Consider the following 72,089-nt stretch of genomic DNA (forward strand, 5'->3'; position numbering starts at 1 on the left):
CGGCGAGTGTTCTTGAGGCATGTGAAGCATCCGGGGCCCAGGAAATTGTGACATCCTAAAAATTCGTCCATTTGGGGTTCATAAATACCGAGCTTTATAAATGTACTCGTAGTTAGTTCTTGCCAGGAACTGATCATTCCTGGGATACTAACCATTAGGGAAAGGCCAATTAGGGAATTAAAATTCGCGCGACTATTAGAAAATTCGATCGTGAATTTAATTTCGACCATGAAATCGCCGATGTGATATTTTGAGCCACTGTTGGCCGATCGAATGATAGTCAGGGATCAGTTCGCCACTGTCATAGTAGTGGATCGCGGGTGATTCCGCTGGATCACGAAACGAATTGACGAATGATCCTAAACCTATACCGAACGATCGTACCCCACGGATCTAGCGATTGATCCTCGCGATTTTAATGACAACCGAAATTTTCACGAACCGAATGGACTTGCACGTGACTCGATATATTATCAGTCATGAGTCGAATCCGCGAATTTCCCAAACGAGCCACCCGTTAGTTTGAGAAACGCTCGAGTCGCGTTTAATAAAATTTGATTATTTAATTTAGCCCAAATCGGACTCCGAAAAATTTGGAAGTCACAATGGGACGTTAGGACGACGTTGCAGTTGTAACATGCAATTTTTGTTGTGCCCGAATCCTTCAAAAAAACTTGATTTTGATGAGAAACGGAGAATCGGACCATTTTACCCTTGAGAATTAACAAAGGGCATGTTTTGTGGGCAAAGGGCATTTTGGTCATTTTGCCCTAACTTTTTTATTGGACAATTTTACCCTTTGACTTTTTGAGAAATTACAAGTATACCCTTGGATATTTTTGGCAAGATTCGATCTGGACCGTCGATTTCAAGATAAGATCGAATCGGGACCGTTAGATCAAAATTGCGAAAAAAGGGCATTTTGATAAATTGCCAAAAAGGGGTCAATTTCACTATTTAGGTCTAATTGACCAATTCTCTTTCTCCCCCAATTCTCTCTCTCCCCTTGCCGTGAAATTTCCCCCCCCCCCCCATTGCCGTGAGCTCTCCCCCCCCAACCGTACATCTCTCTCTCTTTGTTGTCGCCGCCGCGCCATCACCGCCGGCAGTCACGCCCGCCGGATCGCCGCCGCGCCACCGCCGAGCCTCACGCCCCCATCCCGCCATCCATCTCTCTCTCCCTTTCCCTTTCGGTCCTCCCTTTGGCCGTGAGCCTTGCCGGCCACCGCCCAAGCCGCACCGTCGCCGCCCAAGCCGATCGCCACCACCTGGGAGCCGTACGTCGTCACCGCCGTTCCCGATTAAGTGCCGCCACTTTCCGTTCTAGCCGCGATAGTCTAGAACGCGGGTAAGTCGCGCTCTAAACCCAACTTAGGACTTCGGGTATCAACGGGCGATTTTTTGGCGAAATATGTATAAAGTTAGGTGCGGAATTGCATGAATTAGGAGTGGAAATTTTGTGGCGGGCCTTAAGAATTAATTCGGGCAATATTTATTGGAAATTAGAGAATAACAGTGGCTGTGGTCTACTGTTCATGGGGCTGTGATGGGCCGATCGGGACGCAAGTTGGATTTTTAGAACCGAGAATTTATGGTGAAAAAGTCCCGTGAAGGACCGAAATTAATTTGACGTCGTTTGGTAGAAGAAAAATAATGATTTCGATATTAACGGACTAGTGTTCGGCAAATTTTGTGGTTTGTTTCATGGACGAATTTATCGAGTTCACCTTGGGTGAAATTATGGCTGGAATTATGATGGTTTGGGGGTTATTTAGAGAGTAAATACGGGCTGCCTACGAGAAGTATATATGCTGGAATTTGTGGTTCGGAATAATGTGTTTATGGCTTGATTTGTGGTGTATATGTGTCGGATTGTTGTGTGATGTCGTGGCTGAATTGTGAGGGTCCTTGTGACCGAAATTACTTGCGATTGTGATGGTTATATGTGTGTTTATGAGCTATGATCATTGGTGTGTTGGTTGAAAAATGTACGTGTCGATTTATGGATTAAATGAAGGAAATTTGGAATTGTTTGTGAAAGGTTGGGCTGAATTAATTTAGTTGAAATTTGGACATGTTTATGTGATATTTGAGCATGTGGGTGTGTATGAATTTACGTGGAGCGATGTGTGTGTGATCACTAAAAACCCTGAGACGTTTAACGTGGGGTCCAGATAAAATATAGTGTGTGGTATGCCCGTTTGATCACATAATCCCTGAGGCGTTTAACGCGGGGAATTGAACCCGTCCTGAGGCGTGTAACGCGGGACGATGCCCGGTATTACCGGAAGACTGCCAGCCTGAGGCGTGAACTTCTACACGGGTTGCGCAGTAGGTGGTAGATGTTGAGCCTGAGGCGTGTACGTTTACGCGAGCAAGAAACATGGCCTGAGGCATGTAAGTTTACGCGGGCCTGAAAGTGTTGTGAAAGAGGTTGCAGTGTACCTGAGACGTGTACGTGTACGCGGGTCACTGGCGAGGAATGTAGATGAGACATGATGAGAACGGAACGAGTGCATGACATGAGAACTGTGCATGCTTGTGATTGTATTGATGTGCCTGCTATGTGATTATGTGGTGTATGTATGTGATTGTGTTTTGTGAAATTGTCTGGAGGTACGTAATAGCCTAGGTGGGGTTTAGGGGCGAACTTACTGAGAAGTGTTCTCACGGTTGTTTCAACCGACAATTTCAGAACCCCGACCTGAGCCATGAATCCTCCACCACCGTCACCAGAGCGTTTTGGGGTACCCGTGCACACCGAGTTGGACATTGCAGAGTTTCCGATGGGCGATAACTTTACCTGGATTAAGCACACTTCCATAGTGTTTGTAGATGTAGTTCGGTGTGTACCTGCATATTTAGTGACTTGTAGTTTTTGGGGTACTTGCATATGTGGTGGCTTTGTAACTGTAAATATTATGGTCTAAGTTTGGCAATGGAAAATGAAAATATACATTCTCCCTATTCTCCCCAGTTTTATTTGTTAGGGATTAATTGTTAGTATCCGCTGTGGTTGTAAATCTCTGATGGTGATTTGGGGTCCGCGACATTCCTGAGACATCGCACAAATCGACCGGTGGCGGATGTCGCGTGCCCGTTGGGGTTCGGGGCGTGACAGAAATAGCCGCCGTCGACGCTGCCCTGGAGAACTTTCAACCAGCACTGCGAGTTGTGCCGGGTGTCATGTGATCACGCGGAGGAGTTCGTCAGTTAATTATAGGATCGGATCGAAGTGCCTGGTGGACGAGGCCACCGGCTCCGCGGTGGGGAAGCCTTGGCACTTACGAAGCTAACTAGCAAGCAATTGATCGAGCTAAGAATACAGGAAATATTTCGCATAAAAAAATGGCTTATTTACAAAGTTCAAAGAAGCCAGAATAAGGAGGGTTTTCAAGAAAGGGGTCGCTGCTCGAGTTACAACATAAGTTGGACAAATATAGGTAATCAAGAAAGGGGTCCGAATGATGTTATTCTTTTCCCGGAAAATATTGATCATCGATCCTAGAATCATACACTCGAGCTTGGGAGGTTTTGCATTGAATCAAGGATGGAGCATTCTTGTTTGCCCAATTCACATCAAAATGTGCCTCAACTCATTCTCATCACGGGCAGCGACTTTGGCACAAAAACTCATTATTTTAGAGGCAGTCGAGACTAACTTGGTGGTAGCGTTGGCTGATGTGCCCTGCTCGTATATAAGTAGTTCATTTTAGACACGACAAGAATTGTTAGCCCAACTAGAGGTGATCGGTTTTAGGATAGGTCAGTTCCTACCTCAAATCGAACCGGGACTGACTGACCGGTCCTATTCCTGAGTTGGTCTCACAACAAGCAATTCCTTTCCCCTTTTTTTTCTAAATATGTAATTATTCAAGATGCAATTTCCTAAATCTAGAACACCTAAGTAATCTACAAGTTGTTCTGTTAAAGATGCCCCTAATATGCAAAATCTAAAATGTAACAGATGTCTATGTGCCTTGAATGATTTTTTTTTCATGAAATATGACATACGTAAATTATGTGCAATGTAAACACGAAATTAATCGTGGCGTGGTCTAAGCGACTCGGTCTGATGACTCACAATGACACTTAGAGGCAATCTGGGAGCGGCGGTGGGATTCCGGCACTGTGGCGATGGCTCCGGCTCGACCATGGCATCATGTGAATTGCAACGACACTACTGGAACACAAAAAAGCAAAATCAAAAGACCAATACGGAACGCGAAATCAACGAGGTAAAGAAACAACCTGATTGTTGCGACCCCCTAATCTTGTTTGGAGAAGTCTGGAGAGGCATCACCATGGTCATGGTCTTGTGAAGACAAATCAAACATGCTGGACTGGCGACTCTGCTTGAAGAACACTCAGCTGAATGTGTTTGTTTTTCTTTCTCTTTAAAATTCGTCTGAGGAACGTGCTCCAAGTCACCAGCTTTTACTCAGCTAGATTCTGCTTTGAGAATTAGAGCACTTTCGACAAGTAAACCCGGGTGATGTTCAGCACTCACCCTCTATGGGATCGTGGTAGTGACAGGGCGGGTGACAGCGACGCGGCAACATTGAACATCATGTCGAGAGACATCGACGAAACAGAGGAATCTGATCCAGATGTGCAGAAGGAGGCAGCCGCACCATGACAACTCCAGTGGTGTCAGAGACGACCGGCAGCGCAATGGTACTGTGTGCGTTATTCAAAAGAGACGAGTGTGGGGCAGGTCAAAGGTTGTGTGGGTTTTCTTGCTGAAATATAAGTCGCGGACCAATGGAATAGCCTCTGAACTGCGCGTGCACGAACAGCCCACTCTCTGCGCGAGAGTCCGCCAAATCTGCAATTGAAACCCGATGCAGGGTGGCTCCCGAAAACTTATGGCGAGCAGGGGCTACACGGTCAACAGAATGAAGGATCGATGCATCTTGTGGAAGAGCTCTTCGCATTTGTTACTGAGCAGGATAACCTGAGCATGTTACCAGCAACTCAGCATGGACAAAATCACCAATTGCAAGGATCGTCCAGGGACTCCTCTGCATATTCTTGGGCGAGCTGACTCCCAGTGAGAATTGCTTGACTTTGAATCCTCCTCTTGATCGTATCAACAGGGTGCATCATTTGAAGAACTGGTGGTGATTTGCAGTGGCCAAATGTGGAGCTGTATGATGCATTCCGCTCTAACTTGTGTGTGGTAGGTACGACGAGATCAATAGCAATTTGCCGGCTGAAACTACTCTAACAGTTCGTTGCAAATATAAGAACAATGATCTCGGAATCTATGACATAACGCGCAGTTGGGATTCACATTCAAAACCAATATCTTTCGGGGGACACTGTTCTTTTGAAGCTTTGCATGGTAGGTCAATTTGAGTGGCTTAGTATACTTGAGCAAAGCAGGGATTGGCATGATTCCAACTCATGTATTTGGAGGATCTCGTCCAATGATAGGCTCAGTGATTGAGAGTTTGATGTTTGTTATCCATGAAATGGGAAGAAACCTCTTACGTGAAACTCGTGTCGCCGAGCCTCACATCAAACTCTCTGGAGTCATTGAGCCTACAAGGACCATTGGGCGTGATCCTCTAATGACACAAGTTGCAATCATGCGAGTCCCTGCTCTACTTATATATATTAAACCGATGCAAAACCGAAAAAGAATAACGCCCCCCAACGAAATTGGGTGTGAATGCGAATTCCCAGCTGTGCGTTATATCAAAATTTCTGATATCGTTGTTCATGGATTTGCAATGAACCATCAGAGTTGTTCCAGCCGACAAATTATTATTGATCTCAACATACGTCTTGCCCGTAGGACCTCCTACACAACTAGTTACGAATAAAGAACACATAAATATGAGCGTAGCTGAGGACTTCATCATTGTTGCGTCCGTCGCTCCGATGTCAACATCATTCACCTATTTGAGGATGGAGAATGGAGCAAATATCGGATCTCGCCAGCTTTGCCATGGCCATGTGGAAAAGGAGAAGGTGACCGTACCATGATTTGTCCAGCAATAACGGGTGTTTTTTAACCCCACATGCCCATAAACATCCACTAATATTCTTGGTTGATGACTAGGCGGCGGACTGTTTGGTTGATAATAGAAGGAGTTGTTTGTGTGGGGGCAAAAGTCCTAAAAACTTTCGGTCACATAGATATTAACAGGGTAAAATTTTTTACCCCATCACAAATTTATAGGAAAATTTATAATTAGTTAACATGAACCTTAGAATTTGATTACCCAATAACTAAATTTAAAAACTTTTATTAGAGTTCGACCGAAGAGATCATGGGCCTCCTCCTCGGCGACGTCGAGGTGAACTCTCCTGATTCAAGAGCCGCTCTTGTCTTCGTGCTTCCGCATTCTTTACTTGTCTCCCTTTCCTTTTCCCCGCAACCGATTCGCGTGTAGCAGAAATGGGTCGATGACGCGCGGTGCTGATTTCTGGTTGGACGATGAGCGAAGTGGAAATAGGATTCCGCGCGGTGTTGAGGTCGCTCTGTCTCAGAGGCGGTGGGTTTGCGGTGAATTGGCAACCTTGTTTGAGCTAGGTCGATGACGTTCGGATTTTGGGGTTCTGTCTTTTGCTATTTGGATGAATATTTTCGTGTCGCGTTTCGAGTAATAACTCTGTCTATGGATGCAGGGCAATAGGCGATTATCTGTGAAAACGTTCTTTTTTCTCCCCCATTTTCGCTCTCTCGTTAAGTTCCTACTTTGGAAGAATTGCTAGCTTGCAAGATTGTATGTCAGTTAGTGTGCTCACTTCAATGTTAGTTCATATTCGGATGAACTGGAAAACTGACGAATGAGGCCATATTCTGCTTCGACCGCCATAATTTCCTTTCAATCTAATTTTCATCTAGAATATCGTGGCTTTCTTTTCTTTATCTCGGCAGTCGTGTGGGATTACATGCATTGCTGGAGGCTGGAGTTAAGGTGTTCGTACCTAAACTCGGTTGTGAAGGCAAAAGTAAAAAAAAATAAAAGAAAAGCCCAAACTTGTATATGCAGTGAGATGTTTTGATATTGTCAAGAATATCTCTGTTTAGAAGAAGTTAATGAGACCTTGTGTGTCATTCTGAAAAGTGCTTGGCATCAAGTGCACGAGGGACAACGCATCAACTCTTTGGCTGTGGGAAATGCTATTGAATAGTATATCATGGAATTGAGGTCAGTTAAGTCATGAGAATAGCGAACTTATTGGTAATTTGACCTCTTATACGAAGCAGACCTGTGCGAACTGGTTCCTTTTGGGGGCTCGGGATGCATTTTGATAATGATACTCCTATTGCACTTTACAAGAAAAAAAGATTGAAGACATAATAACAGATGACTCATATTGCAGCACCAGAACATTTTCCTTTAGCTTTTGTAGTTCTGCGATGGATTAGTGTGTAGACGACATGCAAAATCGGCACTTAGTTGGGTCTAAATATCAGATTGACCTGTTCATTCCTGGAAGGGGGCTTAGTTGCTTGAAGGTGTCAATGTCTATACATTTTTTACTCATTGTTTAGCCTCATCTATTCCTTGTTTTCTTTGGTTGGTTTCTGTGGTCAAATTGACATTCGGTCGACCTGGAATAACGCTCGGTAATTCTCTGTTATTTGGAGATCCTTATCATTTTCATTTTTGGCCCCGGGATTTGAAGGTGACAACATGTGGTCAGCCACGGTCAGCTAACTGTAGTTAAGTGAAGCCTCTTACGTAGGTCGGGTTGCCATGGATTCATTGGGGGATAAATGGGGTTCTCGATTTTATTTTATTTTATTTATTTTCAAAACTCGTAAAGCAGCTATAACTGAGTGTTGCACTGAAATTTAGATATATCTAGGAGAACCGGTCGTTTATCTCCTTGCTTTGGTGCAAGAATAGACCATATTTAGCTGATCTACAGCTTAGAATGAAATTCCATGTGCATTCTTCTTACCATTCCATATTCTTTTGGTTTTACTAGAATTATTATGATAGTTTGTTTCTTATGTTGCAGCACTCAAAAAAGGAGACTCTCACAGCACTAATTTGGGGTGCATCGCCTCAAAAAACGATATGACCGGCAAAAAGATCGTGTTGAGACAAATCCCAAACAGTTGGCTGCTGCATCGGCGCTGGCTGAAATATTCTTTCTGTTTCCTTACTCGCTCATCAACCCCTTTAAAGCCTTCATCTCTTGAGCTCAACATTAATTTGCCTATATAGATTTCATATTCTGTAATGAACAAAAATTGCATGAGTTTCTTCATCAGTCTTCTTGTTTTAGCAGGTCATAAGATGTATCATGATGTTTTTTTTCTGTTGTTGTTTTTGGCAACATTTTTGTGACTTTTATGGCTAGATTGTAAAAAGATTTGAGACGGTACGTGTTTCTGATGGTTAAATTTGTTGATTTGATTCCATCTGGGGGAGCTTTTGCTCTCAACTTACTAAAAATATCAATACCCTATATAAATCACATAATCGGAACAATGGGGATGTATGCAAGTCTACCAAAGGAGGAAGTCTAACGTGGCAATTTTTTTATCAACATAGTTTGCTTTCGACAAGCTGAATCTGCTGTAGTTGATTCTAATTAAAAGGACCAAAAACTGTTTCTTGCACATTATGCTATGGTAATTTAAAATATACAAATTTAATTATTACTCGCTATCGCACATTGCTAGCTGCTTGTTTGGATCTTGCCAATCATGTTCTTGGTTAACTAGACTAGACAGCACGAGATGACCATGTCAACAGGAAGAACAACAAGAGTAATTGGATGGTACCATTCGCACCCACATATAACGGTTCTACCGTCCCATGTTGGTAAGCATTGCGAATCGCTACTTTTTGTGGAGTAAATTAATAATGAAATGCACATCAAGCATGAGATATTATTTCTATTAGGACAAAGCATTGGCACCTCTCTATATTGCTGCACCAGGGCCTCACCATGTTTCACTAGTTTATGATTTACTTTACTTGATTCGGGAATTGAATGAGGCCGTTTTCATTCAAACTTGATAGCGTTTTCTCAGGTTCTTTCCAAAGATGGTTTTTGAGTGCTACTTTGTGCAGATGTACGGACACATGCAATGTATCAACTCCTAGATTATGGATTCATTGGGTTGATATTTTCCTGCTTTAGCGAGGATATTAACAAGGTATGTGGACTCTTTGAGTTTCCCTCAACACGTTTTGCAGCTTTCAAATCGGTTAAACAGTTCATTTGATAAATAGGCTGTGGATAGTTTAAAGCAATTTGACTGCAATGTTATGGGTTTTCAGGTTGGGAGAATTCAAGTCATAGCTTTCCAATCTTCAGATGGGAAGCAAAACCAGATATCAAGACCTATCCCTCTATCTCCGGTTAATAGAAGTTCGGTCATAGACTTGGAATCATCTTTGAGTTCCTCCGAGAATTTGTTGGCACGATCTAACTCTGGAAGGGGGGAGAACCCCGAAGTGGACACTGGCGATTCCAGAATCTCTGCTGGAGCTAATAAGGTGGGTTATAATTTAACGTAAAGCCAACAGGATTGGAGTCAAGGAACTGTAAGGCAGTCACCTCATTAGATTGTGGTCTATCAATTATTCTATCTAATGGTAGTTTATGGTAACATAGCTTGATGAATGATATTTCGTATGAACTTCTAGGGGCGGGGAAGGTCATCGGACTTGGGGGGTTTCTTTGCTGACGCTGATACCAATTATCTCGGAAGAGAGATAATTGGTGAAAATTATCGCAATGGAAATCCAAGCAGCACCGCCATTGTTGCTATAGATCCCATGGATATGACAGAAAGCATGCAAGAGGCTATGCATAGGTCAAACTGACATGAGGTATACATGAGTATGTACTCGGCACTTAATTATCCTTTCCTTTTGCACTTTATCTTTTTCTCCATTCATTCTTTACCTTTTTTGGGCCACTTCTGCGTTCCGATTCCAGCTGTCTTGGGCGTTTTCGCCTCTAACTTCATTTACGGACCTGCAACGTGTCATTTATGAAGAGGAAAGGGCAGCATATGTTGAAGCCATCAGACAAAATATGATGTGGGACTTGAGTACCGCCACTTTCAAGCATTGTGTTTCTGTTACTGTTCACCTTGCGGCATTTATTTTGACTTTCCGCGCTTATTTTCCATCTAGGGATGGGAAAGCACATCCGCTTACTTTTATTCATCACACCTCAACGTATCAGGCTTCCATGTGCAAGTTAACAGAATACTGGCGAGAATCTATTACCTTTGATGCCCATTGATTTTGTGTCACTGTTGATTTGTACTGAATGCACATCTCTTTTTCGTTGGTTTTTTTTTTTTTTTGCAGTTTAAGCCCTGACATTAGAGTATTTCAGGATCGTGTGAGAGAGAACGAGATTTGGGTAAATAACTAACCTACATTCAGATATTATGGGACAGTGAGGATCAGTCAACAGTCTTGCTGAAAAACCTCAAGTCTGCTCATGAATTTTGTTTGTTTCTCTCAATATTAACAGTTGAAAGGGAACTCTTTGAAGTCAAGTTTCAATAGCTTGTTATTGAGTGATCCGTTTTCGACCCCTCATTACACCATTTATGCTCCGAAAATGTCTTCTAATGTCTGTAGAGACTACTTGCCTTTCAAACAGATACTGAAGCTGGTGGATGAAGCAAAGAGTTTGGAGATGGAGGTCCAGAGAGGGCGTGATTCGAGTTCAGGTCACCGGGGAAGTGTATATGGTCAGAGAAGCGGGCCTAGTCCATCGGAGTCAAGCAATATAAGGAGCATCATCAGTAGCCCCGGCAGCCGAAGCAGGAAATGGCCCCAGTGAATTGCTAAGCTAGCCTAATCTTTAGTGCATTCTGCAAGGTGTCGTATCCGGGTGATATATTTGCTTGCCCCGATTTGGTTTTGCAATCTTTTGAACCATCCGTGGGAAGTGTAAGATGTGAGGTTTGTTCGCGGTCCCTGTTCTTCAGCTGTAAATCGCGTGGTCCATTTTGGTAGGCCATTATACATACATTAGCGAAAAGGCGGACTTTCTGCAGCCACATTGTAATTGTCTATCCGGCATCATTACTGCATGCTAGACGTGCAGACATTCCAGACCTGGGGCAGCTGCAGATGAAAGGCTCGAACTAGGAAATTAGGAACAGTAGAATCTCTTCTAATCCTCATCATGAAAAGGAGCCTGATGGCCAGTGACATGAACCTTGAGCTGTGTGATGAATCTGTCGTTTGAGCTTTTGGTACATCCACGCAATTCACCAAACTATTTGTACTGTAATAACTTCATATAGACCTCCAAGACGACGGCTCTTAACCGGTGATGCCATGATACATATGGACTCGCAAAATAGGTCCTTCGCGAGTAACCCTTAACTAGAGACTAGCGAGCTAAGGCCCAGAACTCGAGGGTTGCCTTTTCTGTATTGTGCAGGTTCGTGACTACGCATCGAGATGCACGATTCTCGGCAGCTTAAGCCCTACCATTACTTAGGGCTCGAGTTAGAGAGAGAGATTCGAGCAACTGGACTACCTTATTGAGTGTGCCAGAGTTACTACTATGGCGCGATTCTATCACAGCATTACGATGCGCAATTGTCACTTATATTAAGCCTTTCGAAAGTTTAAGGAAGCTCAGGATTTGAATATTGTCCGTTGGCGGTGCGCTAAGAATCATGCGACCTATGAATTAACACTAACAATTCGATCATTTGATCATTTTCAACACTAAAACAACCGTGACCAAGATGTGTCTAAATCAATCTTCCTGCTTTTCTCATTTGAGATATGAACACCCACACTTCATCCGTAGCCGAGTATTAAACCCCACAAGACCGAACTATAAGGACCCGGGGTCTACACTGTGTAATATTGTCCGCTTTGAGCCCACTGACCCTCACGGCTTTAAAACGCGTTACACAGAGTAGAGAACCCAAGCCTTATAAACTAGCCCAGGACTCTCCTCCTAAGCGATGTGGGACAAGAGACATGCCCCCCTTGCCATCCTAGAAGCCTGCTAGGAGCCGCTCTTTGTCCAGGCCCTCTGGCTCCGGCGACCACTCCCCGCCCTCGTCGGACCAGGTCGTTATAGAACTGTGTAATCATGAAGATAAACCTGCGTTGGTGCCAAAAATTAGAGAGAAAATCACATAGACCGCATGATATTGGGAAGAAACGAAGATAAAGAGGAAGACCCAAGATCAGTATTCCCATTTCATTTCACTGAACCACGATGATCATAGTTGTACTGTTTCCGCCGAGGCGAATGCCATGACATGAACACAACGGTTACTTGACATGGAATCAAAGTAGCTGAGGAGACTGTCGATTGAAGTCAGAGACCTAAAGCAAAACCCTAAAGAGAACCCGGCTTTTCTGTAGATGGCATTTTGTGTACATTTAACTGTAGATGCAGGGTCATATTTGTGAAAAAAGAAAGGAAAGGAAAGAAAGAAAAGTGGAGGTATCGGATCTTCTAGAAGCTTTTCTTCGCACCCGGCTTTTCTCCTTCTTCGCTTTCTGCTCTGTTTCGTTTTTAATTGGGCGGTTGGTTTGGGGGGGGGGGAGTGACCGGTGACGCTGGTGGGGACGCACGTGCGAGGGAGGGGAAGGGGGGGGGGGGGCGACGAGATTGAACGCTGGGCCAGTGGGCCTCCCCCTCTAGCCCGCGGTGGTGGCCCGTCGGGTGACGGTCAGTTTTGGCGGTCTTCGGGTCGAGGAAGACAAAATTGTAGATTTGTTTCGAATTTTTCCTCCTTCCCTTTTTTTTTTTTTTTAATTATTGGATTTGATTGAATCTTTCGATTTCGGTTCGTTGCTTCGTTTCGCGTCTCCTCTTTCTGTGGCCATCACTGTAACGTAGGCAAAAACATAACCACATCATAGATTGCAATCATCTAATCATCTGGGAATTCGATTTTTGCCCAACATGACCTGATAATGGCTCTCCCGCGCGCACGTGTTGTGTGCGCCGCATCGGGATAGAAAGGTCGTGTTGAATTTGTCGTGGTGGTAAAGAGAAAATTTGGGCAGATCTCGTTAAATTTATCGCGGGGTGGAAAGGTGTAAGCACCTGCTTTTACACTAGGCCCAGAAATGCAATCGTGATCTTTAGATGTCATGGTTAAAGACAATCACTTCCTTGTTAATTTCGAATGTTCTGCTCCGAATTTCAATTGTTGAAGACATTTTGGAGGAACTAAGGTATCAAAATCGAAATTCAAGGTACTCGCTCGAACCGGAGCTGAGGACTCGATGTACAGGGCACGAAGCATATGAGACCCCCAAAGCAATAATTAACATACCTAATAGATGCGTTGCCCAAGTGGAGGAGGACAAGGGAGCTGACGTACAATGCGTGTTACCATGTAGTTAGGGTAATTTAATTAGACCGATTTATAAAAGCGGTATACTAAGTGAAGATGGTGTCCTAAGATGGTTGCCACAGAACCTCAACGATCACCTTATGCTGCACACGTGAAAATCGCGTACCGGATGACGGCACACGTGAGAATCGCGGACGTGACCGCGAAGCACACCAGGTTAATCCAAGTCAGGGTTGTCGAGCCAAACCGGAACTCCGCCAAGGAGGCCTCGTGATCCATGCAGTGCTCGAGCAGCATCTGCCGAGCCGCGGTCAGCTTTGCCCTGACGCGCTCCATCTCCGCAGAGTACCTCCGCAGGCGCCGCGCAGATCGCTGGAGAAGCAGAAGCAGTGGGCGGCGAAGATGACGAGGGACAGCGACACGGGCACCCACACGTACTGGCAGATCATGTACCGCGACTTGGCGGCGGCGACGGCGGACACCATTCGGAACACGCAGAAGATGTGGAGGGCCGTGATCTCTAAGGAGCGGACCGTGACGCCGTCGATGCTGCGGTCGAGCTCCTCCATTCTCTGCCCAAGCCTGTCGGCCCTCTTCTGAAGGGCTCCGTGCAACATCGCCGGAGAGCGCTCTGCGTAGAACCGAGGGATCCAGAAGACGACGACGACGAAGGACGGTGACAACGGTGGGTGCTTTTTTTAGGGGGGAGAGAAAGCGGACTCTAAACATCCGACAGTCGGTGCTTCTCGCGCGGGTCTCCATCTAACGGCTCCAGATCAGTTGTTCTGTGTGGGCAGGTCGGAGGGTGAAAATTTCACGAGAAACGCGGTAACAAACTTTGATTAACGATATCTTAAATTGGTTTTTTTTTGTGGTTTCTACTATATATATTCACTCTTGACCGTTTCCACCAGTTCAATCCAGTCTGGTCCGATTGGTATGGTTGGATCGCTTATTTCTGGTTCAAAAATTTGGAATCGAGAACTTGACCAATTCATGCGAGAACCATCCAAAATCAATCGGCCCATCCGGTTCTCAAGTTGGATCGGAACCGATGCACACCCCTATTGTCATCCTTTGGTAGTCGGCGCCTCCGATTGCCAATGCCGACTCTGGTTACCAATGCCAATGCCACTGCCACTGCCATTAATTGCCGCCAGTTGAGGTCGCGGTTTGTTGGTCGTTCGCTGCTTTTCGTCGTTGATGAGAAGTATTCTTCGGAAAGGTCATAATTCTTTGTCATCCAAACGTTTGAATCGTCCTTATTCATGCATGGGACCATTCGAGGCCTATAAGTAATCAACGTTGTAGAATGTGATTTGATTTCGTATACAATATTTATGACATTCTCTCAACTTTGTAACACGGGGAAGACAGAGACCGTCGCTCACTTCACACCACGCGAGATCTATTGGTGATGCACAGAAGAGGGGCGAGCTGCTGTCGGAGGGGGAATGCGAACCGGCGACCAGCAGCCTCCGGGGCAGCAATCTCGAGCTTTCTCCGTTCCCGAGGCGAGGCGAGTCTCTCGATGCTCTCCATTTTTTGGGCATCGCTTTAGTGGTTGGGGGTGTTTAAGGTGCATTAAAAGCCAACGATGGATGGCACCCCCACATGCAGCACCTGCCTATGCCTCTTTCCATTTTTTGATCATGCCTTGCATTCAAACTCTTTTTTGCTGCTTCCTATTGCTTAGTTATCGAAAGTGCATCCCCCCACGTTCCCTCCATAACTAAGCTTTATCTCGGCATCGGCCTCGAGTCGCATCGATCCCTCGAGCTAATCCGATCTCGAGGGAAGGATGGTCCCCATGAGATCGGCCTTGCGGCTCAAGCTTGCCGCCACGAACGTGAGTTGCCGCCACTGCCCGAATCCTCTGGCGACCCCGCCAGGTTCACGTTGCTCGGCACGAACTCGTTGACGGCGAGCTGACTCGGCCACTGGAGAAAACACTGGGTAGGGCCCACCCACCACTTCAGCCCAGTCCCCGACCATTCAGCGGTCGACACGTGTCTCAAATGGCCCCACCTTTCAGATTTTTCATCTCCCTCCATTGCCCTCTCTCTCCTCCGTTGCCCGTCGCTCTCCGTCGCTCTTTTTAAACCTTCTGCTACTGCTGCTTTCATTTTCTCTCCATCTCCTGTCCAGCTCATTTTTCAGAAAACCTTAAGAGAACAAGAAACGAAAGCTAGAATACGGACACACAAAAGCTCTGAACCATCCTCAACCTCAAAGTCTCTGAGGTGAGGTAAGGCCTTCATTTCAAGCTTTCTTGCTGTGCACGCGTCGCTTGTGGCTTTATGATCTTCTTTGTTCATTCTCGGCTCTGCGCTCCCCTCATCATCATCAAGTCTTTGCATAAAGGTCTCATTTTTACTTGCCTTTTTCGTTTACTTTTGACTTTTTCATGGTGTTTTAGAATTTATTTCTAAGTGAAAGCATGTTTCAGGCTCTAACTCGTTCCTCAAGTTAAATTTGTGGGGATTTTTGTTTGCCTGTCTCATTTTTACTGTTCTTGACGTTCTGAACTTGAATGATGTCGCTCCAACTAATGACTACGTTGGTAGTTTCAATCTTTCTCCTTTACCGGTGAATGGGGTTTTTGTTTGAAAGCCTGTTTTAACAAAATACCTGTGTGGTTTAGAAAATTTTGATGATGGGAGCTAGTTATGTTATCAAGTATTGAATTTTAGCGTTATGCTGCCGGGTTTATGTTGTCCTGAGATGGCTTTTTTCTGCTAGTCTGCTGCGTCGCCTAAACTCGGGAGCATTATGGAGAAGGGGAAGCAATTAATGGGAAATGAAGTTTCGAGTGAGGAGGCGATGAAGGTGAACAATACGCACCTATGCCCTGTGGAACCTTATAGTTCGGGTGAAGGTTTGCCTTATGCTCCCGTAGATTGGCCAAATCCCGGCGATACTTGGCGTTGGTGGGTCAGCAAGAGAACCATGATTAGTGGAGGAATCATAAATGCTTTCATCTAAAGACATGTTAGCCCGACAATCGTCTTCTCCAACCCAAATCCCAGGCCTCAACAATCCTTTGACAACAACGTGGACGGACGTCGGGAAACAGGAGAGAGAGCGATCAGGCGAGCTTGCATCCCGGACCACCGCGGTCACGTCCCGCCACCAACGGTGATCTTTTCCGGCACCTCCAACACCCCCACGGTTTAGAGAATAGATGAAGTCTTTGGCTTTTGTGAAGGTGGGTCTTGATTTGGATGGTTGGAGCTTTTCAGTGCTGACAAGCAGTTGAATCAGATGATTCTTCAAATTATTTTTCATTGTTCCTGTAATTGAATCCTTTTCTCTAGTCGATTGCACACGTCTTTCAGTTGAATGCCTTTGTTTCATTCCACAGAAATTGCACACTGCTTGTACTTTAGCTAACTCTGCATACCGTGAGGGAATTGCCACTGCAGATCAGAGCGTAGCGAATTAGGCGCTCTGCGACAATGGGCAACATTCATAGAATCCTTGAGCAACGCGTATTAGGATTTCCTTGTGGCCGCAGCGAGTGTTCTTGAGGCCAGTGAAGCGTCCGGGGCCCAGGAAATAGCCACCGCCGATGCTGCCCTGGAGATCTTTCAACCTGCACTGCGAGTTGTGCCGGGTGGCATGTGATCACGCGGAGGAGTTCGTCGGTTAAGCAGAGGATCAGGTCGGAGTGCCTGGTGGGCGAGGCTACCGGCTCCGCGGTGGGGAAGCCTTGGCACTTACGAAGCTAACTAGCAAGGAATTGATCGAGCTAAGAATACAGGAAATATTTCGCATTAAAAAATAGCTTATTTACAAAGTTCAAAGAAGCCAGAATAAGGAGGGTTTTCAAGAAAGGGGTCACTGCTCGAGTTACAACATAAGTTGGATCAATATAGGTATATAAGAAAGGGGTCTGAATGATATTATTCTTTTCCCGGAAAATATTGATCATCGATCCTAGAATCATACACTCGAGCTTGGGATGTTTTGTGTTGAATCAAGGACGGAGCATTCTTGTTTGCCCAATTCACATCAAAATGCACCTCGACTCATTCTCATCACGCGCAGCGACTATAGCACAAAAACTCTTATATTTTAGAGGCAGTCGAGACTAACCTGGTGGTAGCATTGGGTGACACTCTTTTATTAGTCGTGCCCTGCTCGTATATAGGTAGTTCATTTTAGACACAACACGAATTGTCGGCTCTACTAGGGATGATCAGTTTTAGGATAGTTCGGTTCCTACCTTGGAATCAGACCAGGACTGACCGACTGGTCCCGTTCCTGAGTTGGTCCTGGAACAGGTAATTGCTCTTTTTGTTTTTCTAAATATGAAAATATTCAAGAAGCAATTTCCTAAATCTCGAACACCTAAGTAATCTATGTTGAGGAAAACTCCTATTAATTTTGAAGTTGACAAAACCTTCTATGTTATTGTAAATCTGATACTTATTCTGAATTATTCCAGGTCTGTATATTCTGGAAGCTCAGAAGAAAGTTATTCAGACTTTACAAGCTGTCAAGTATATTTTTGAAGACCCACATAATCGAAGTTCTGAGATTCAGAAGCAGAAGATATTCAGATGCAGATGCAGAAGTTATTCAGATGCAAATGCAGACGAAGAAATTATTCAGACGAAGAAATTCGTCAGACGCAGAAGAAATTATTCAGACGCAGACGCAGGAGTTCTTCTGATGCAGACGCAGAATATCTTCAGACGCAGAATTCAGAACGTAACACAACAGCTAGTGATCTGGCATGGATTTCACAGAAGGAAAGTTTTAATTGTCTCAATCTAAGGCTATAATTGATTGACAATCAAACATTACGACAAGTATACATTACAACGGATAAAGCTCTTCTTATGGAAACCAAGATTCTGATTGTATGGGCGACCAGAATCAGCGGGATTCAGAATCTGTCAACCAACGGCTACTCAATTTCTTACTATACAAATCTGTCCAAGGTAAAGATTGGAAGATGATCCTCTGAAAGCTGTCCAACGGCTAGTTTGGAAGCAGAGGAGTATTTAAGGAGATCAACGAGCAGCGGAAGGAAGTACGGAATCAAGAATCAACAAGTCCAAAGTCCGAGCTTAATCCAATCATTTTTCTCTTGTCATTCTGAGCCAAATATTAAGATCTTGAGGGACACTTTGTAAGAGTGATTGTGTGAGATAGAGAGTCTTATCATACACAAGAGTGTTAACACTCGAAGTTGTAATTCCTCTTGATTACATAGTGAAATCCAGCCCGGTAAGGGCCGTAAGCGTGGGAGAGTGGACGTAGCTTGCTATAAGCCGAACCACTATAAACTTGTGTGCGAGATTCTCTTTCCCTTATCTCTTACTTGTACATTCCGCACATCAAGAGCACGGTCTATATAATCTGTCTTGAATCTGAATTTTATTCGAGACTCTTTCGTGATTTATTTTGTTTTCCGCATAAATTACTAAAAATTGTTTTAGATCACCTATTCACCCCCCTCTAGGTGATCCTTGCTAGCTACATCAATTGGTATCAGAGCAGGTTGCTCATTTATTGAAGTGTCTTACTTCTGAGCTAACGATCTATATGGCTAGCTATGGTGCTCCAGGGCTCATTGAAGGACAGAGCAACAACAGACCACCATATTTCGATGGCAAGGAATATAGTGTCTGGAAGAATAAGATGAAGGCATTCATAAAGTCAATTGATCACATGCAATGGGATGTCATCATCAGAGGTGTCAATCCAAAGTCTTCTGATTCAAAAGAAAAGGCAGATGCAAGCAAAGCAGCAGATCCTCCATTATCTCAAACTGAGATATCCAAAAGAGAAACCTTAGATTCCAAAGCAATTTATTCTCTTTATTGTGCCTTATCACCTATTGAATATAAAAAAATTGCTGCTTGTGAATCAGCTAAGGAAATCTGGGATACTCTTCTTATTACTTATGAAGGAACAGATCGAGCCAAGGAAACTCAAATTAATCTTCTGCTTGGTCAATATGAATCTTTCAAAATGAAGCCTGGAGAATCAATTGCTGATTTATATGACATGTTTGCGATATAGTAAACGGTCTTGCTTATCAAGGACAACCAGTTCCAGATGCAATGAAAGTCAACAAACTTCTGAGAGGACTGACAAATCAGTGGGACAACATCAAAACATCTCTTCGAGAGACACAAAGGATCAAGCCTCTATCAGTGAATGAGTTAATTGGAACTCTTCAATCATATGAGACTGAGAAACAAAATGAGGAGATTGAATCCAAAGGTAATAAATCAATTGCTTTGAAGACTAACATTGATTCTGATGCAGATTCTGAAGATGAAGACGTTGATGATGAAGAACTAGCTCTATTTATAAAGAAGTATAAGAAAATGAAGATCAAAGGAAGAAACCTCAGGGGAAAGAAGCCTTTTGAAAAGAAGAAATCTTTCGATGAGACAGAAAGATCGAAGGATGTTATATGCTTTCACTGTAAGAAACGTGGACATATCAAGCCAAATTGTCCACTTCGAAAAGAAGACCAAGTTTGAGAAAGCAAAGAAGGCCTTAAAAGCGAAACCTGGAGTGACACGAATGTGAAGACGGTGATGAAGATTTACTGTCTAATGGCTAAGTCAGACTCAGACTCAGATTCAGATTCTGATCCCAAAGTGGAAATTGAGGTAAAACATTCTGACATGCCTATTGAGGTATCAAATTACATTGATGAATTATGCTTTGAATTCAAGACTGCTCTTAAATGCATCTCTTCTTTGAAAAAGGAAAATTCATCACTTAGGCAACAGGATGTTTCACAAAAAGAAAAAATCGATTTCCTTCAAAAAGAATTTCATCAAGTCAAGGAAAGTCGAGATTTTCTTTCCAAAGAAAATGCAGTTTTGAAAAAGCAAGTTTCAGAAATTACTTCCAAATTTTCAAAGGGTTCAGAAACCTTGAAGCATATCCTTTCTATCCAAATTCCTTACTACAACAAATCTGGTCTCGGACTTGTGAAGGAAAGTGATAGCTTGATTGATTTTCCAAAGGTCAAGGAGAGATTAAAACAAAGACCTCCTCGACAAGCTTATAAAAATCATTTCAAAAGGAATTTTGTAAAACCTGTTGGTCGAAGTGCACTCAAGTGCTCAAAATGTGGAGATCCACAACATTTTGAGAATGAATGTCCTAAGGTCCGGAGACACATTAGAAGAGATTTTGTTAAGACACCTATACTAATGCTCAAGGACCCAAACAAATTTGGGTACCAAAGAAAACTTGAGATGTTGTGTTTTTTGCAGGTTACCACAAAGAGAAAAAGGAAGTGGTACCTAAACAGTGGATGCTCTAGACATATGACAGGAGATCCAAGTATATTCGTTGATCTACACAATCTGAATGGTGGAAAAGTATCCTTTGGAGGAAATACCAAAGGAAAAATTGTTGGCAAAGGAACAGTTGAAATTGGAGGACTTACAATCAATGATGTCTCGTTGGTAAAAGGACTCAACTACAACTTGATAAGCATAAGCCAACTATGTGATACAGGTTTCAGAATCAACTTTCAAGAAGATACATGCTCAGGAACAAGGAAAGATTCTTCTCAAACATTTACAGGGAGAAGACATGGCAATATCTATCTTCTAGATGTCAATCCAAACTCCACTCATTGCTTGATCTCAATCAAAGAGGATGAAGATCTATGGCATAGAAAGGCAGGGCATATCGGTATGAAACAAATCTCAAAGATCTCAAACAAGAAACTGGTTCGAGGTCTACCGGATTTGAAATACAAGAAAACAGAGTTATGCAATGCATGCACTCTAGGAAAACAAGTAAGAAGTTCTTTCAAGTCTATACATCATGTTTCCACAGATCGTGCTTTGCAGCTTCTTCATATGGACCTATTTGGACCAACCAGAACACAAAGTATTGGTGGTAAGAAATATTGTTTAGTCATTGTTGATGACTTCACAAGATTTACTTGGGTGTTCTTTCTTGCTCATAAAAATGAAACATTTTCATATTTTTCAAAATTTGCAAAAAGAGTTCAGAATGAAATGGACTATTCCATTTCTGCATTAAAACTCGATCATGGGGAGAATTTGAAAATCAAAGTTTTTCAGATTTTTGTGAGGAAAATGGCTTTCAACACAATTTTTCTACTCCTTACACACCAGAACAAAATGGTGTTGTGGAAAGGAAAAATCGTTCTTTGCAAGAAATGGCAAGAACTTTGCTGATTGAAAGCAAAATTCCTTTTTATTTCTGGGCAGATGCAGTTTTTACAGCATGCTATATCATTAACAGAGCTTTTCTCAGACCCATTCTTGAGAAAACCCCCTATGAGCTTTACAAAGGTAGAAAGCCCAACATTTCATATTTTCGAGTGTTTGGTTGTAAATGCTATATCCTGAAAAATCCAAATGACCGCACTGGAAAGTTTGATGAGAAAGCAGATGAAGGATTTTTCCTTGGATACTCAACTTCAAGTAAAGCATACAGAGTCTACAACAAGAACTCTCAGACTGTTGAAGAATCAATGAATGTGAGGTTTGAAGAAAACATTCAGACTCACAGAGATGAATCTGAACCATCTCCCAACATTCAAGAATTATCAGAAGCATCAAAAGGCAAAGAAGATATAATACAGACTCAACCAGAAAGTTCAGAGTCTGCAGATTTTCAGAAGGAAAAATATGACAAAAACTGGAAACATAAATCCAGTCATCCGAAGAACCTCGTTATTGGAGAAATAGAAGATGGTATCAAGACAAGATCCAAACACAAAGAGAACATCAGCAACTTGGCTTTGATATCAGAAATAGAGCCAAAAGAAGTTGGTGAAGCTTTATCAGATGAAAGCTGGATCGATGCTATGCAGGAGGAACTTCAGCAGTTCAGAATCAATAAAGTATGGGAGCTTGTGCCAAGACCCAAAAATCATCCAGTAATTGGAACAAAATGGGTATTCAGAAACAAACTGGATGACAAAGGGAAAGTTACAAGAAACAAAGCAAGACTGGTTGCAAAAGGCTATTCTCAAGAAGAAGGCATAGACTATGATGAAACATATGCACCAGTTGCAAGGTTAGAAGCCATTCGGCTACTACTAGCTTATGCTTGTTTCCATAACTTTACATTATTTCAGATGGACGTGAAAAGTGCCTTTCTGAATGGATATATCAAAGAAGAAGTATATGTGGAACAACCACCTGGTTTCGAAGAACCAAGAAAGAGTGATCATGTCTACAGACTCAAGAAGGCTCTTTACGGTCTGAAACAAGCACCAAGAGCTTGGTATGAAAGGTTAAGTAACTTCCTTCTGCAAAATGGTTTTACCAAAGGTAAAGTTGATACAACTTTATTTGTTAAGAAAAAGGGTAAGGATTTCTTAATTGTTCAAATTTATGTTGATGATATAATCTTTGGATCTTCTAACGAATTGCTATGCAAGGAATTCTCAAAGAATATGCAGAATGAATTCGAGATGAGTATGATGGGAGAATTATCATTCTTTCTTGGCCTTCAAGTGAAACAAACCAAAGATGGTACATTCATTTGCCAAGAGAAGTATGCAAAGGAGATTATCAAGAAATTTGGATTACAGAATTGCAAGAAGACAGACATTCCCATGTCTCATTCATCCAAACTAGACAAAGATGAAAATGGTAAAAAGGTTGATCAGAAGGTATATAGAAGCATGATAGGCTCTTTATTATATCTAACTGCTTCTAGACCTGACATTCTTTTTAGTGTCTGTATGTGTGCAAGATTTCAATCAGACCCAAGGGAATCTCATTTCTCTGCAGTAAAAAGAATAATCAAATACATTGGAACATATCCAATGTTAGGTCTTTGGTATTCCAAAGATTCAGATTTTACTCTTTCTTGGATATTCGACTTTGATTTAGTTTGGATGTAAAGTGGACGGGGGAAAAGTACTTCCGGTACATGTCAACTGTTTGGGAATATGTTGGTATCCTGGTACTCAAAGAAGCGAGTACGATTGCACTTTCTACATGAAGCGGAATATGTAGCATTGGGAAGTTCTTTGTGCACGCAGTTCGTGGATGAAGCAAAGCAATTACAAGACTTTGATATTGAAGAATCAAGTGTTGCAATCAAATGTGACAACACAAGTGCAATCAATTTGACAAAGAACCCAATTCTTCATTCTCGTGCTAAGCATATTGAAATCAAGCATCACTTTATTCGAAATCATGTTCAAAATGGTGATGTAAATATTCAATTTATTGATTCTAAGAATCAATTAGCTGATATATTTACAAAAACTCTTGATAAATCTTCATTTGAATTCATCAGAGAAAAACTGTGCATTACTTATCCATTTTCTTGAAGTGTTTGATAGACAGGAAATTGTTCAGACTCAAGTATTCTCAGTCTGAACATTTTTCAGACTCACAAAGACAGGTACGTTCCTTATTCAAATTTTGGCGGGTATATAATTGACATTTTTGGCAGGATACTTTTATAATTCGTTATACTTGGAAGCAAATCAGGTATGCATTCTATTTTATCTGATAAAATCTGCCTAATATATTGATATGTTTGATTAAGTTTTAGAGAGTATATTTTCTTCCTACTTGTTTAGGATATCTCTTAATTTCTAAAAGTACTTTTTCCTTCCAAAAAGTTATCAACCTCCTTTTTAAACCCGTCCTTCTCTTTTCCAAACCCTATCAGTACGATCTTTTTCTCTCAAAAACCTTCCGATATACAAAGACTCTCCTCTTCTTCTTCCAAAAGATCGAAACTTTCATCTTCAAAGGTGATCATAATGCCGATCAAGATGGTGGCCCACAGAAGATCTTCTCGTATTCTTAATCAAGACTCAAAATCTACCGCACCGACGGAATTTTTAGAAGTTTCAGACTCAGAATCCGATCATCATGCCGACCCTTCTGAAGCGTCAACCCCTCAGCGTTCGTCTCCACCGAAATCGTCTGGTAAAACTGATTTTCGGTTCATAAACATTAAACGTGTGTGGGAGAATTATCAAAGGCTGAAAAGGAATAATGCCTCTGAGTCGGCTCTTCGTGCTTGTCTGAAAGACAACGATCTTCGCTCTGAAACTCACCTTGTGAAAATCTATTCTGAATACTGCACTAAATCAGGGCAAGTTCCAACCAGCACTACTCCACAAGAAACTTCTTCAAGAAAGGGCAAAGAAAAAGTTGGAGAAGCTTCAACTCCATCTGAAAAGAAATCGGTTCATGTAAGCCCTAAGACATCTAGTGCTTCAAAATTTGTTGTTCCAGATGATGATGCACGATTTTTTGAGAATTTTGAGATAAAAGTTGGCATAGCATCTGGCTTGCCTGGAACAGGAGGCTTATTCGGAAGCACTGCGCATCGGATGTACTACAGTCCGTTACTTGATAGAGGAGTAATGAACAATAGAACCGTGGATTTCGAGTATTTGGAGAAGGCTGGAATTTCGTACAGTAACCCGTTTGAAAAATTAGGGGTTTATGAATTTTGCCTTCAATCTGCCAACACTTATGCTGAATTAACTGCCTACTTTTATTCAAATCTTTCAATTCTGTCACCAAACTGGTTACAGTTTACTATTGGTGACAAGAAAGTTGATTTAAAGGCGCATGAGTTGGCAAGGATAATTGGAGCCACACACTCCACTTTTACTCCATTGGCAGTAAGTCTTGAAGAGGCTTCTCAGCTAGCTTCTGAAAATCCGAACTTTGCTCAAGGATCAAAAAGACATCTCTCCTATTCTGACTTATCAAGACGATCGGTGATCTTGCATAAGATCATCATCAACTGTTTAAAGCCAAAGGATGCCTCAAAAACTGACCTTTCGAAATCAGAGATCAAGCTCATTTGGGCTATCTTGACAGGTCAATCCTTCTCTCTTCCTCACCTCATAATATTCCATATGTACAGAGCATTACAGAAAGATAAGGGTCATCTGCCATATGGAGCTTTGATCACTCGTATCTTCATGTATCTCAATTTATCTATTCCTGGTGAGTTGCGAGAAACTATGCTTCCACTTATGTTTGTTGGAGAAAAAATGCTCTCCAAAATGAAGAAATTTGAAGATGTAAGGGACATAGTAAAAGGAAAGAGGCTCAACAAATGAGGCAAAATCTTGGCAAGAAAGTTCGAAAGAAAAGGAGCAAAGGAAAAGAACCAATTCAGCAAGCAAGCAAACTGATTCTCCAACCCCAATCAAAGTGTACAGAAAGAAAAGAAAAACTCTTCTGCATGATGCAAATGAGGAAGCAGAAGCAGCACACTTTGAATCAGGTCACACTGCAGAACCAGAACATGTTCCTGAACCAGTTCCAAATGTTTCAGAACCAATTCATGAAGAGCATGTTTCTGAAGATCAATCACCTGTTCAGGGGGAGATTCCACCAGAATCAGCCGCAGGGTACAATCAGTCTGAAGAAGCTAATGACCAAGGTCAGCCATCTGAAAATCAGAACATCCTTTCTATTCTGCTCGAGATAAAGGACAAGCAGGCTGCTCTAGAACAAAATTTGCAGAACCTACATAAAATTGTTGAGGAAAACACCAAGGCTCAACAACTTCAAGCAGCAGCAGATAAGGCGGAATTAGAGGAAGCCATTGCTATGTGCTCATCCAGCATGGATAAAGCCATAGGTCAATGCAGTTCGAAGATTGAGGAGGCTGTCTCAATATTGGAAAATTTTCAACTGATTCGTACTCCTAAAAAATAGCCTGTTTTTCAACATTTCTCTCTATTTTTTTTCAATTGGTCTGTAATATTTCTCATACTTATTGTTAGACTGGTTGATTTCTTAATATCAGTGCATTATCCTATCTATTACTATTCTTTTTGTTGATGACAAAAAGGGGGAGAAATCATATTGCAGATTTACAGGTTATTCTCAAAGGAAGAAAGACACAGATATCAACAGAGTTTACTCTTTCAATCTGTGTTTATTGAGCTTAATATGTTTATTTATTTTCAAAATAATTCAATCTGCAAAGAAAGTTTTGTCACCATCAAAAAGGGGAAGATTGTTGAGGAAAACTCCTATTAATTTTGAAGTTGACAAAACCTTCTATGTTATTGTAAATCTGATACTTATTCTGAATTATTCCAGGTCTGTATATTCTGGAAGCTCAGAAGAAAGTTATTCAGACTTTACAAGCTGTCAAGTATATTTTTGAAGACCCACATAATCGAAGTTCTGAGATTCAGAAGCAGAAGATATTCAGATGCAGATGCAGAAGTTATTCAGATGTAAATGCAGACGAAGAAATTCGTCGACGCTTGAGAAGAAATTATTCGAGAGAGAAATTCTTCCGGGACGCAGACGCCAGGAGTTCTTCGATGCGACGAGAATATCTTCGCACGCAGAGTCGAACGTAACACAACAGCTAGTGATCCGGCATGGATTTCATGTAGGAAAGTTTTGATTGTCTCAATCTAAGGCTATAATTGATTGACAATCAAACATTACGACAAGTATACATTACAACGGATAAAGCTCTACTTATGGAAACCAAGATTCTGATTGTATGGGCGACCAGAATCAGCGGGATTCAGAATCTGTCAACCAACGGCTACTCAATTTCTTACTATACAAATCTGTCCAAGGTAAAGATTGGAAGATGATCCTCTGAAAGCTGTCCAACGGCTAGTTTGGAAGCAGAGGAGTATTTAAGGAGATCAACGAGCAGCAGAAGGAAGTACAGAATCAAGAATCAACAAGTCCAAAGTCTGAGCTTAATCCAATCATTTTTCTCTTGTCATTCTGAGCCAAATATTAAGATCTTGAGGGACACTTTGTAAGAGTGATTGTGTGAGATAGAGAGTCCTATCATACACAAGAGTGTTAACACTCAGAAGTTGTAATTCCTCTTGATTACATAGTGAAATCCAGCCAGTAGGTCTGTAAGCGTGGGAGAGTGGACGTAGGCTTGCTATAAGCCGAACCACTATAAACTTGTGTGCAAATTCTCTTTCCCTTATCTCTTACTTTACATTATGCACATCAAGAGCACAGTCTATATAATCTGTCTTGAATCTGAATTTTATTCAGACTCTTCTGTGATTTATTTTGTTTCCGCATAAATTACTAAAAATTGTTTTAGATCACCTATTCACCCCCCTCTAGGTGATCCTTGCTAGCTACATCAATCTACAAGTTGTTCTGTTAAAGATGCCCCTAATATGCAAAATCTAAAATGTGATGGATGTCTATAATGTGCCTTGAATGATTTTTTTTTCGTGAAATGTGACATATGTAAATTATTTGCAATGTAAACACGAAATTAAACATGATGTGGTCTAAGCGACTTGGTCTGATGACTCACAATGACACTTTGCGGTAATCTGGCAGCGGCAGTGGTATTCCAGCAATGTGGTGATGGCTCCGGCTCGACCATGGCATCACGTGAATTGTGACGACACTACTGGAACAAAACAAAGCAAAATCAAAAGACGAATATGAAACGCGAAATCAACCGGGAGAAAGAAACAGCCTGATCTTGTTGCGACCCCCTAATCTTATTTGGAGAAGTCAGGAGAGGCATGACCATGGTCATGGTCTTGTGAAGACAAATCAAACATACTGGACTGGCGACTCTGCTCGAAGAACTCTCAACCGAATGTGTTTGTTTTTCTCAATTCGCGATCCTTTTCTTCTGTTTTCCTCAAGGTTGGACCCTTCAAGCTAAAAGAAAAAGCAAACTCGCCCCTTGAAGTTCTCTTTCTCTTTGAAATTCATCGAGGAACGTGCTCCAAGTCACCAGCTTTTACTCATCCAGATTCTGCTCTGAGAATAGAAGCACTTTCTACAAGTAAACATAGGTGATGTTCAGCAGTCACCCTCTATGGGATCGTGGTAGTGACGGGGCGGGCAATAGCAATGCGGCAACATCGAACGTCATGTCGAGAGACATCGACGAAACAGAGGAATCTGATCCAGATGTGCAGAAGGAGGCAGCCGCACTATGACAACTCTAGTCGGGTCAGAGACGACCGGTAGCACAGTGGTACTGTGTGCGTTATTCATGAGAGACGAGAGAGGGGCAGGTCATAGGTTGTGTGGGTCTTCTTGCTGAAATATAAGTCGCGGACCAATGGAATAGCCTCTGAACTGCGTGTGCACGAACAGCCCACTCTCTGCGCGAGAGTCCTCCAAATCCGCAATTGAAACCCGATGCAGGATGGCTCACGAAAACTTCGGGCGGGCAGGGGCTACACCGTCAACAGGATGAAGGATCGATGCATCTTGTGGAAGAGCTATTCGCATATGTTACTGAGCAGGACAACTTGAGCGTGTTACCAGCAACTCAGCATGGACAAAATCACTAATTGCAAGGATCGTCCAGGGACTCCTCTGCATATTCTTGGGGGAGCTGATTCCCAGTGAGAATTGCTTGACTTTGAATCCTCCTCTTGATCGTATCAACAGGGTGCATCATTTGAAGAACTGGTGGTGATTTGCAGTGGCCGAATGTGGAGCTGTATGATGCATTCCGTTTGAACTTGTGTGGTAGGTATGACAAGATCAATAAAAATTTGCCAGCTGAAACTACTCTTAACAGTTCATTGCAAATCCAAAAACAATTATCTTGGAATCCATGATATAACGCGCGGCTGGGGATTTGCATTCAAAGCTAATATCTTTTGGGGGACATTTTTCTTTTGCAGCTTTGCATGGTTGGGTCAATTTAAGTGGTTTAGTATATATAAGCAAAGCAAGGACTGACATGATTGCAACTCATGTATTTGGAGGATCTCGTCCAATGATCTCTGTATGCTCAGTGACTCCAGAGAGTTTGATATTTGTTATCCATGGAATGGGAAGAAACCTCTTCTGTGAAATTTGTGTTGTCGAGCCTCACATCAATCTCTCTGGAATCATTGAGCCTAGAAGGACCATTGGGCGAGATCCTCCAATGACCCAAGTTGCAATCATGCCAGTCCCTGCTCTGCTTATATATATTAAATTGATGCAAAACTGCAAAAGAATAGCGTCGCCCGAAGAAATTGGGTGTGAATGCGAATTCCCAGTTGCGCGTTATATCATCAATTCTGAGATCGTTGTTCTTGGATTTGCAATGAACCGTCAAAGTAGTTCCAGCCGACAAATCATTATTGATCTGAACATACGTCTTGCCCGTAAGACCTCCAACACAACTAGTTACGAATAAAGAACACATAAATATGAGCGTAGCTGAGGACTTCTTCATTGTTACGTCCATTGCTCCGATGTCAACATCATTCACCTATTTGAGGATGGAGAATGGAGCAAATATCGGATCTCGCCAGCTTGCCATAGCCATGTGGAAAAGGAGAAGGTGACCGTACCATGATTTGTCCAGCAATAACGGGTGTCTTTTAACCACACATCCGCTGATGCCTAACCTGGAAACTTTTTTTTTTTTTGTTCAGAAACCTGGAAACTTGAATAGCTGGTTTTGCCCAAAAACATCCACTAATATTCTTGGCTGATTACTAGGCGGACTGTTTGGTTGATAATAGAAGAGGAGTTGTTTGGGTGGGGGCAAAAGTCCTAGAAACTTGCGGTCACATAGAAATTAACCGGGTAAAATTTTTTACTCCATCATAAAAATTTAGGAAAATTTATAATTAGGTTACATGAACCTTTGAATTTGATTACCCAATAACTAAATTTAAAAACTTTTATTAGAGTTCGACCAATCTTTTTAGAGAACTGTTGATATACCGAACGAATTCCCAACTTTTGGATGTCACGTCATTGCCACATGGATACTGTGTTAGTACTTTAATGGGAAAATGATTGAATTCCATTTATAGTACATCAGTTGCCAAAAAAGTTCAAAGTTTAGTACTTTGGAGATTGAAATCAAAGCTTAGCAACCTAACCACACTTACGTGATCAAGAGAGAAATTTATTTTAAACTGAAGCAAAAATACATGCTATTTTAAGGGATTATGAAATAGTAAAATATTTTTTTTTAAAATTATATTGATAAATAATGTTAGGTATAATTTGGTGTCTAACATGAAAACTTTAGGCAGGGCCCATTTGGGCAAGGTGTAAGAATGATATTGACATTTTTAGTGGTGGCTAACCCACATCAGCGGGACTTTAAAACATGTCTTGCTAGTTTGAGATTTGGCAAGGGTAATATACTTGCACAACAACCAATACATTGGTGATGGGGATAAGAGGCATGTCTAATACTCATATCCCACCCTAGCTCTAATACTTGATTGGGGCAACCCCATCGATGTCCATAGCACGTTATATTGTCCGCTTTGGTTGCAGTTTATTTGCGCCCTACTGTTGACACCTAATTTTGCCTCCCTCGTTAAATCAATACTTGAATTGTAAGTGGGCCAAATTGATGTAAAAGAGAGATAATAAATTTTAAAAAAAGTAATTAATTAAAAAAAAGGAGGAGGAGGAGGAGGATCGGCCGGGCCGATTTGGTCCTGCCCAATAGGGCTGGCCCCTTTTTTAATCATTTTAGCTGTTTGAACCCGACCCGTTTGTTTTTTTTTATTATTATTTTTCCCTTCTTTTTGGGTTTGTTCTTTTAGGCCCACTTTTGGCCTGTTTTTGGCCCGACAGCTCCGGCCCACTCTGGTCTTTTCTCCAGCCACTCGGCCCAGCCCCTCAGCCCTTTCTTCATCCCCTCACGCTCAGCCAGAGCAGACAACCAGAAGCGACAAGAGGCCGAGCAGACAACCAAAAGCGACAAAGCAAAAGAAAGGGGGTGCATCGGGGGAAGGTTCGACAGCGATTCCAAAAGAAGGAAAGTGATGGCTCATCGCTGCATCCTATGCTAGACAAAACGCCAAGAAGACTGGCAGCCGTTTTAGCCAAAAAGGGACCCGATTCAATCCCTAGAAGAGGACCAGCTGCTGGCATATACAGAAACAGAGAAAGCACACTGATCAATAGAGCCTTTGAGCTCGAAATGGAAGGGGGAAGGTGGCTGGCATGGTTGACCAGCGCAGGCTTTTGATGGTCGAGACAAAAAGAGACCTATGTTAATTTTAAAAGAGAGAACAGAGAAGGGAACGAGGCAGACAGATTGGGGGCAGAGTGATGGCCGTGAGCTTCAAAGAGAGGGAAGGTGCTTGAGAGTTTGGGGATGCTTAGCCATCCTTTATGGTGAGAGGGAACCCGAGAGTGAAATCGAAGAGCGGGGCTCAGTCTCGCCCCATCAGTCCAACTACTTGTTCCGGTCGCACCCCTACAACCTCCGACCGGTGTCCCCGACACCTCACTACCTGGCGTCAACATTTCCGAGAGCATCGAAGAGACCAAGAGAGTTCGGGGGGAAAACCTGAGAGCAGAGGGTCCCCATCCGCCTGAAGGAGACCCTAAGGTGCCGTCGACGAGCCTCCGACCAGCCGCGAACAGGTGAGACCCTCGCACTTCCCCTGTTTCTCCCCTGCCTCTCAGGTGCTGGGCTCACCGAGTCCATTCGGTGATCGCCCGGCCCCGTCGACGGAGGCTAACACTTGTTTGACACTACATGAGCCGGACTTGAGCGTTGTATGTCGAAAAATGACCATCAATCTTGTTAAAAAAGGCTCTGTAGCTCCCTTTTCTAAGCGCCTAGCACCTGTTTGTTAAAATGCCTCAATGAAGCCCTTCAAACTTGAAATGCCAGATCTATGTGTGTGATTATGTAGCGTTCTATTGCAAACCGTGACCACTTTTGTTGCAAAATATGATTGTCTAAAGCTTTAGACATCACGTTTGAGCCAAGGAACACCCTGAATCTCGGCCTAAAGGCTTTGCTTGAACTCGTATACCACCCGTTCGATAAAATGTCAAAGTAAGGGCCGAAACTGAAAGAACATGAAATCAGCCCGTAGAACCTTCGATTTGCATTCTGTTTGTCTTAAGACTAACGTTGGATGACTGACTTTGCATCAAGCTAAGATATGGCATCGACGGCGGTGAACAGAGGTCACTCTTGGACATCGGAAACATCTTTGGACTATCGAAGGAGAGGGTGAGACAGCTGGAGAGGCGAGCGCTGTACAAGCTGAAGCAATGCCTCGGCAGCCATGGCCTTCATGCATATGGTCAGTTGATTACTTAATCATATCGATCCTGAGTGACATATTCAATGGTCAAAGGGATCGCAATCCCAGAAGAATTAATCTCGACGGGGACAAATATCGTGAAGATCATTATGAGCAGCAGCAAGCAATGCATCGATTTTCTTGAAAGGCATCGGCTATGACCTATGTTTAAGATATTAGCAATGTGACAAAACTGGGCAAATTTCTGCATCATTTATCTTGTAAGATTCAAAATTGTAATTCATTTGTATATTCTTGTAAGAGCCATGAATTATTTGATTATGGCTGTCAATATCACTAATGGAAACGTTTCCCATTTCATTTGTTGGATACTAATTCAAGGATTACTCCTTTTTCTGAAATTTGGTTAGTGCTGTCAATGATTGGAGATAATTCTGTATATAGGGAAACATTTGTTATGAAGGAATACGCGTAAAGCAAGAATAATAAGCTCAGTGGATTTTTTTATTTGGCCCACGCTATTTTCAATGCTCTAAATGTCCAGTAACACGTCTTAATTTATTGAGTCGATGAAAATAATTTTCGGGTAATTTGGGTAATTAATTAATTGGAATCACGAGCAAAAGGGATAAAAGTTGTCATTAGTGACGTTTTTACATTATCATGAAAATAAATCACTCTTGGTTATGATCACAATAATGTGGATTTATTCCACTCACCTTTTGTTACTTTCCATTCGTTTTAGATAAACTTCATCTTATCTCTTTTACTTATTAATGTGCTTAAACTGATTTCTATAGATGATTTTCTATTATGAGCTCGTGGCAATCTTTATCGATTAAAATATCTCAAAAATTATTTTTGTAATCATAAAGAGTTCACAACTTTATCCATTAATTGTATGTGAAAGTGGAGTCATTAGCAATTGTATTTTAGAGAGAGATTGTAAATAAATGTTCCATAGACATCGCAACATAAAATTATATTTTATTAATATATCTTTAAGGAAGGTGGTTCAAAATTATGAGATTAGTTGATCCACTTTTTCTATCGGTTTTTATCATTAATGAGATCCCAATGAGAGTTATTTTGGACTATTAAAACTTGACGGTGTGCCTAAAGCTATTTGAAGAATGAAAATAGCACGAGCCTTTCCTTTTTCATGAGATTTGTCAATTGGATGTGTTCTTGTAGTCAATCAATTCCTTATCCCGAGGATGATAGAATTGTAAAAGGATCCGGCATAATAAACTAATTCGAGGATAGCCCTCGGATCAAGGACAAATTACTTCAGGTTGCAAAATTAATCATGACATTATCCAAATAGCCAACAAATTAGAGTTTCTTTTTTTTTTCTTTCAGCCAAACTATATGATAGGAAAGTAATTACAGTTATTTTCGTCAGTGTCCACACCTTCAAACTGTATTACCTAGAACAATCACGTGCCCCTCGCACGTGCTCTCCTAGTGTTCAATTAATTTTCGCTTTCTCTGATGTAATTTTGTTTCCTAATTTAGAAAACCACCCCTTTTTTTCTATCTTTTTTCTTGACAGAATTTGAATTAAGCTGAAAAAACAACCGACGGTCGAATCCCACGAACATCTCCGAGGTTATCCGATCAAACCTTGGCGGATCTCAGTATGTGATCTTAAAACTTAGGACCCCAAGAAAGAACTCAAGATTACCCGATAAAACTTTCCCTCCTTTGTGCCCATTCGAAAACAAACACTGACATCCGAAGCCTTCGTACGTTTCTGTTGTTGATCCTTTTACCGTCTTCGTCGCGCACTGCATACCCGGTTTGTCTCCGTTTCCGAGAAGCTCATTTCGTGTCTTGAGGATGGAAGACTTTGGCTCCAAGAAACGGAGAATGCCGCAGCCCGTGGCGGCCCTCGCAAAGAAGAGGAAGAAGCAGCAAAGGACGATGGCTGGGAACGGGCCTGTGCAGTGTCCCCGACCGCGCGCAGTCGAGGGCAAGGACAATCCGAACAGACACTGTTTTGACGGTTCTGAGAAGGTAATGAAAGCTCGGACCGCCCAACTATCAACGATTTACGATAATGTTGGTTACCCAGATGTGGAGAGGATGGTCCGTGCGGAGAAGTTGAAGCAGCAGTTCGCCGACGTGATCCTGAAGGCAAAGTTGTTGATACACGGCGAGGCAGACATTCAAGAAAAGCCGGCGAGCAGACCGGTAATTAGTTCTGGAATCTTGCAACAAAGATCGTCTGTTGAAAAGCCGGAAAGCAGACCGGCAATTAGTTCTGGAATCTTGCAACGAAGATCGTCTGTTGAAAAGCCGGCAAGCAGACCGGCAATTAGTTCTGATATCTTGCGACAAAGATCGTCCGTTGAAAAGCCGGCAAGCAGACCCGCAATTAGTCCTGGAATCTTGCAACAAAGATCGTCCGTTGAAAAGCCGGCAAGCAGACCAGCAATTAGTTCTGATATCTTGCGACAAAGTTCGTCCGTTGAAAAGCCGGCGAGCAGACCGGCAATTAGTTCTGAAATCTTGCAACAAAGATCGTCTGTTGAAAAGCCGGCGAGAAGACCGGCAATTAGATATGGTATCTTGCGACAAAGATCATCTGTTGAAAAGCCGGCAAGCAGACCGGTGATTAGATCTGGTATCTCGCAACAAAGATCGTCCGTGAAAACAGAACTGAGAAGGGAACTCGAACGGAAAAGAGAGGCGGCTCGAACCAAAGTCCAGAGCATGAAGCGGACAGCAGACCTTGCAGAGAATTTGGATGCTTTAAAGGAGCTCAAGAGGGTGTTCGGGCGCTCTCCCTGGGTGATGGAAGCGTTTCACGGTGCTCGGAGAGAGAACCCGCTGGAGAAACTCGGGTTGTTCTTGAAGGACGCATCTGTAGATGAAGATATTGAAGCAGACTTACTCGACAGAGAAGGAGAGATCTACTGATCATCTTGGTTTTTCTTAGTAATTGTCAGATATTCAGAGATTCAATTCATGCTGAAGCTACAAACTTTATAGCTAATGATGTATGATTACGTAGTGCTACACAGAGACTCATGATACTTTTTGTAATTTGGTGAGTCCTTTCCAAAGTGTATCGACTGAAATTTTGATTCAATACATTTATAGCTCAACAGGGGACACAGATTTTTTATTCTCAATGTCCATATGTGATTTGTTTGATTTGCATAATGATTACAAATCTGCAATTTGTACACAGATATTTAGCAAACCCTGAATATTTTTCCGGATGGTTTCCTTTTCTATCGAGTTGTCACGGCATACTGCAATAGTTCCTAGGGACACTTTTGGTTGGATCTAAACTCTGTCCCAAGCTAAGCTTGCAGAAGGTATAGATTGCTTACCACCGCTGTAAAGGACTGACAACTCTCAATGCGAGCCATTAACACGTAAACCGATATAGTAGTGCTGTCTCGACAATATTGTACTCCTGCAGACCCTCCTTGTCTCCTTTTAATCATCCTTGAAGTACAACCTACCAAATCTTGCTCGTACATGCAGCAGAACCCACTTTGAATACTCATGAGCTCCAGAGTTTTCTAGGGTGGAAAGGGTCCATTACGAAGAGAGAGCATATATAGAACCAGAGAAACAGAATACATGAATATTACTCTCCAACAAAAGAATGATATCAATTCAAAACTCGAGGGAAACAGATTTGTGTCGATCACATAGCACACCAATTTCAATACCTGTTCTACATTTTACAGGAAGCTCCTCAACTTTCCATTCATGTACCAGGTCATCCTTCTTTTGTGGCCAAAATAATGAGTTTTGACTCTTCTCTCATCATAGGCCTTCCATGTCCAGAATCCAGATTGCAATACTTTTACTTGCTCGCTAAATTCAGGAAGTATGGTTCTTATGAAGAGGATCGAGAAGTTCGAACCGCGGGCAGGCTGCCGGTTTGCCACTTATGCTTATTGGTGGATTAGGCAGACAGTAAGGAAGGCCATATTTTGAAATTCCAGGACAATACGTTTGCCGGTATCTAGTCTTATTTTCTCCTTTGCTTTTCTTTCTTTTACCAGTGTCCAACAGCTGGGGAAGCAACTGCTGTTTAGGAGTTGAATTGTCTGGCTTTGTTTGCCTCTTTGAATGCGCAATTTAGTAAGTGGAGAAAATATAGACATTTTGTGTCATTCAGGATCGAAAATTTTCTTGCAGGAAAATGTGTATGCGCTCCTCGGCAAGGTGATGGAAGGAAAGAGATCTTAGATTCAAGAGGGACATCATCATCCAAGCAAAGAACAAGAAGCTAAGAGTGCTGGAATTTCAGTCGACAAGTTAGAAAAACTAGCATCTACTACAACAACACCGCTCTCACTGCAACAGCCTGTGTGGGCAGACCAGGATACCACCTTTCAGGTAGTGCTGACTTCTTTCTCTGCTTTTGGTAGGTCATTTCAACCAGAGAAAAGACTTCGATCAAAGAAAAAACAAGAGAAAAGACAATGTGATGCATGTTCTCACCCAGATGAAGACCATAAATGGATACTCTTCTCCCAATCTCTTTAAATGGCTTATAAAGCATGTCACTTTTTTTTGTTGGTCGAAATAAACCATGTCACTGCGATGAATCTTATATGTGACATGTATCTATGTTGTGATGAATGAAATTCTTGTGCAACTAAAAGGAATTTGGAAGCTAGATGTCTGATTTATTAAGAACTAGGCCGCGGATTAATTTGTCATGCATCAGTCTGTGTTTTCTGCAACTGTTAATTTAAAGTTCTTACAGTTCTGTGGATGCTGCTATGGTTTATAAGCTTGCCGGTGTGGTTCAATTGTTGAAAGCACGCTTTAGCCTCTAAGCCTGCTATCTTGGGGATAATCAAAGGAAAAATTTACTTCAGATTTAAGCATACCAACTTATGTAGAAAGGGATGGTGGCTATGCACTCATGCCTGTGCACAATGCTGAATTCTGATGCCAAAGTAAATTTTAGTGAGCTCTAATTAACTTTGGATAGAGATACTCATTTTTTGGATGGTGACATTTGAGATTTGACTTGCTTTTCCAAGACATTTCCGAGCTTTTATGAATTGAATGCTGCATTTGCAAATGCTTCAATTGCACCTATTTGACTCACTTGTATCATTTATATACTCATCCTCAATGAAAAACGTTATGTTGGTGGCTCTATCAATAATCAATTCTGCATAGTCATAAGGTAAAACTTAAGGCCGCACTTTAAACTCCAACATCCTTAGAGCCAGTGATTTTCTATTTTTATCTAACCTTGCTGCCATAAGTTGCTGCTTGCCATGCCAACACTCGTTTCAACTCCAATTATCTTTGCAGGAGATAACTGCGGACACTGGGGTTGAGATCCCAGATCTAAACGTCTCTAAGCAATTAATGAGAAGACACGTGCGCAACCTCCTAAGCACGCTCAGCCCTAAAGAGAGGCGGATCATGAAGCTAAGATATGGCATCGACGGCAGTGAACAAAGGTCACTCTCAGACATTGGAAACATCTTTGGACTGTTGAAGGAGAGGGTGAGACAGCTAGAGAGTTGAGCACTGTACAAGCTGAAGCAATGCCTCGGTAGCCATGGCCTTCATGTATATGGTCATTTGATTATTCAATCGCATTTGTCCCGAGTGACATATTCAGTGGTCAAAGGGATCGTGATCCAGAAGAATAAATCTCAACGGCACAAATACCGCGAAGATCATTATGAGCAGCAGGCATTGCATTGATTTTCTCAAAAGGCATCGGCTATGACCTATGTTTAAGATATCAGCAATGTGACAAAATTGGGCAAATTTCTGCACCATTTATCTTGTAAGATTCAAAATTGTAATTCATTTGTATATTCTTGTAAGAGCCATGAATTATTTGATTATGGCTGTCGATATCACTAATGGAAATGTTTCCCATTTCTTATCTTGGATATTAATTCAGGAATTACTTCTTTTTCTCGAATTTGGCAAGTGCTATCAATGATTGGAGATGCTTCTGTATATAAGGAAACATTTGTGATGAAGGAATACACGTAAAGCAAGAATGATATGCTCAGTTTGTTTTTTGGCCCACGCCATTTCCACGCTCTAAATATCTAATAATCTCCAGGTAATTGATCTATTAAAATCACCAGTGAAATGGGTAAAAATTGTCATTAGTGACGTTTTTACATTATCATGAAATTACATCACTCTTGGTTATGATCACAATAATGTGGATTTATTATACCCACCTTTTGTTACTTTCCTTTCGTTTTTTGATAAGCTTCATCTTCTCTCTTCTACTTATTAAAGTGCTTGAACTGTTTTGTATAGATGATTTTTTATTATGAGCTCGAACCTTATTGGTAATCTTTATCAATTAAAATATCTGAAATTTAAATTGTAATCATAAAGAGTTGACAACTTTAACCATTAATTGTACGTGAAAGTGGAGTTATTAGCGATTGTATTTAAGAGAGATTGTAAATAAATGTTCCATAGACATGGCAACGTAAAATTTATTGATATATCTTTAAATTGGAATCTTGATCATACAATACTCAACTCTTGTGTATTACATGATTGGAGATACTTCTTTATATAGGGAAACATTTGTGATGAAGTAATCCACGAAAAGCAAGAATAATAAGCTCAGCGAAATTTTTATTTTTTGGCCCATGCTATTTTCATGTTCTAAATGTCTAATAACACGTCTTGATTTATTGAGTCGACAAAAATAATTTCCAGGTAATTAATTAATTGGAATCACATGTGAAAGGGGTAAAAGTTGTTATTAGTGACGTTTTTACGTTACCATGAAATTACATCACTCTTGATTATGATCACAATAATGCGGGTTTATTCCACCCACCATTTGTTACTTTCCATTCGTTTTTAGATAAACTTCATCTTCTCTCTTTTACTTACTAATGTGCTTAAACTGATTTTTGTAAATGTTTTTTATTATGAGCTTGAACCTTATAGGTAATCTTTATCAGTTAAAATATTTCAAATCTAAATTGTAATCAGAAAGAATTCACAACTTTGTCCATTAATTGTATGATAAAGTGGAGTTATTAGCAATTGTATTTTAGGGAGAGATTGTAAATAAATGTAACATAGACATCGCAAGGTAAAAATTATCAACATTCCTTTAAATTAAAATCTTGATCATACAATAATCAACTCTTGGAGGATTCTCGTATAACAAAAACAAAAAATCTATAAACTTCTCTAATTTAAACACACAAAAAAATAAAAAGAATAACAGTTAAAGAAGGTGGTTCAAAACTATGACATTAGTTGATCCACTTCTTTTATCGATTTTACGATTAATGAGATCCCAATGAGGGTTATTTTGAACTATTCAAATCTCAATAGCGCATGTAAAATTTTTTAAAGGATGTAAATAGCATGAGCCCTTTCTTTTTCATGAAATTTGTAAATTGGATGCGTTCTTGCAGTCAATTGATTTTTTAACTCGAGAATAATAGAATTTGTAAAAAGACTCGGCAGAAATTAGTTCAAAGATAACCCTCGGATCAAGGAAAAAATTACGTGGGGTTGCAAAACTAATCACGACATTATTTAAATAGCCAACAAATTAGAATATGAAAGTAATTACAGTTATTTTCGTTAGTGCCGACACCTTCAAACTGTATTAACTAGAATGATCACGTGCCTCTCGCACGTGCTCTCCTATTGTCCAATTAATTGTCGCTTTCTCATATGTAATTTTGTTTCCTAATTTAGAAAACCACCCCTTCTTTTTTTATCATTTTCCTTGAGAGAATTTGAATTAACCTGAAAAAACAACCAACGGTCGTATCCTACGAACGTCTCCGAGGCTATCCGATCATAATCTTGGCGAATCTCAGCATACGGTCTTAAAACTTAGGACCCAAGAAAGAACTCAGAATTACCCTAAATCTCTCCCTCCTTTGTGCCCATTCGAAAACAAACACTGACATCCGAAGCCTTCGTACGCTTCTGGTTGTTGATCCTTTTGCCGTCTTCATTGAGCGCTGCATTCCGAGTCTGTCTCTGTCTCCGAAGAGCTCATTTCGCGTTTGGAGGATGGAAGACTTTGGGTCCAAGAAACGGAGAATGTCGTTCCAGTATCCCCTTGTGTCTCTACTGACCTAAAACTATTCAATGAGTCCATGCCAGTTGATTCCCTCACAATCTCGTCCACCAACTCTAACACCTCACTCATCTTAGGGCGTGACTTTGGGCTTTTATGCAAGCATTTGTTGGCTACCGTTGCAAGCTTGTACACAGACTTGACCTGGTATTTCCCTTCAAGCCTGCGATCCACTATCAACTTGATCTTCTTTGGATCTGATAGGTGTGGCTTCACCCATTCTAAAAGCTTCTGTTCTCTCTTGGGGAGGTTACGATCTAAAGGACGCCTCCCGGTGATTAGTTCATAGAGGAAAACCCCATAGCTCCATACATCATTCTTCGATGTGAGACGGCCAGTTTGCAGATATTCAGGAGCAGCATATCCGATGGTTCCCACAACCTGGTATAAAACCATCATTAACAATACAAGAAATATAGTTAGAATCGTCCATTGCACAAAAAATTTCAAGGAAGACTTGCATGAGGTTGTACTTTAATTTATTCATAGTTGTACCCTAATCAAAAGTGTAACAAATTTGTGCAAGCGTTAATGTTTTTAGCATGATTCGCTTCTAACAAAGGAAGAGGGCAGGTGTAAAATTTTAGCGCCCCACAAGGCATACAGTATGTAGAAATCACTTTCACGGTGTCATTCAGGTTTTACCAAACTTCTCACCGATGCAGGCACTATGTTTGCTTTAATAAGTCTAGCAATGAAGCAAGGCAAAGAGATTAAAAGGATATCAGGGTTTTCTATGGAGTTGTACCAGACTCGGAACATTCTCAAAATTGAGTTGGGTTCCACATTCATACAAAGTCACATGCATAAAAAGCTGATTTAAGTAAATGAAGCACACAAGCCCATTTTAGCAGTTGCTGGATGAAGTACATCATCCCAATCACTGAAAAGTCAAAGTAACAAGAACATGCCTGCCAAAGGAATTAAAAAGGGATGAATTGATCTAAGTAGAGTATTATTAAATTGTCTGCCATAGTTAATGGTCCATCAGAGTGCTAGTCGTACCTTTTAATCTCTATGAATATACGTAATGGATAAAGACTGTTGTAAAGCTTTTCGACCAAAAAAGAAAAAAAAAGACCATTGTAAAGCTTTAACAAACAATTAATGCTAGCCGTTGATGCATCAGGATTTGTGTTATGGCTTTTTGTTAAACAATTGACGCTGCCCAACTTTCTTTCAGAAACGCTAAAGCTTCTAGAGACAAAAAGTACAATAGCCTAGATCACTAAATGGTTCGTAGAGAAAAAAATCTTCATGCAAAAGTCATCATAAAAACATGCCCAATTAGCTATGGACCTTTCTTTCTGTGACTAGACTGTCCTCATAATAATGAAAATGAACATTAGACAAAGAACAATGAGAAGGTAAAAATGATGGGAGATGCTACTGAATAGAGCTTTAGTTATTTAGCACTGAATTATGTCTTTAATTTACGTAGGAACATACGGACAATATATAAAAGAATGATCAATCTATATGAGCATACCGCTGTTAATACATGAGTGAAACCCTCTTGAGGTCCGAGTCTTGCTAATCCAAAGTCCGACAACTTGGCATTCCATTGCTCATCCAGTAAAATGTTTGATGATTTGAAATCTCTAAAAATTATCTGTATCAGAAATCACCCAAAAGGTAAGTAAGAAGGCAGGCCCGGACTTTCAGATGTGTAATCCTGGCCAATGAGAAAGGTTGCTGCCATGTCACTATACTAAAGAAAACGATTTCAGAAAAAGTAGAAGTTGCTCATAATCATTTAGAGTCATCCCATTGACTCCCATATCAAGGCAAAGAAATGAAAAAGGAAACTTGAAAAGAAGAGGATGAGAAAGGAAATTTCAGTTCTAATGGACAAGTGATGCCTAAGTGCTATGGAAATGGGATGGCTGAACTTGAATGAAGAGAAACAAATGATGCCATTTATGAGTCAACGTAAAATGGATCAAGGCAGTAACCTGGAAGTCCATCTGCTCATGTAAGTATGTCAGGCCACGAGCAGTATCTTGAGCTATTCTTAGTCTCATTTCCCATGGAAGGGGTTTTTGGGAGCGAGATGATAAATGATCATCAACGCTTCCATTCGGCATATACTCATATACCAAAAGCCGTTGAATTTCCCTTTCATCGTCCTCGGCACAGTATCCAACTAATTTTACAAGATTTGGATGCTCAACCACACCGAGAACATTAACTTCCGTCACCCATTCTTTATGTCCCTGCAGATAAACAGCAAGCAGAAAATACACTATTACGCATAATCTTAAAAACAGATGATTACACATGATTAGGTAGGATAAAGTTTTACCTGGGTTCCTTTCCAGCCCAGCTGCTTCACAACCACTTCAAGTTTGTTAGATGGATCTTCTGTAATCTTGATTGTACCCCTATAAACAGACCCAAATCCACCCTCTCCAATCATGACAGAGCGGCTGAAGTTCTTGGCGACTGATTTGAGTTCTGAAACAGTGAAGGCTTTGAGATTGCTGGGTTTCTGCGAAACATTAGGAAAGGCAGTCCTCCCCATAGAAGTTGAAGGGTCTGCATTACCAGTGGTCGTCAATGAAACCACAGGAGGTGCAGGCTGCTCTCTGCTTGCATCATTTGGAATGCTTTGTTCTGCTCAAACACAAAATCAGCATATTAGACAAAATGAGTAACCGCCGATTTGGGTCACTTAGATGAACAACTAGCACCAAGCCACTTCATCTAAACAGGAATTTAAAGATGAATTAGCTAATCTGCCAGTTGGCCCAGCACATGTTACTTTTCCAATTCAAGGAAATATTCAGTCCCGGATAAAGGATATCCAGTCCCGGATAGAGGAGAGTATGTAGCCACCCAGGTTAATACCTGCGGTCTACAACAAATGACTTTGACAACATACCTCAACTTGCAATCAAAGCGGTGGAAAAAGATGAGCAGCAATGAATCTACCAGATCTCTTGATATAACTAAATAATTTAACGCAATCAATCAACTCCTCAATGAACTTCACCACTATCAGCTCCATTTCATCACATAACCTCACTCAATGCTTATTGAAACGCTAAAACTTTCTTCAAGCAACTCAGAATGACAAATGTCCCAGCTTCCTGATATACGACTTTCTCAATCTCTGAGGCACTGAACACTCACTTCTTATGATATCACATCCTCAACCTAGTCTAGATTTTTCACAAACTCATGTCTTCCTGTGAGATACTTTGCTCTGATCACCATTACTAGATGATCTACAACCACAATAACTGTTAGTCACTTGACAAACCAACACTACCAAATAAAACTCTGGGAACAAAGAGCGCTCCTGAGGACAATGGCAATCAAAGAGAGCGTCAGAGAGTAACTTGGCAAGTTCTGATTGGGCTACAGCATAAGTCGATAAAGTGTGAAACGGCAATTGCACAGCAAATCCAACAAAAGAGTTACATAAACTAGGCATAACAGCACATTTAGAGAGCAAAAAACTCCGACTTGACAAATGTTAGTGGGCCAAATGCATGAGTCACTAAAGCACAAAACCGGAATTAGACTATAAATTCACAATAACAAGCTACATATAATGGTAAAATACCCCACTTTGCTTCTTTTGGGGTTTGTAATGGTTCTATGGTCTACATCCACTTAATAACTTAAACTTTCAAATTGGACTTTTAATCTGGTGCTAGAGCCAACTTTCAATTTTTCATGCACCATGAAATATTTCATTTCGAGTGGGATATTTTCTCTATGTTATTATCAAAGTGCAAAGATCATATGGTTTTATTCGGGTTTGCACATGAGAGGGGACATTAAAGTATGGAACATCACTTGTTTACGAAGCTTATAATAACCATTGTTTTAAGTAGCAGCTGATAGCAGTCGGCAAGAATGAAATTCACATCAATTGCAGCCGCTATCAGCCCTACTGTGGTGATTACACCTCCAAGAGGCTCATATGCCCACATCCGCAATTATTACAATGCAATCCGTAACACAATTTGAAAATTTGATAATAACCTTGTATACATGTAGTCTCCCTCGCCCTAATACCTTAAGCCTTTGGTTGGACTTTGCCACAAAAATCAAACATTAACTTCAAGTTCATTCCTTCACCAGACCAAAAATTAATAAAAAGTACGTTGCTTTCCCTTTTCCCATATGTCCCTCCAACAAACACAAGCAGGATATTAAGAAGTAAGATCTTCATCTCGCTAGATAAAAAAGTACAGTCTTTCTACAGAATGTAAACAGGAATTCCAATAATCTATCCACAAATGGGCTCGATAATAACTCCCTAAGCACTCTAATGAAGAAATTTTCCCATCCAAAATTAGTAACTGAGCCGACTATTGTTAAGTCACTCTACAAGCTTGAAGCACGTTTACAGTGGCAAAAATAAACTAGCAATCCAAATCACTGCACACTAATGCTGTGACAACATTTGGTTTTGTACACTGAAATATAATATGCATCAGAAGAGGTCACAGTTCTGAAGATACAGTAGAACGGCCAGAGTTTCATACAGTTAGCTGTCACTGCCTCATTCATAAACATTTCAAGGGTAATAGATCAGATATCCGATTTGAAAGAAGATAAGAGTTCATTCAGACAAATGTTGACTTTCCAATTTTCTCTTCATAAAGCTGGGCCTGCAGCTTTTAACTTGTTCAATGAAATGTATAAAATGAAAGTGAAAGAAAATGACATGCATCATTCCAACAGAACAATGCTCTCCGCTGATTATTACCCTTACCTTTAGTTCCTGTCAGATGATTGCAACAGATTTCATCAGGTGATGGACTCTTGAGATTCGGACAATCAATAATGCTCATTCGTTCCAAGCTTGGTGCAATGCATAAGCCACTGGAAATGCTAATGAGTTCAGGCAATGAGAATAAGGATATCTTTTTCAACTTGGGGAGGAAGTAAATGCTCTTGTAAAAAGAAGCATCATCACACCTCACTAAACTAAAGACAAGGGAGCAGGCTTCGACTTTGAGCTCTTCTAAGCTACCCAGGTTTATCAGGAGGCCAGGCGTGAATATAGTAGTCAACCGAGGACATGTGAGTAAGGCCAAGCATTTAAGATGAGACAAGCATCCTCGATTTATTGGCCCCTCATAAATGGTCCTCAAACTCTTCATATGATATGCGTAGAGATACTCAAGTGATCCGAGAAACCTCTTACCATCCTCCCATGATTCCAATACAATTTCACTTCTATCAGCTTCATTGTACATGTCAGTTCCATCAATAATGACCTCAATCTCATTACACTCCCCAATTATGCAGCATTTCAGTCGCTCCATGTTCTCAATCCCAAAATCAGATAGCTTAATGACATCCGTATGGCGGTCTAAGAAAAATGCAGTAGTATGCCAGAGCATCTTCTGGATTTCTCTGGGCACACCCACACCGTTTACATATTTCAGGGATCTATCCCAGTGTTCTAACTCAAACTCAAGATCCACCGGGAGACGAGACATGATGCGTTCACCGTGATCGCCAACATTGAATTTGAAATATGACAATGATCTAGACACCTTTGATGTACCAAACCATTTGAATTTCCTTAGATGTTCCACTTGTGGAAAGTACAGTTTAAGTGTATCCAGCCTCAACAAGCCACAAACATCGTCAACAACAGCTTCCACAACACTCTCCCACCTCTCGTCCTCTGGATTTACATCAATACTTAGCTCTTCTAATTGGGATAGCGCAGAAATAGTGCCTTGAGGAATCAATGCATTTGCTTTCGCAGATTTGGTGCCACGATTGACGCGTGGACAAAAAGATACTTCTAAGCAAGTGAGCTTTGTTAGCTTCGCAACCTCCTTTGGCAGATCCATGATCTCAGTCCCTTCAAGATCAAGTACCTCAAGCTGCTGAAGTTCTCCAATTTTCGGAGGTAACACCATCAATAGCTCACAATGATTTAAGAATAGTCTTTTGAGGCTGCTTAACCTGAACAGAGAATCTGGCAAGGACTTGATCCGAGTTCGGGACAAATTCAAGATTTCCAGAGCAGGCATGTAATCAAAGAAAGAGGGACTAATCGTTCTGAGCTTGTAATTTCTATTCAGAAACAATACCAAAAGTAGAGGACACAGAGGAGGATCCTCGGGTAACTCAGTCAACTGATTTTCCATCAAGTAAATCTCTGTGAAACTCTGCCACTGCGTGACCTCCGGAGTCTCCATCAGTCCTAAACCCCCACGCATAAGGACCGTTCTGCTGTCTTCAGGCGGACTGGATTCGATGTCGTCATAACATATCTCAAGTTCCTCTGCCTGTTGCGGTGTACCTGAGTCAAACAGCACATGAACAATTCCAGCCAAGAACCAAACATGTATGACAGAATTCGAGGAGGAAAATGAAGGGACTGCGAGAGATGTCGGAATCGGATGCTCGAACAGTACGGACCTGAAACCAGAGCAGGACCTGAATCGAGGGCCTGCGACGGAAGACTCGCTCTCGTCCTACTTCCATGGCGTCTCCACTGCTCAATCGACTCCGGCCTGCTCCTGACGTTCCCCATGATCGCACCCCAAAAGAAGGAAGAAGCAAACGAAGAACGGCACCGTCGGCGATTGAGAGAGAGAGAGAGAGAGAGAGAGAGAGAGGGGCGGCAAACTAGAACCGCCGGCCTCCAGGCCGTTTCCCGACACATGTAAACCGATCGATTTTAGATTGTAGAACGCGAACGAACCGGTCAAGTGCGTCCGGATAAGACCGGTTCGGCCAAGTTGAAATTCTTCGTGTTGGTGGAGTAATCCTAAGGATATCCGGTTCGGCCAAGTTGAAATTCTTCGTGTTGGTGGAGTAATCCTAAGGAAAAATAACACAACTGATCCCGCAGAGTAATGTGATCCCTTAACTTTTTATTTGTTCGATATGATCCCCACCAACTGTAGCTTAACATGGCCCATCAACTTTTGATACATATTCAATTTTAGTCCCTAAATTATATGAAAATGTTTAATGTTGTCTTTGAACTTGAATTAATCGAAGGATAATATTGAATATTTTCATATAATTCATGAACTAAAATTGATCATGTATCAAAATTCTAGGGACCACATTAAACAAATTGAAAGTTTAGGGACCACATTACACATTTTGCTAAAGTTCAGAGATCATATTGATCAAATTAAAAGTTCAAAAATCCAATTACACATTGAACCAAAGTTCAGAAATCATTTGTGTCATATCTCTAATCCTATCGTGCGCAGGTTAAGTGATCGAAACCCGTTGCGAATCGTCTCTATCATGCTCCTTGTGTTAATCCTACTTAAAATCCCGCTTCCAAACGGATACACTTGACCCGGAGCAGGGACATACAAGCTGCACCACCAAACACAAGATCCTCACAAAGCAGAAGCCAGAATATACATGAAGTCCACTTTTCATATAAGTTCTCTTGAAAAAAAAACAAGGCAAAGCTTCAATGTAGAGAAGGATAAGGATAGATTGGACCGATAAAGGCCGCATGTATTACTCTATCAAACTATATGAATTTTAATTACTACATCCGTAGTAACGATTGACATATTAAAATAACCCGTTATCTATATCGATCTATTTTGTTATTAAATGTTAGGAAAAAGATAAAATAAAATAAAATTGTGTGCTCTTACATATTCAAATTGAAAGAAAATAATATCGGTATTGTTCGATCTCAAAATTCTACACGGCCAGGGCCGGTTACCTTTCGGAAGAGAACTGAGAAAATGGGTCCAGGTTGCCTTTCTTCGGTCTCTCTGTCGGGTCCTTCCATCGTCTCCATTTAGATTTCGCTGGGTAAGGAGGGCTAATCATATTACAGAGACCACAAAAGGGTGGGCAGCTTTTTGGGAATTTTTGGCAATTATTAATCAGGTCACTCCACTTTTCTTTTTTAAAGTTTGTTCGTTCAAAGTCTAAGATCTCAAATAAATAAATAAATAAATAAATAATAAAACAGAAAAAAAAAAATGTGGCCGAATCTCGAGTCTACTCTGGAATAGCCGGTTTAGGTACCAAGTCAATTCCAAGGTCCACTAGTTCGGTTCCCGAATTTCAAAAATTAAGAATCGGCTCTAATAGGTTAGAACCTGAAACCTATTCACTTTGAAACAAATCACACCTCCTATGAATGGCGAGTTGCAATAAAGTTTTTAGGCAGGAAAATTGCTTATTGACTTTCTCTCTCTGGGCAAAAGAAGAAGACTTTCTCCTAATAATTTGCAATATTATTTGAACTTTACAAAATTAAAGAAGCGGGGAGAAAGCATGTGGACAGTATTCAGACACCTAATTAAAGTTAGACACGTGGAGGCATTATTGTACGAAAACTTGACAAGTTCGTACGAGGGAATTTATGCAATTGTGTAGGTCCAATTTCGTCTTTATGACAAGTCAACGTCAATGGATCACCACTGATTCACCCCCCTCTCTCTCTCCGTCGAGCAGCTTCAACTGTTAATGACTTTTCTAAGATGTGATTCTCATCTTGCCAATCTCAATCTCTGCAGAATCAGGTACACGAGATGCTCCTTCACTCGCTCTAATTCTAATATATGCTGCTTGTGGGAGTGTATTTTTATCTTTTCCTTTCCTATTCTTTCTTTCCTTTGTGTTTCCTAAGCCTGTTCTTGAAAAGGATCCAATCTCTACTGCAAGATTGATCCTCTGCTATGTGATGAAACGATGGTGTGGTGCGATCACAAAAAAATGCAACTTTTGCAGCTTGCACTGCTGCCATCTCCTAATTCCTGATGGTCTAAAATGGTCTTCTTCTGAATCAGTGGGTCTCTCGGATTGAACTCTGTGGATGTCCATGTAGAACCTAACATTTCTTCCTGTGTGTGGCTAAGACGGCAACTTCCTTTAAGCAGCCGATTATAAGATAGAGCTCTTTTTTTCATTTGGTCTGCCTTTTCAAGTGCCCATTTTTTTGTGGAAAGGTAGCATTCAGATTCAGTGTGTACTTGAGCTGAACCAAGAGCTGCAAGGTTGTGGCTGCTGAGACTTCTCTCACTACTTTGACTTGCCTTTTGCTTTTATTACATTGGCATATAAGCACGTTCTAGTTTAGGTACTGATCTTTCCTAAAAACATAGGTTTGAACATATGGGTCATATTCACTAAGACTGTAATTGAGCCAAATGCAGAAGTTTTAAGTTTTTTGTTGTTGAGACATCCCTGTTGAAGTCTCTGAATCATTGCAAAAGTTACTCTCATTCCTCTTTTTTTGAGGATATTTTCCTGTACGTTCGCTCGACAAATGTAAAGTCGAATTCTGTTTTCCCTTTTGTCTATGTATACATCTCATAACTAAAATGGATGACTTGCTCTTTTCTACTCAAGTAATCTGCATTTTCTTGGAGTGCTTTTTCTAATTAATTTTGTTCTTGTGATAGTCATGGTTGAAGCAGCAGCTTCTGCCATAGCAGTCGAAGCCTACAAGGATGGACGTAGCATTTTTGGCTACGTCAGTCAAAAAATTGACTATGCTGATGATTTCAAGGTCAATTTTGAGAAGATGAACGAGCAAGCAAAAATGCTTTATGCAAGAAGGGATGATGTAGAGGCAGAAATAAACAAAAACAAGATGAAGAGGGCTACCAAGGAATGTGAAGGCTGGATTAACAGGGTCAAGGCAGCCGAACAAGAAGTACTCAAATTGGAAAGCAAGTACAAGAAAGAGATCGTGCATGCTTGGAGATACGCTCGATTCTGGTCACGTGCAAATCTCAGCAAGCATATGGCCAAGAAGCGTGAGGAATTACAAGTCCTGCTAGAAAAAGGAAAGCTTGATAATGGGGTGGTAGCTGAAAGATCCCCGGAGCCCGTGAGAGTCATAGATGCTCCTAGCACTGAGGATAAACCTTCCCTACACTGGGCTGTCGAAGAGATTTTGGGTAATCTGAGGGAGAGAAATATCAAAAGGATCGGACTCTGGGGAATGGTGGGGACTGGGAAAACTACGGTGATGCAGAACTTGAATAATTGTGAAGAGGTTAAGAAAATGTTTGATATTGTCATTTGGGTATCAGTGTCGAAGGCGTGGAGCATTGAGAAGGTGCAAGATGCAATCACACAGCGTCTGAAGCTGAAACTCGAAGGCGGAGTCAACGCGGTTGAGACTGCCCAACTAATATCAAACGAGTTGGAAGGCATGAGGTACTTACTTCTCCTTGATGAAGTTTGGGATCCTGTTGATATACATGAGATAGGTATTCCCAACCATGACAAGGACAGCAAGGTGGTATTTGCCAGTAGATTCCGTGATTTGTGCTATGACATGGATGCTGACGAGCTTGTCAATATGAAGCGTTTATCCAATACCGATGCATATAAAATGTTCGAAGAAAAAGTAGGTCGAACTATGAAAAATCCAAGCATTATACCTATAGCACAACTCGTGGTTAGAGAGTGTGCTGGTTTGCCACTGTTAATCGATAAAGTGGCGAGGGTTTTTAGAAAGAAGGACAACATTCACCTATGGAGAGATGGATTGAGGAGCTTGCAGAGATGGCCCAGTATCAACATCCAAGGCATGGATGAAGTGCTTGAATTTCTGAAGTTCTGTTACGAGGATTTAGATGGGGAGGATAAAAAGGTTTGCTTTCTTTATGGAGCATTGTTTCCCGAAGACTTTGACATATTTGTGGACTATTTGATGGAATGTTGGAAGGCAGAGGGATTTCTACATAGCATTGATTTGTTTCGAGATGCACGTGATAAAGGGCACAACATATTGCACGATCTGATTAATGTATCTTTGTTAGAAAAAAGTGCGATGAAGAGACATGTCCGAATGAACAAAGTACTTCGTAATATGGCCCTTAAAATTTCATCTCAAGTCTTAGACCATAAGTTCTTGGCAAGAACATGCGAGGGGCTAAAGGAGGGGCCAAAGGAAGAAGAATGGGCATCTGCAAGTCGAATTTCTTTGATGGATAATGACTTGTGCAGTTTACCGGCAGCACCAAATTGCACAAATCTTTCGACTTTACTTTTGCAAAGAAATTACAATTTAATGATGATCCCAGATGGCTTCTTCTTGTCTATGCAAACACTTAAAGTGTTGGACTTACACGGTACGGCAATAGCATCCCTTCCACCTTCTTTGTCTTGCTTGACTGATCTTAGGGCACTCTACTTGAATTCCTGCACGCGTTTAATACAACTACCTTCAAGCTTAGAGGCACTGGTGCATCTGGAGGTGCTTGACATACGGCACACCGGAATCATCTCTTTACCTATTCAAGTTGGAAGTTTAACGCGTATGAGATGTTTACGCATGTCATTGTCAAATTTTGGTGCCGGAAACCCAGTCTCCAAGGTGATTTCAAGCATTTCATTATTAGAAGAACTCATCATTGATGTAGACCCAAACACTTTGTGGTCTGATCATGTCATGAGGACCATCACGGAGGAGGTCTCTACCTTGACACGGTTGACTTCACTAACGTTTTCCTTTCCTAAAGTGGAGTGCCTTGAAATCTTCGTCAGATCAAGCCGTCTGTGGAAGGACCTAAGCTTCACATTTCAGTTTTCAGTCGGTACTTGCAATTCGGTTAAGTATCATATTCTTGATTATTTTGAATATGAGTTGTGCAAGTACTTGAAGTACGCAAACGATGAAGGCATACATCCTGTGATCTCAGAAGTACTCACTCAGACCGATGTATTTGAACTGATTGATCATAAGAACATATTGAGCTTATCAGATTTTGGGACTGAGAACTTGGGTAAACTCAGAGCTTGTTCGGTGGAGGGCTGCAAGGATATCATATGCATTATCGACGGTACTGTAGCAACACCTCGTGCATTCGAATGGCTAGAGAGAATGGTTATAAACAATGCCCCAAGTTTGCATTGCATTTGGAAGGGTCCCGTGCCTGTGGGAAGCTTAGGTCAAATGACTAGTTTAACCTTGTGCAATTGCCCCAAGCTCAAGAAGATATTCTCAAATGGATTGATCGAACAACTATCCGAACTACAACATATGAGTGTCGAAGAGTGCTATGAAATTGAGGAGATCATCCTTGAAACCGAGAATCCTTGCCTGGACTCGAGAACACTTCCGAGTCTTAAAAAGCTAGTACTTCATGATCTTCCGAAATTAAGGAGCATTGCGCCGGATGACTTATTGATTTGGCCTTCTCTAGAGAGAGTGGATATAGCTTCATGTCCATCCTTGTTGAAACTTCCCTTTACTGAGAAAAATGCTATCAATCTAAGGTCCATTGACGCCGAGCAATCATGGTGGTCCACATTGGTGTGGCAAGACGATGCCATCGAGCAAAGATTTCGGTCTTTTTGTAACTTCATTTAATCTTTCTCTATAGCTCTTTGCTTATTGTTCATCTTGTTTGTTGTGATTGTAATTATGTATTAACATGGGCTTTTTGTTTTCTTTCTCTGCATGCACAATCTATTACATGGCTATTATTGACTGAATGAGGTGATGACATTGATCATAAGGGCGTTTCTGGTTATGTTTTCCTAAGATCCCTTGTTGCAATACTGAGCTTCTTTAGTACTGCGAATTATAGTTGCTTCTTGTCTGGAAATAGTGAATTAAATGTAGTTGTTCTCAATATCATGCGAGTTATGTATTGCAAGATTGTTTGCTGTGCTTGTAATCTCTAATACATAATGTAAAAGTGACCTTTGAACATTTAATAGGTTTTACTAATATCAAAGAAGAATTGTGTAGGGCGTGCATATTATGTGAATTAAGTTCACAGTAGTTTGCCCAACAAATTATGTCTGTCCCTTCTTTCCTCTTCTTTTCTCATTTCCCGTTTCTATTCAGCCAAATGGTAATTTTAGGACTTAATTGCACTTATCCTTAGTTTTTTTTTTTATTTCTATTGTACTATATAATTATCTTTTGTTTTTTTTAGTTTAAAAGTGCCAATTATGTTCTTCCATTCTTTTTGCACTCTATGGGTTAGTGTCTTATTTTATTGAAGCTACAGTGAATCGTTAGTCTACTATTATTTTACTCAGCACAATCTAATGTAATGGAGTAAAGAACATCATATATTTATAATTTCAAGTATTTTTTTATTATTTCCTCTTTAAGAATTCTTTTTAGTCTTGATTCTCTTTCTCTAATCTTTATAATAACAATCACATCCTACATTGAAATCTTAAGCTTCAATTTTATCTATAAACTTATGGAATTATGATGTATGATGAGATAATGTCAGTTCTTTTTTTAAATTTCATATTATGAGGATGAGAAATGAGATTATGCGAAGAGCGATAAAAGTTGAGTTGACTTGGAGTTTTTGCGGACTTTCATTTTCGCAAAACTTTAATTGAAAGAGACATGTAGCTTTCCATTCCATTTCTCAATTGAAATGCACAGAGATGGTTGCATTTTTTCCAGGAATCATTAGATGTGCTGAATGCATATCTTTCAGGAAACCAACTTGATGGGTCACTGAATTGGTTAGTGCACTTTGAGGAAATTAAAATATTTATGGCTTTCTAGGAATTCCTTCTCGGGTCCAACTCCTGAAGTTATGGGAAAATTGCAAAATTTGGTAATCGCTAGGTCTTTCAAATAATCGATTGAATGGGTCCATTGCACCATCATTAGGTACTTTGTTGTCTTTGACGGATCTAGAACAAATTCTTTGGGCGTGTTCCAAATTGGATCGGACCGAGTTTCTGGTCTCTACAAATTCTTGGGCGGCAAGAAAACAAGTTCACTAGCAGTATCTCTTCGCATTGCAAATGTTGAACCTTGCCGTGAATAACCGGATTCCAAATTGTCCTGGCTATATGAAGAAGATACCAATGAAGAAGGAAGGTGATGTTCTGCATAGTCATAATGCTCGGGTTTGCGACTGGGTTTTGGGGAGTAGTTCGAGCGGGTTGGTGTTCAAGAAGTATTGGAGCTGCACGTACTTCGTGGATCGTCAAATAGACACGATACACGCGATTGTTGCGGTGAAGGGAGCCGGTTTGATGAGGAGATTGAGAAGAGCGTCCAGAACAAAGAAAGGCCTGTTCACCACATCATCAATAAATCCAGTAGTTCTCCGATCTCGCGAAGTTCATGGGCATTCTAGTCCTGCAGAAGAATCATCTTTGTAGTTGGCTTGTTTCTCAGTAGTAGCCAATGTTTGTTTTCTTTAGTTTCAAGCTTGTCCGAGCAAGCCTTCTAGGGAACGCATGGGCAGTGCAAATCGTGTCATTTGGAATGCAATGTTGCTCAGCTCATTAGCAGTAGCTGTACTTCGTGTCATTACATTCATGATGTTTCGCTTGTTAATGATGTAAAAATATACAAAATCAGGCCGCGAAATCTTTCCCAAAATAGATTTCCTCCCTCAATTTTAGGATATCAAAAAAAATATATGGGAAAAAATTACCAAAAAAGTCATAAACCTATTGCACTTGTACCAATTTAGTTTTAAACCTTTTAATTTGATCAATTTAATCATAAACCTTTTGACAATTTGGCAATTAAGTCATTCCGGCCAAAAGTGGCCGGAAATCGCTGACGTGGACGCTAGTTATCTTACGTAAAACAACGCTGATGTGGACAATTTTTGTAATTTTTCATTATCTTATTATTTTTCTGTTTTCTTTGCTTTTTTTCGTTGTGCTAGCCAGGGTCACTGGCGACCCTCGCCGGCCATGGGTGAGGCATGGTGACCTCGCAGGCCGTGGGCAAGGGCCTTTGTGGCCTCACCCAGGGCCATCTCGACCTAGCCGGCCATGGGCGAGGCCTTCGCAACAACCCTTGCCGGCATAATGAAGAAAAAAAGCAAAGAAAAACAGAAAAATAAAAATAAAAAAAATTCAATTTTTTTTTATCTCTTCTTCAACTCAAAATGGCTTAACTATCCGATATTCTCATCATCATTGTGAGTTTCTAAGAATAATTGGAACAAGGCCCACAGTACAATTATAGAGATCTATCATATTCGCGATGGTTGAAAATAAATGTTCAGCCAATATGAACAAGAAGAACTCGACATCCTTGAGGTCGTCGTTGCCCGCAAGATAAGACCTTAACGTTACTAAACAAGCGAGATAAGCTCTTTCTATTCAGTCAAGACCCGCAATGCAATTATAGAGCACGATTGGAACGGGAGATTCGAAAGACCAGACTTTTGCGCGTCTTGACTGCAAATTCATTTTAGTTGTCACTAATGGCGTCGCTAGAAGAACGCCATTGACGAATCCAAGGAAAGACTTCTCTTTCTTCCAACTAGGGAAGCATCATCACATAGTGTTAAAGTTTCCCTACATTTCCTTTTTAACGATTATATCAAGACCTTATGTCTATGTGTCGTCTTCAACTAAACCTGTTAAACGGATAGGTCGAATAAGATTTGGGTCGGGTCATAAATGGTCCGACCCAAAATTGACCCATTTATAAACCATTTATCACAAAGCAAATTTCTCGACCCAATCCATATACCCAACTCATACCCGACCTAACCCATTTAACTAAATCTATGAAAGCTTATTTCTGCTAATTATTTTAAAAAATTGCATTGCTAAAACATTTTCATGCAATACAAATCTAGTGGATAATTTATATATGTTTTTTGAAAAAAATTTGAGGTCCATTTGTTTCTCGGAAAATATAACATTTCTCGAAAATGTTTTCATGAAAATGACAATGTTTTTTTAATAAATTTTATTTTTATTTTAAAAAATATTTTAATTATTTTTCTTTTCCTTTTTCCTTTTCTGTTTTTTCTTTTTCCTTCCTCCCCGCCGGTGGCCGGCCATGGCGACGGCCAGCGAAAGGCCACAGGCAAGGGACGAGCTTGCCGGAGGCTGGCGAATATCATTATTTTTCTCAATCGAAAAATGTCTGTTGAAATTTTATTGATATTAAATTTACAAAAGATAATGTAAATCCTCTTATATTATGCATTTTGATTGTATTATAAAAACATTGTCGAGTCTTTGCCCTAAATTTGTTTTCAAGCCTATAAATAGATTCGGAAAAATTAAAGTGAATTACCTACGGTTGGATTTATATTCAATTTTTTTTTTCTAAAGACCGTTAGTAATGTAAACTCAAAGTGAAAAAGAAAAATTAGACTCGGCTACATGAATAGACTGATTGCAAAATACAAAAAGAAAAGCTAATATTACGTGGCCGATATCTTAAAGAAAACAACCCTATATTTCTAAACAGCAGATGAATTGGTAATTCAAAATGAACGAACAACCCAGTTGTGAGAAATAGAAATACAACCGGATGATTATCGAGAACGAGAACATGTGTCAAACAAACGCTACAACGTAAAAAACTCCTGCATAAGAAATTTAACAGGAAAAGGTACATAAACAAAGAACGATCACAGGTGATCGTTATTATTAAAAAGCCGGACAAGAAAGATAAGGTGTCGAACACTACAAAAAAACACGAAATTTGCGACGGAAATTTGCGACGAACGTTTTTCCGTCGCAAATTTGCGACGGATTACATTTTCCGTCGCAAATTTGCAACGGTTTATTTCCGTCGCAAATTCTGTCGCAAATTTGTGACGGAAAAACGTTCGTCGCAATTTTCCGACGGAAAATAAAACCGTCGCAAAATCCATCGCAAATTTGCGACGGCATTGTAAGTCCGTCGCAAATTTGCGACGAAAACAACGTCCATCGCAAATTCGTAGTTTATCAGCCCGTGATATTCCAACCCTATCTCTCTCTCTCGCTCTCTCTCGCTCTCTCTCGTTTTTCTCCCTCTTTCATATGTCTGAAATCAGCAAAATCCGCGCACGCACATATTAATCTCGGTGAAGCTTTTGTAACGGTAAGTGTCATAGCTAGCTTCGTGACTATTCGTCGTTGCATTGTAATTTCTGTTTTTTTAATATATGTTTATGTTTATTTTTTTTTTATCTGCATCACCGGTTTAACGACCGGCGACCGGTGACACCTCGCCGGCCTTTGGATGAGGCTGAACGGCCACGCCGTTTTGCGACGAATAAATGATAATTCTGTTGCAAATTTGCGACGGATACTATGTGCCGTCGCAAATTTGCGACGGATACCTGATTCCATCGCAAATGTGCGACGGATACTGAACTCCGTCGCAAATTTGGGACGAATAAATGAAAATTCCGTTGCAAAATTTGCGACGGATTTCAGTATCCGTTGCAAATTTGCGACGGATACCTGATTTCGTCGCAAATTTGCGACGAATAAATGAAAATTCCGTCGCAAAATTTGCGACGGATACTATTTTCCGTCGCAAATTTGCGACGGATACATTCCGTTTCCATCGCACATTAAAAATTATTAAAAAATGATTCTTAAGTGATTATTCTTTTTTGGGTATGTGCCTAATTGAAGGTCTCGTAATCCAAGTGGACGTTGCAATTCTCATCAAATTGATCACTTTCTCCTACAAATATTTCAGTCAAATATTTGGGTAAGTCTTCTTTACATTGTAATTTTTTCTATTTTTGCAATTTCATATTAATTGTTTCGTGAATAAAAAAACTTATAATTTCCAAAATTTTATGGTTTTAATTAAGAACAATAGATATGATATTTTAAATATTTTACCAGAATTTTTTATTTTAATACAGACACAATGCAAAGAGAAAGGGCTTGGATGTATAATAAGAACTTACCTGGACGTCAAGGATTGACAGATGAGTTTCGTACTGGGTTGGAACTATTTTTAGACTTTGCTAGTAGTAAATATGAGTTTATGGATGGAAATAAGTTAAGGTGTCCGTGTAAAAAGTGCGGTAATGGTAAATTTCTTGTGTGTGATCAAGTTAGAAAACACCTTATTAGATTTGGGTTTACTCCGAACTATTATAATTGGACTTCACCACCCGCCTGGGTGGCGCTGCTGGAGCGCGCACTCTTCCTCTCGCAAAAGGTTGAGTGTTCGAATCCCGGGCGCCGCAGGGTGACTTAACCGGTGGCACGTGTGTGGTGGCTAGCACTTGTCGCCCCCAGGGTTTACTCCCCGGCTGTCGGCCGTGCGGGGGTTCCCTGGGTTATCAAAAAAAAAAAAAATTATAATTGGACTTCCCATGGTGAACCATTTATATCTGATGAAGGATATGGAAGAAGTGACCAATTTTCAGTTAGGGAAGAATGTAGCTATTATGAGAAATTGAACCCATACGAGAGGATGGTGATTGATGCAGCTAGTTATAATTTTGTCACAGAATCAAATTATGCAAGTACTAGTTTTACTCCTACACGTGAACAAGTGGGTACTAGTCATGCTTCACAATTGGAAGATATAGGAGTAACGGGTTTTGAGGAGAATGTGTATAATGAAACTTTTCAATCTAATCAGTTCTGGGATGTCTTGAAAGCAGCAGATGAACCTCTATGGGCAGGTTGTGAGGACCACACTCAGTTATCGGTGACAGCCCGACTATTAAATATCAAGGCAGAGCATAATGTGTCTGCAGATTGCTTCAACTCTTTTGTTGAAGTAATGCGGGAATCATTGCCTCGTGATAACAACATACCAAGTGATTTTTATGATATGAAAAAGCTAGTGGATAACTTAGGTCTTCCGGTTGTAAGGATTGATGTATGTAGTAGGGGTTGTATGATATATTGGAGAGATGATGAAAATGCAGAATCTTGCAAATTCTGTAGCCAACCTAGGTACAAGATTAACAGGAGGCCGGGTCGTAATCAGAAGCGTAAACCATGCAAGCAAATATTTTATCTGCCCTTAATGCCCAGATTGCAAAGGCTTTATGCGTCTAAAGTCACTGCTGAACATATGACTTGGCATGCAAATCATGAAACAGAAGAGGGTCTAATGTGTCATCCTTCAGATGCAGAGGCATGGCAACATTTTGATAGAACATACCCTGAGTTTGCAATGGAGCCTCGGAACATCACATTAGGTCTCTGTGCCGATGGATTTGCTCCATTTGGGAGAACAGGAAAAAGTTGTTCATGCTGGCCAGTTATCTTAACGCCGTACAATCTTCCACCTGGTATGTGCATGAAGACACTTTATATGTTTTTGACATTGATCGTGACATGGCCGCAAAATCCGAAAAAGTTGATAGATGTTTATATGCAACCATTGATTGAGGAGTTACAACGGCTATGGATTGAAGGTGTCCCTATGTATGACGTTTCTACCGATCAAACATTTGTTATGAAGGCTGCCCTTCTTTGGACGATAAATGACTTTCCAGCTTACGGAATGTTATCTGGATGGAGTACAGCTGGGATCTTAGGATGTCCGATATGTTTGGAGAGGACAAAGTCATTTAGATTAAAACATGGAAAGAAGCCTAGCTATTTTGACTGTCACAGACAATTTTTACCGCCAAGTCATCCTTTCAGAAGGAATAAGAAAGAGTTCAGCAAGAATAGGACTGAAAGAACGCGTCCACCATTGAGGTTGACTGCAAATTTGGGAGCGTGTGCAGGACTTTCCAACTGTTGTTGAAAACCCGCACGGCACGACTTTTGCGTACGGAAGTACACATAAGTGGACAAAACGCAGTATATTTTGGGATCTACCATATTGGAAGGCCCATCTTATTCATCATAATCTTGACGTCATGCACATAGAAAAGAATGTTTTCGACAATGTCATAAATACTGTGATGGATGTCGCCGGAAAAACAAAAGACAACTTGAACGCAAGAAAATATATGAGAGATATTTGCGATCGGCCAATACTAGTTGTGGATGCAAGTAGCGGGGGACCAAAATCGAAAGCGGTTTATACATTGGATAAGGAGCGGAGGCGAGTTGTTTGTCAATGGTTGAAATGTGCGGTTTCCGATGGATATGCTTGAATCTCGGGAGATGTGTTGATTTGAAGGAATGCAAGTTGACAGGTTTGAAGAGTCATGATTGTCACATCCTGATGGAAAGACTAATTCCAATAGCTTTGAAGGAAGTTTTACCGAACTTTGTATGGGGATTACAGAATTAAGCAATTTCCTCCACGATATTTGCTCGACAGTGTTAAAAGCATCGCACATGGAAAAACTAGAGAGAGATATTCCAATTATTCTTTGCAACTTAGAAATGATATTTCCTCCAGCGTTTTTGATTCGATGGAGCATCTCTTAGTTCACTTGCCTTATGAGGCCAAAGTTGCGGGTCCCGTCCAATTTCGATGGATGTATCCATTTGAGAGGTAATGTTTTCTTTAAAATACAGTTCAAATGAGTTTATCATATAATATGTCCCGATAAGCTTCTTTCTATTTCAACTAGATCTTATATCATTTGAAGAAAAAAGTGAAGAATAAGGCACATGTTGAAGCTTCAATTTGTAATGCATATATTGTGGAAGAAGTGACGACATTTGCATCATACTATTTTGAGCCGCACGTTCAATGCAAGAGTCGGAGAGCAGGCAGAAATGATGAGGGCCCCATTGATCCCAATTGCACAGCATTCTCTATTTTCAATTATCTGGGTCGACCAAGCGGCGCATGTCAGTTTCGTTACTTATCAGGTGAAGAACTTTATGCAGCCCATACTTATATTTTACTGAACTGTCCAGAAGTCGAGCCATACTTCAAGTAAGTGTAAATTTGTAAATATATGTTTTGCGTGTCAAATATTTGCTAATAATGATATGATTTTTAATATTAGGATTTTCCAAACTTCAATGTTTGGACTACAACCAAATGAGTTTGACCGTTTGTGCGATGAACAATTTGCAGCATGGTTCAAGACATATGTAAGTTGCCTATGGATCAAAATCAAGTTATTAAAATTATATACATCATTTAGTTAAATATATATTATTAACTTTGCATGTGTAACCTTAAGTTCACAGTAATTATGAACACTTTGGAGGGCAGGGATTGCTACATTATCTGTCATGGGGTCCACAGGTTAAGAGTTCGAAGTTGGCCAAGCATATTTCATAAATGGATATAATTTTCATACTCAAGAATATGAAATGGGAAAATCCACAATGAATAGTGGTGTGTCTGTTCGGTCATCCAATGGTGACAGTTCGAAAGATGATTTTTATGGCTTGTTGGATGAAATCATAGAGATAGAGTACCCTGGACCATTAATGATGCGGGTTGTGTTATTTAAGTGCACGTGGTTCGACCCCATCAAAGGAATGAAGGTGTATACGAAGTTCAATTTGGTTGAAATAAATCACAAGAAAAGGTATATGAAGTATGAACCATTTGTCTTGGCACAACAAGCAATTCAAGTATGTTATGCATCATATCCTAGTTTGAAACATGACAAAGCTGATTGGTGGGCTGTATGTAAAATCAATGCACGGAGGAAAATCGAGGAACACTAGAAGGATAGAGCCTACCAAAAGGAGGAAGTGTCTAACACGGTTGAAATTGAGGAATATAACATACCAACTTTACGAGATCCGTGTGGAGCAATGATAGATGTGGATCCAACTGAAATTTGCGAGTTAAATGTACAAGAATGTTCAGAATCTGATTTTCAGACAGATGACGAAGACGAGGACGAGGACGAGGACGAGGACGAAGACGAAGACGAAGACAAAGACGAAGATTAAAATTTTTGTCACAAAACACTACAGATGTGTAATTATTAATGCTACAAGTGCTATTTTGGTTGTTATCATTATTGTTCTTGTTATTATTGTTATTGTGCTTTTTTATTATTGTTATTGTTGATTATTCTTTTTATTTTAATTGATCGTCCGAAATTTTGTCCCTAAATGCCGACAAGTCTAATATTATTAACGTGCCCTAACATTTCCGATATTCTAATTTCTATTGCAACATTTGAGATGCCTAAATTTTGAATTGAAAAAAAGATGTAGCAAATTTAGGACCCAAATAAATGAGATGCTAAATTTTTAACCGAAAAAAAAAAGTCACAAATTTACAACGTTCATGTAGTATGTGCATATTTGCGCCGGACTCAAGCTGTCCGTCGCAAATTTTGCGAGAGAATTTGTACCGTTCGAAATTGTATACGGATAATTTAATCCGTCGCAAATTTGCGACGTAAAAAAAATTCCGTTGCAAATTTGCGACGGGAAAATTAATCGGTCGCAAATTTGCGACGGACGGCTGAGTCCGTCGCAAATTTTAGGAGGGAAATTTTGCCGTTCAAATTTGCGACGGAAAAATTAATCTGTCGCAAATTTACGACGGATTAATTTTTCCGTCCCGAATTTTTTTCGGTGGAAAATTTGAGACGGACGTCAGCGTTCCGTCGCAAATTTACATCGTTATTACCCCTCCCCCTTCCCCAACGCCGCCCCCCGCCCGATCTGCGCATTCCCCCCCGCCCGTCGCCGTCTCCGCCCGGCCGTCGCCGGTCGGCTTGCGAGCCCCCCCCGTCGCCGGTCGCCCGCGAGCCCCCGTCCGTCAGTCAGTCGACCCCGGCCGCCTACTGCCCCCCCCCCCGCAGTCGCCCGCCCCCGCCGGTCGCGCCCTCGCCCGCCTTGTCGCCCGCCCCGCCTCGCCGCCACCCCGCCGGCCGTCGCCCGCTCCCCGCCGGTCGCCCCTTAGCTCCGCCTCGTCGCCCGCCCCCCCCCCGGTCGCGTCCCAGCCGGCCGGCCGCCGTCGCCGCCCGGCCTCGCCGCCGTCACCCGCCCGCGAGAGCCGGCCAGCCGCCCGGCCAGTACGCCGCCCGGCCGCCGTAAATCCCTTGTCGCCGCCGCCGGTGCCGCCGCTGAGCCCGACTGCCACCCGCCTCCCGATCGCGCGGGCTGTCGCCCGGCCCCGCCGCCGTCGCTTGCCGGCAGCCGTCCGTCGCGCCTCACGCCTTTGCCGCCGCAGACGCCTTTGCCGCCCCCGACGCCGTCGCCGCCGAGCTCCGCCGTTGTTCACCCGGTCGTGGCCGAGCACCTGGCCGACTAGTCACCATTTGAGCTCACGCTTGCGCCGGGACTGCCACTGTTCTATCGGCCGATTTTTATTGTCCTTGAACCAAGTAAGCAACTCTCTAAACCTTAGTTAGTATAATTAGGTAATTAGTCGGAATTGTTTAAGGATTATTTAGGATTACTTTTCGTTGGCGAAGTTACGGGTCGATTTCAGGATTGCATGTGGCTTTGATCGATGGTCGACTGGTTAATTTGTCTATTATGTGGATGATTAAGTGTTAAATGACGATAAGGTGATTGATTAAGCGTTTTCACAGAAAATGCTTGAAAATTAAACAATTCTATAAAAAATCAAGGAAAATTACGGAAAATTAAAACAACGGTATATGTTGGCAACAAATATGAAATTTGACCGTAAAAGTTTTTTAAACTTTTTAGAAAACAAAAATTTCAGAATATCACAAAATGGCAAAAATTAATAGTGACCACCCATTTTCAATGAAATTTAGATTTTTTAACGTTCCGGGGAAAAAATATTAAAAAATTAAAAATTTCCATAACCTTATAAAATGGCTTAACATAAATGTGGTCACCCATTGTGAGGGAAATTTTTATTTTTTTTAGGTGAAAAAAAAATTAAAAAAATATAAAATTTCAATACTGCACAGAATTACCTAGAAAACATGTGGCCATCAACTTGCAGTGAAATGTAAATTTCTTTAGATGGCCAAAAAAAAATTAGAATTTAAAAATTTTCAAAACTTCACGGAATGACTTATAATACCTATGGCCACCCACTTTTAGTTATATTTAATTTTTTTAACGTGCCCTAAAAATTATTAAAATAAATAAGGACAAAAATTTTGGAAACTTTACTTAATAGCTTAGACTACCTGTGGCCACCCAATTTTAGTATGGACAAATTTTTTTATTTCACGAAAAAAATTTATATTAAAAAATAATAATTAAAAAATGCTTAAAATTTTAAAATTTCAAAACTTTACAAAATGTCTTAGAATATCGGTGGCCACTAACTTTTAATGAAATTTTTTTTTAGGGCCCAAAATTTTTTTTGCAATAATAATAATTTTTTTCTTACAAAACTGTACAGAATGACTTAGAATACCTGTGGCCACCCACTTTCAGTGAAATTTAAATTTTTGTACGTTGTCAAAAAAAATTTAATCAAAATGAATGCGATTCATATAGTGATGTTTAATACCTGTAGCCACCCAAATCGTGCTCATACATTGATGTTTCATATCAAAATGAATGGGATTCATAGTATATTTATTTGTAGGAAATTGCACGTCATAAACACTCGACATTGGCTCATTTCAAGGAAACATTTTCTCAGTCTTTCCATCAAAATGGTAAGCTTCGTCATGTACATCATTATGTGTTCGTAATACGTGTCAATAGTTCTTTACATATTCGCATAACCTTCCTACTTGTCAGTTTAAACGTGGAGGTCACATGCCTAGAAGACAAGGCTCTTCCTCGTCCCCGTCCCTTTCCTCTTCCCCTGTCCCGGCATCTAACCCTCAACCACAGTATGGTCCATCGCAATATGGACACGTTGGCCCTTCCTCCAACACTCAACAACATGTTACGGGACTTGGCCACATGCGAACTGAACGTTCCACCCCATTATTCGGCGGAACAATCGAATATTGACGGAAACAGAGGTCAAGAAGATAACCGATTCTTCATATGCCCATTTGGAGATTCGTAAGTACTTCATTTTTATTTTAGTATATGTAATATTTAGGGCTTTAGATATTGATGTCAATTGAATTGTCCATGTTGCACAATATTCATATGAATGCAGATTCACGGATGCTCCGTCTGTTGTGAGGGAATTGAACAAAATAGTAAGAAACTTTTGGATGGGAGAGTATATTACTTACAGAAATGTTCCACAAGAAGTGAAAGAAATATGGTGGAATGAGTTCAAGGTAAGTTTTACATATTTCATTTTCTCACCAATTAAGTGTAGTGTAGTATATTAATAGTCAAGAATGATGTAAAGGGACCAGAACAACTCTGTAGTTTTCGATACCTAAAGGACCAGATATTTTCCCCAACATGAACTTTATAAAATCTGTCTATATTTGTCTGGTGCATGGTTATGGATATGTAATCATCATAATAATTTTCAATTTGTGTTTTTATTCATTGCAGCGAAAGTTCAAGTGGGAGGAAGCGGAAGACAATGGAGTGAGAAGAATTTTCGATAAGAAAACAAGTGATTTTATGCGAAATGTCATGAATAGAGCGAAGAGCAAGCAAAGCGAAGCCGTCTTTCTTTACGGTGACAATTGGGAGGCAATTAACACATTTTGGGCATCGAAGCAGTCGGCAACTCGTGAGCGGGAATAAGAAGAATGGATCTTCTAGTTCTAGTGATGGGTCAGCCACATATCTTTGGGGGCTCTATCAACATTGCGAAGCATCGCAAACGACTGGTAAGTCTGTTAAATGAGTTATAAGTTAATTTAATTCAATTACTCATGTTTACATTTTGTAGGCATCCCAATTGGGGACGGAACCGACATTTGCAGCTACATTTGAACGCACATTTCAAAAGAAAGATAAGACATGGACTGGCGATCGAGCAAAAGCTGTTAAGGTATATAAGGTTATACTTTGGCTTATATGTAAACTATAATGAAAATCGTGAATGCTTTCAATATTTTTGGTATATATATATATAGTGATTTTATTTTCATCTACATTGTTAATGTAGGAAAAATATGATGAACTTTTAATGAGCAGTGCTAGTGGTAGCGATGATTGTCCTGAGTCCCGGCCACTAGTTGATAATATGGCATTATGGATGGAGGCAACGGGTGGGGCGAAAAAAGGGAAAATATTTGGGATGGGATCATTATCAAGGATATACATGCCGAATAGTCCTGGAAGTTCATCATCCACTGGGACTGGTCGAAGGAGGTCACGAGGAGACGAGCAATTGACCCAATAAGTGAATCGTCTGAATAATTTACTTGTTAAGAAGGATGAACGAATATATAACTTGGAAGAACAAATGAGAATCGTTATGCAACACCTTAACACCAATCGCAATGCCGATCCTCCTGTACCTCCAGCCAATCCAGTAGGTGATGGGTACAATGATGACCAACACATTGATGCCGAGAATGCTGCTGCTGATGATGATGATGAAGATTTTCTCCGGTCTTTCTAGTTAAAATTCTCAAAATCGGGAGTAAGCTTGCTTCATAATCTTGGTTTTTCATAATTTCACTCATATTCATATATAAGAACATTTATGTTCGTCCCGAAACGTATTTTTGTTAACCCTTTTGTTATTTTACACCTAGTTCCACATCCATGCATAAACGCTTTTTTTATATTTTGGACTGATTTATGTATCGACATTTCCTCAGGTCTCGACTTAGGTGTCCTGCCATCGTACCAAAGCCGCGTCTTCTTCTGTATGGTTTTTTTGCGTCTTCTATGGTTGTCCCGTCTCTTAGTTCATGTTTTGACTGTATTGTAATATTGGATATCAAATAGTATCATGTCAGACTCAACAACTTTCCTTCTGTTATTTGTTTTAATTATATGTCATTGTGGCTGGTTTGTCAGAATTTATGGTTTGTTCGTTTTTCTGTTTCAATTATATATCATTGTCTCCTTTGATTGATATGGACAAGAATTTATGGCCGAAATGATATAAAAATAGCGACGAATATTTTAAGTCGAATTTTGCTATCATTAAAGTTTGTCACTAATTTGCGACGAAATTCGCGCCGAATTTTCTGACGAAATTCGCGAAAATTTTTATGACGATTTTGCAACGGACAGAGTCGACGCAAATTTGCGACGAAATTGTGACGGATTTTTGCGACGGACAAACGTTCATGGCAAATTTGCGACGGATTGAGTTCGTCGCAAATTTGCGACGGACAAACGTTCGTAGCAAATTTGCGACGAATTTTGTGACGGATCGAGTTCGTCGCAAATTTGCGACGGACGTTTTTCCGTCGCAAATTTGCGACGGATTATGTGCCGTCACAAATTTGCGACGAATTTTTTTTCTTCGCAAATTTGCGACGAACTTGTGAATTTTCCGTTTTGCGACGACCTAGTAGCGACGGAAAAATTCCGTCGCAAATTCGATTTGCGACGGATTTTTCCACATTTTCCGTCGCAAATTTCGTCGCTAATCCGGTGTTTTTTTGTAGTGGAAGCCCAATTCGCATTAGGCATTGCCATTTTTAGGCTTCAACTGGCCACTTCTCAAAGGATACATTTACAAACGTAACAAAACTCAGATTATATTTTACTCCATCAACATTTCAGTAATCAGGAGCAGCGAATGTCCAGATAAACGTCGAGACTCCGGCACCAAAAAAGGGAAGAAGAGAAAAGGAAACAAATGGGGTTGAAGGACGGCTATTTCTAGACGCGTTGTCGTGGTTTACCACTGGCTTCCAGAGATTGGTGGTGTGGTGGCACGGATGTGCGTTGGTCTCGTCCGAAATTGAAAGACTTGCATTCCTTGAATTCACCATGGTTTGAATTTAGATGTCATTCCACCTCTAGCACTTCCCTGTCTCGTTCTAAATATTTGGTGTATGGAAGATCTTGGATAGTCTTCAAAACTTCGACTACTTCACTCATCCAGGGACGAGCTTCTCGATCTGGGCTAAGGCAGCTAGCAACCAACTGCAAAGCAATCTGGGCACCTTTTTCTGAGAATTGATCTCCCAGCCTTGAGTCTATCAATTCGTACAAACTTGTTTTCTCTCCTAGATGTGACCGAGCCCATTCAACAAGGTTGAGTCCATCGGTATGTCGACTTAGGTCCAGGACTCTTCTTCCAATCAGAATTTCCAAAAGAACAACACCAAAACCATAGACATCGCTCTTTAATGTGAGTTGCCCTGCAATAGAATATGTGCAGTCACTAGATAGTAATACATGGAGAAGTACCAAAAGGTCCTATTTGGATAGAGATGCAATCCATGAAGTACCCGCCAAATATCTCAGCCACCTCTAGCAATCAAAAACAGGCACTTGGTTGAAACAATAACTTTAGGTTTTGTTTGTTTTGCGGAAAATGAACGATTTGAAAAACATTTTCATAAAAACGATTGTTTGTATCATTTACAAAAATAAATTAACAAAAATATTCTTATCATCCACAAAAATATTTAGACATAAATTGTTGTCGATAATGAAAACATTTTCAATTGACTAATTATTTCAAGCGATCATCATTAGGAAAATATTTTCCAAATCGTTGATTTTCCGTGAAACAAACGAAGTCTTAGTTCTCTGTCCTTCCATCACCTCTATTTTTCTTATGATAATAAAAGGTAAGCACCAAGCGCGTTGTTGCGGATAGAAAGCTATTAGTATTAGTTATGAAATCAACAAAATAATTAGTGGCATAAAAGTGTACTAAAGCCCAAATTATGATATTATAGAAGATGGCAATTCTGAAGTACAATGTTGTATCTCTTGTCATCATAACATACGTCAATCATGGACCGTCATGTCAAGGTATTTGCTACAACGAGGTAGTAATTTATAACATGATAAACATAAACTAATTATTCTGTCAATTCAGAATGATACCTGTTGTTAGAAATTGCCAAGTCATAATCATCTCAATTGCGATAAACATAGTGAATGCTTTTTAATGCATTGCCTTCAATGAAATTTATAAGGAAATATCTAAATATAAAAAAGGATAAAGTTTCAACTCTTAATTCAATAGATGTATAAGATAAATCAACTGCCGTTTTAATGATTTCAAAGTAAAACTATGCTACTTGTAAATGATAAATAGGAAAGTATAACAAGAAAACAAATCATGATGTACAATATGTAGCCCTAAACAACATAAAACAAAGGATCGAATGATACCTAGTTTGATTTACGTTTTTCGGTAATTATGTAGTGCGTGTAGGACGGACGACTACCACACTTGGTGGAAATTAACCAGCTACATGAAGAAACCTAGATACTTCATTCGGAACCAAGAATCCTTTGGACATGTAGCATTAAAGCACATAAAAACATATACAGAAAGAACTTAATTATAAGGGTTAATACCACGAAAAACCCTAAACTGGTACACTTGTGACAATTTTACCCCAAACTATTTTTTTGACCATAAAAAACCCCAAACTGGTACACTTGTGACAAATCTACCCTGAACTATTTTTTTGACCACCAAAAACCCCAAATTGATATACATGTGACAATTTTACTCCGAACTAATTTTTTAATATTGTTTTTATTTTCGAATTTTTTATTTTTTCTTTACTTTTTTTCCTTTCTCTTCAACTACGGCGGCCGAGCCGGGCGGAGGCCGGCGAGGTCGGCCCCGCCGGCCACTAGCGAGGCTCGACCTCGCCGGCGTTGGGCGAGGTCGGCCTCGCCTTGCAACGGCGAGGTCGAGCCTTGCCGGTCTGGGCGGGGCCCGGCCCGCCGCCACTTGCGAGGCACGACCTCGCCGGCGTTGGGCAAGGTCGGCCTCGCCCACGCAGGCGAGTCGGCCTCGCCAACGCTGCGGCGAGGTCTAGCCTCGCCAGCGGCCGTCGGGACAGGCCCTCGCCCGGATCCGGCGAGGCTCAACCTCGCTGGATTGCGGGCGAGGTCGGCCTCGCCGGCGTTGGCGAGGTCGGCCTCGCCCGACAAGCGAGCGAGTCGGCCTCGCCGGCGTTGGGCGAGGTCGAGCCTTGCCGGATCCGGCGAGGGCTCGGCCCGCCGTTGCAAGGCGAGTCGGCCTCGCCGGCGTTGGGCGAGGTCGAGCCGGCCGGCGGCGGCGGGCGGGCCCTCGCAGTCCGGCGAGGCTCGACCTCGCCATTGCGGGCGAGGCCGACCTCGCCCAACGCCTGCGAGGTCGAGCCTCGCCAGCGGCCGGCGGGGCCGACCTCGCCGGCTTCCGCCTCTAGCCGGTCGCCGGACCGGACCGGCCAGAGGTTGAAGAGAAAGGAAAAAAAAAAGTAAAGAAAAAATAAAAAAAATTCGAAAAATAAAAAATAATGTTAAAAAATTAGTTCGGGGTAAAATTGTCACATGTATACCAGTTTGGGGTTTTTGGTGGTCAAAAAAATAGTTCGGGATACATTTGTCACAAGTGTACCAGTTTGGGGTTTTTTATGGTAAAAAAATAGTTTTGGGTAAAATTGTCACAAATGTATCAGTGTAGGGTTTTTCGCGGTATTAACCCTAATTATAAATCTGTGTTTCAGTAATCACTGGTTGTGCATCATATCAAAAAGCACCGATTAATCAGGAGTTCAAAGGGCGAAGCGGACATTCCATCGTGGATTAAAAAGAATAATACCGACCAAAAAAAAGTACAACAAAACAAAAAATGACTTGCCAGCAACGCGTGATTAACATGGATACCCTCAAGATCCAACTTTTATGTATTTGTAATCAGTACATATCATTAACAAAGCCTGTGCATACCGCAGAAAAGTAAATCCAGATCACCTAGGAACACTAGCTCATGAGGGTCCAGAAAATTGTCCAGGTTCCTCCCAGGCAAAAAACATGAGAAAGACACCCCTATATTATACTCGGAGGAAACAACAATTGAGAGATGCCTCTAATATAGAAAAGGAATGCAGGTAATGACTAATGAGTACCAATCAGTCATTCCACAAGCTATGCTGAGCGTAATGTTCCAGAAGTTCAAGCAAGATATATGCAATATAATCCATTCAATGATTGAATTTGCGGGGGACTGGAAGATAAGGGAATAACATCATTTGGGAGACCACATGCGGGACTCAAACAGAAAAAAGTAACTTAAGCATAATGTGCAAGAACAGTTGATTGTACTATTCCTGCAAATTGTGACCATATATGAGGACAGACCAGAGATATGTTGCACCTAATGAAAAGAAGGTTTATCAGTGCATAACTGTCCCTCTAATTTTCTTGTCTTTGGTCACGATTGATATCTACCTTATTCAATTCAGTTCCTAATCATAATTGGTGCACATCTTGTGCATGAGGTGTGTCGATTGGGGCTGTTCTCTACTTTTTAATACTATAGGATAATTTGACATGTCAAAAATATTTCTCAAACCACTTCTTTTGCAGGTTACTTGCACATTTCTCATCATCAGATTGCTCGTACTAACAAATACATACCAGTCATTATGTATTCCGGGTCCATATAGCCAAGTGTTCCACTGACACCGGTGGTGGAGAGAGAGTCATCTCCCTTGGGAACAATTTTTGCAAGTCCGAAACCAGAAAGCTTGACATTGTAGTCCTAAAAAAGACGAGTTACGAAAAAGTCAAACATCATGAGTAAAAAGAGAAAAAGGAATGTCACCACAACTTTTGCTACGTACGTCATCTAATAGAATCTTGGAAGTTTTAAAATTACGAAATATCAATTGCGGTTCTGCCTCCTCATGAAGAAAAGCAAGAATCTTTGCAGCATCCAGCGCTATTTTCATCCTGATAGACCAAGTGAGAGGCAAAGTTGCTACACAGCCCACAAAAGAACACAAGAATTAACTAATAAAATATTTGTCATCACAGATAAATCAATATTCCCTTTCTGAAGCCACCATAGTCAAAGATAGTTTGGTTAAAACTGCTACCAAACTGTGGAGAATAACTGCTAAGGATTAGTAGGCAGGGCAAGAATATGGTAGAACTACAGACCACAGCAGGATTCCCTTTCTTCTCTCGTGGAAATGAAAATAACGCTTATGCAAAGAAATATGCCCTACTACTAAAAACATTTAGGGTGCGCATGAATACCATTCTGTGCCCGGGCGCTATTTCTGAACAGAAATGATTTTTTTTTATTCTGTGCCCGGAAACAATTTCTGAGTATTTGAAGGCGTTTGATAAATGTCCAAAATTTCTATTCCTAGAGTAGAAAAGAACAGAAATGCGTTTGGTAACTACACAAAATTTCTGTTCCCAAATAATATTTTAATAATATTTTGAATTGT

General features: G+C 40.9%; 3 protein-coding genes, 1 long non-coding RNA gene and 2 pseudogenes across 5 annotated transcripts in view; 3 read left to right on the plus strand and 3 right to left on the minus strand.

Moving 5' to 3' along the window:
* Nucleotides 1–3,487: 3,487 nt before the first annotated feature.
* Nucleotides 3,488–5,667, minus strand: LOC130136682 (uncharacterized). The gene is made up of 3 exons (XR_008815462.1): nt 4,252–5,667; nt 4,085–4,180; nt 3,488–3,688 (listed from the first exon to the last, which is right to left on the minus strand). It is a non-coding gene; the product is annotated as an uncharacterized LOC130136682 (long non-coding RNA).
* A 608-nt stretch (nt 5,668–6,275) lies between these two features.
* LOC115668187 (uncharacterized) lies at nt 6,276–10,936 on the plus strand (annotated as a pseudogene).
* Nucleotides 10,937–36,116: 25,180 nt separating this feature from the next.
* Nucleotides 36,117–37,967, plus strand: LOC115667498 (RNA polymerase sigma factor sigF, chloroplastic-like; annotated as a pseudogene).
* A 2,044-nt stretch (nt 37,968–40,011) lies between these two features.
* LOC115668692 (uncharacterized) lies at nt 40,012–46,951 on the minus strand. Its single transcript, XM_056306701.1, has 6 exons — nt 46,759–46,951; nt 45,089–46,639; nt 42,662–42,972; nt 42,312–42,572; nt 41,846–41,968; nt 40,012–40,737 (listed from the first exon to the last, which is right to left on the minus strand). The coding sequence occupies exons 1-6, from the start codon at nt 46,871–46,873 to the stop codon at nt 40,228–40,230; spliced, it is 2,871 nt and encodes a 956-aa protein (XP_056162676.1). The 5' UTR covers nt 46,874–46,951; the 3' UTR covers nt 40,012–40,227.
* A 1,763-nt stretch (nt 46,952–48,714) lies between these two features.
* On the plus strand, nt 48,715–52,723 carry LOC115667225 (putative disease resistance protein At5g05400). The gene is made up of 2 exons (XM_056306772.1): nt 48,715–48,854; nt 49,737–52,723. Exon 2 carries the CDS (start codon nt 49,739–49,741, stop codon nt 52,658–52,660), a length of 2,922 nt encoding a protein of 973 aa, XP_056162747.1. The 5' UTR covers nt 48,715–48,854; nt 49,737–49,738; the 3' UTR covers nt 52,661–52,723.
* Nucleotides 52,724–67,340: 14,617 nt separating this feature from the next.
* Nucleotides 67,341–72,089, minus strand: part of LOC115669181 (uncharacterized) — a 10,530-nt gene continuing 5,781 nt past the window's right edge. The window contains exons 5-7 of one of the 2 annotated variants that reach the window (XM_056306747.1): nt 71,475–71,611; nt 71,269–71,392; nt 67,341–68,033 (exon numbers count right to left, since the gene is read on the minus strand). In XM_056306747.1, coding sequence (XP_056162722.1) covers nt 67,678–68,033; nt 71,269–71,392; nt 71,475–71,611 — 617 coding nt within the window. In that variant the 3' untranslated portion in view covers nt 67,341–67,677. Of the gene's footprint in view, nt 68,034–68,424; nt 69,190–70,331; nt 71,393–71,474; nt 71,612–72,089 lie in introns of those variants that run through there. The other variant, XR_008815442.1, reaches the window with a different exon arrangement.

Source organism: Syzygium oleosum, unplaced genomic scaffold (genome assembly GCF_021117445.2).
Source record: "Syzygium oleosum isolate NSW1041296 unplaced genomic scaffold, Sole_v2.1 Sole_v2.47, whole genome shotgun sequence".
Classification (NCBI taxonomy): Eukaryota; Viridiplantae; Streptophyta; class Magnoliopsida; order Myrtales; family Myrtaceae; genus Syzygium; species Syzygium oleosum.

Coding starts and splice junctions, on each gene's coding strand:
- LOC115668692 (XM_056306701.1), bottom strand. CDS start 46,873: ATGGGGAACGTCAGGAGCAGGCCGGAGTCGATTGAGCAGTGGAGACGC. Junction 46,640..46,758: donor AGGTCCTGCTCTGGTTTCAG/GTCCGTACTGTT, acceptor TGTTTGACTCAG/GTACACCGCAACAGGCAGAG. Junction 41,969..42,311: donor ATGAGCAGATGGACTTCCAG/GTTACTGCCTTG, acceptor TTTCTGATACAG/ATAATTTTTAGAGATTTCAA.
- LOC115667225 (XM_056306772.1), top strand. CDS start 49,739: ATGGTTGAAGCAGCAGCTTCTGCCATAGCAGTCGAAGCCTACAAGGAT.